Source organism: Numida meleagris, chromosome 1, assembly GCF_002078875.1.
Source record: "Numida meleagris isolate 19003 breed g44 Domestic line chromosome 1, NumMel1.0, whole genome shotgun sequence".
NCBI classification, from domain to species: Eukaryota; Metazoa; Chordata; class Aves; order Galliformes; family Numididae; genus Numida; species Numida meleagris.
The window spans coordinates 32,072,032-32,144,120 of NC_034409.1; the positions used below are offsets into that span (position 1 = coordinate 32,072,032).

At 38.1% G+C, this 72,089-nt stretch overlaps 2 protein-coding genes across 4 annotated transcripts; one reads left to right on the top strand and one right to left on the bottom strand.

Annotated features, from left to right (window-relative positions):
- LRIG3 (leucine rich repeats and immunoglobulin like domains 3) lies at nucleotides 3,341-47,066 on the bottom strand. 3 transcript variants are annotated; one of them, XM_021385035.1, is made up of 19 exons: nucleotides 46,620-47,064; nucleotides 38,668-38,739; nucleotides 38,352-38,426; nucleotides 24,914-25,048; nucleotides 24,140-24,283; nucleotides 21,173-21,316; nucleotides 20,737-20,880; nucleotides 20,175-20,318; nucleotides 18,849-18,929; nucleotides 18,141-18,212; nucleotides 17,726-17,797; nucleotides 15,712-15,875; nucleotides 12,369-12,689; nucleotides 10,194-10,475; nucleotides 9,037-9,489; nucleotides 8,670-8,828; nucleotides 7,468-7,611; nucleotides 7,116-7,388; nucleotides 3,341-4,072 (listed from the first exon to the last, which is right to left on the bottom strand). In XM_021385035.1, exons 1-19 carry the CDS (start codon nucleotides 46,799-46,801, stop codon nucleotides 3,828-3,830), a joined length of 3,306 nt encoding a protein of 1,101 aa, XP_021240710.1. In that variant the 5' UTR covers nucleotides 46,802-47,064; the 3' UTR covers nucleotides 3,341-3,827. The 3 variants fall into 3 exon arrangements, with proteins under 3 accessions (XP_021240710.1, XP_021240711.1, XP_021240712.1); XM_021385036.1 differs by lacking the exon at nucleotides 20,175-20,318; XM_021385037.1 differs by lacking the exon at nucleotides 3,341-4,072 and having other exon boundaries at nucleotides 7,185-7,381; nucleotides 46,620-47,066.
- LOC110392654 (translation initiation factor IF-2-like) lies at nucleotides 46,800-54,253 on the top strand. Its single transcript, XM_021384933.1, has 4 exons — nucleotides 46,800-47,419; nucleotides 47,502-47,559; nucleotides 53,316-53,456; nucleotides 53,549-54,253. The coding sequence occupies exons 1-3, from the start codon at nucleotides 46,800-46,802 to the stop codon at nucleotides 53,361-53,363; spliced, it is 726 nt and encodes a 241-aa protein (XP_021240608.1). The 3' UTR covers nucleotides 53,364-53,456; nucleotides 53,549-54,253.

Consider the following 72,089-nt stretch of genomic DNA (forward strand, 5'->3'; position numbering starts at 1 on the left):
CTCTGGGAAACTATGCATTGCACAGCAATATTTAGTCCTGAACACATGAACACACAGAATAACAAATGGATCTTGTTTCTCATCAATCAGAAAAGGAGATTTTAGAGGCAGTAAGACATAGCACTCCAGATGACGTGCTCTTGAGTACATAGCTGCTTTCTAGCATTTTATAGCATGAGAGAGTGGAACTAAATACACAGAAAGTATTGTAAACAGTAAGGAAATGCATGCATTATATTATACATATCTTATACTCTCTCTCAATTATGCATTTACTGCATATTCAGAAAAAATCATCCTAAAGCTGTGGCTAGCCTGTCTTCCCATGCTTTCCCTCCTCTCCCCAGCACTGCTGACTTCTTGCCTTGAACTACACTGTGCTCTGCAAACTGAATACATTTGTCTAAGCCTGCAACCACAGCAACAGGGCAAGACAAGAAAATGGAAACAGAATGTGTGAACTACCACAGTGGGTCCCTAGAGGACACAGGAGAGGTATTGAACTACAGTGGAAAAGGCAGCACAGGGAACAGGAGAGGTGCCCCAGTAAGATAGGATATGGCTGTACCTTGTTTCAATGGAACAAATGAATCCTATTCCCTAGGCACGAGAACCATGATAAGCACTTTTTGCCATGCATAAGTTACCAAAAACACTACAGCCTTTACTCTGTTGTAACACTCCTCCTAAATATAATACAGGAAGATACATGGAAAGCTCTTCATCTGAGTAAAACCATATGTACAAGAAAGGTACATAAAGAAAGAACAAAAGAAAGAAAAAAGAAATAAAAAACCTAGAGCATTAGGTCTTAGAATGAATTGAGGAAAAATTCTTCAGGCAGAATTCTTCTTGAGGGTTTATATGCTCTAACCTGTAACATCCAACCTTCATTTCAGATGCTACACAAGCATCCCTTGTGTTGCTTCAGACACACTCTTTAGCTTATTCATTTAGGGAAAGCTTGCTCCAGATTTTGGTAAACAGATCATTCCATTTATCTGTTAAAATGATTATTCAGTGCTTGCAGAAAACTCTACCTCATCAATTGTTTGTAAGAGTTTATTGGGTAGAACATTTGGGTAATGCATTAAGAGCAAACTGCCTCGAAAGAACATTTTACAAGTTCTATATGAGCCCGTGATGAAATTCCAGTTGCTGCTGCTCATAAAACTGCAAAATGTCTGTTCTGTCATTTGGCAATACTGGTTTCTCATTCTAAGACTCTTCTGAGCTTCAGTATAAGCTTTATGCAGTGTTGGCCACAATTTATTTTCTCATCACATCAACTCAGCATTCAGCTGTGTAAATATCGAACTACCAGCTACCTAATCCCTGGAGCTTCAGAGGAAGGAGAACGAAGGTAACACTTCCAAAGTTTTAAAATAAGATGTTTGGTTACATCAAGAATCTTTAAGAGAACTATTAAGACATTACAAGTATCTTGCAGCCTACAATTGCCACTGTATTTCAGCACAATAAACTTCCTGAACATGAAAGCTCAAACTAGGAAAAGAGATACTCATTATGAGCATTAATTTCCATCTCTGTGTACTTAAGGCATGAAATAAAGTTGCAGCCATTTGTATTTTTAGGTTGCTCAAAGAAATTTGATGGGAATGGTCTAAAATTCCAGCACTGGCCCTGAAAGCTTTACTTAGGTACAGGGATTAATGTCCTTCGAAGATTAGGGTATTTACTCTCCAACAGCAGGTCTACAAGTAAAGTATTTAAAGAAGGAGATGAAAGAGATGTAAATAAGAGACACTGTCCCAGCTGCCAACCTTAATTCTGGAATTAAAGATGTACTTACTGTTTTTATTTTCTTAATATTTCAAAAAAGCAATCATGCCATCCCTTCCCCTTAAAGAAGAAAAAAAAAGCTGGGATCAGGGCAGGAGAAAAAAAGGAGATAAAATATCTTGAATTATTAATTTAATCAAAGTTAAGATTTCTTACCTTATTGATTTATGGCTTTGTGCTTAACTCGGGAAAAATTCATCTCTTTCAATACGCACTTAGTTATAATCAAATACTCATATCAGTGTCTGTCACCACATCAACACATCTGGCAGCAATAGAGACAAATTAACAATAAGAGTCAGAAAATCTGGCAACATGATGAACTAAAACACGCAAAATCTTTTCTCTACACTTAGACCACCAGTGACTAAGGATGGATCAACTTCCTGCCTCTAATACTGGCGCCAAAATTAAAGGAAAATTGCATTGCAATCTGGGTACCAGGTTTCAAGCTACAAACAAGAAAAAGCCCTTAGCTCAGCTGCACCAGGCGGTGAAACCTTTGCTCTAGCTTTAGCTACGTCTGTGACGGCCCCCTCTAACAGCTGCTTTTAATTTAGTTTAAAAGAAGTGATTTGGCAAGCATGTACGTTTGCACCTTCAAAGGAGACAGATTTAAAAAGCCAGTGTCCTGGAATATTAACCATTTTGGAGTCACGCTGATTTAATACAGTGATGACAACAGGATTCACAGCTTTTTTTAAAATAGTAGGTATCTGTACATACAAAAATAAAATACAGTTTTCACTTAGCTTTAATTACCATCTTATAATAAGCAACCTTCTTTTTCTGACTTTGTACAGTTAAAGGTATTGTGTCCCTTACTTTAAATTTAATTCAGCAAGAATTTTCAATTGCTCAACTTGAATGAGCAACTAAGGCACAGCTTTCGTCTATAACCAGAAAAGGGCAGCTGAATAAGGAACAGAAGCATGAGTTAAACCAAAGAAAACATTATCTCGTACTTGGATTGCCTTCTCATGCTGGATGTGGCAGTGGTTGTAGAAACAAAAAAGAGGGGGAAAGAGTATGGGAAAGCAAAGATTCTGACATGCGTTGCATATTTGGCACTTAACAGTACGCCACTTAGAAAAGAGTGGTGGTGCCAGATAGACTTTCAGTGCCTTCTTCTGTGTTTTTTTTTTTATTATTATTTTCTTTTACTAAGTAGCTCAATATGTATTTGTGGATCTACTATGCATATATCCTCCATCAGATGCACACACACCAGTTGCAGGCACAGGCAAACAGTGTTACAGCCTTGTGTGTGTGAAAATAGAATGTGTGCAAACACATCTGATAGTTGGAATTCAGAAAGTGAAAGATTTGCTTTTTCTATTTTGGCATAAAGGGCTTCAACCCACCTTACCAGACACCAAATACACACCTACCCTTGGAAGCAGAACACAGTTAGCACAGTAAATCCAGAGACACAAATGTCAGGCAAATGAAGGTGCCAATACTTAACAGAAGGAACCTACAGATTCAACACTCATCTTCTCTATTTACAAACAGAATTCACACTTCTCATTCTTCATATGTTAATGTGGGTCAGAGACCACATGGCAGCATAGTTTATTAAAAGTAATGTGCAAATAAGATGCATGATACCTGCAAACAGCATGGAGTTTCCATTTGTAAAAAAAGATACAAGTAACAGTACAAAATTAGAATGCTTACTAATTTCAATAAAATGAAGTCTGACATAGAAATACGTATGCTGTATTATTTACACCATTAATTTACAAAAGATATTATTTGCATAAAACAAAGCTATAAAATAATTAGAAATATAGTATTTATGTAAGGAATGTTTTCCCTGTATAAAAACTTAGAGCATTTTGGCAATTATGTTTTATTTGAATAAAAATGCATTTATTAGTTCTGAATTCATAGCATCATGTGGTTTCTTTCTTCCCTTCTTCCTTTCCTTATTCCCCTTCTTAAATAAAATTCCACACTGAGGTAGTAGCATATCAAAGTATTTCTTTGGTTCGAGAAATGAATGGCAGGTCCAAAAGGAGCTATGTATCCAAATCACAGGATTGAAAAGTAAAAGTTCTGAAGTTTTCAAAGGACTGTTTGTAATTGTAAATGCTATTTTCTCCTCTAGGAACTGTCCTTTCCCTTCCATCTTCATCTGCCTCTGGATCGAAGTCCAATGAGGAATGAGGATTATTATGGGAGGTTTTCGGTTGACAACTTGCTGGCTGTCTATGACTTGAAAGAGAGTCCAGCTGAGGCCTCCATACAGGCTTTCCAAATGTTCCTGAAAGATAGTAAATGTGTGAGTATGGAAATACTGATGTGAACAGTTTTGTGTCACACTGAGGACTTCATGTTAGAACTCAAGCCAAGGACTGACACAAGCAGAAGTTCAGCAACATGAGATTTTACTCAACTATTATTCTTCCCCTTCAAAGCAAGCACGTGATCACAATTATAAGGCAATATTCTACCTGAGACATCAAAAATATTTCCAAGGTAAATAACTTGAAAGCCACACATATGACATAACTTCCTTACCTTTGCTTTCACAAGTATGTCTGTGCCCACTTTTCCATAGGGAAGAGCACAGAGATCAAACTATAAATAAATCACAAGGCCTGCTCTGATGCAAAAATCACTCAAGAATAGAACACAGAGACTCTTCTGAATAAATGACACATGAGATCTGATGTGTAGTTCAACAAAAGTGAAAAGAAACATATACAGTTACATAACAACTTCCAGCATGCAACCTGAATGCTAAAAGGTTCTTTCTTCTGGCTAACATTTCCCATTAATTAATAACAAAGGTTCTGTCAACCAAATTCTGCCTTCATTCACACCTGTTCATCTTTCCACCTACAGCTGGCTAGAACAGACATAAGCCCAAAGAAAATTTGACGTTTAAGTTGAATGTTTATTAATAATCTGGATTCACTACCAAGAAAATAATTACTGTGCCCTTCACACTTCACTGTTGTGAAGGTGCTAGCATAAACACCTCTGCAAGAAGGGCCTTCTCTGATGCTCTGATACAGCTGATGAAAAGTTCATCGTTTGTGATACTTAAAAGACTTGTTTTCTGAGGAGAATGTGCCATGGGCCGATTTTGAAGCATTCAATTTTTATTACTAACTTTACACTACAATTGTTAACAAATTTTGCACTCAACTGCCATACTTACAGCTTCGCATATTTCCTAACAGAAAAGGTTTCAAGTAAAACTGTGATTAGAGATGTCAGTATGAACTGATTTGGACAAGGTCCATATTTGCACCAATGATGTGTAGAGCAACTTTGCTTCTAACACAACATGAAAAGATGTGCCTCAGCAGCAAAGCTACAAATTAAACCAGTCTTAAAAAAAGAGAAAATTCAAGCTCTGAAATTTCTGCCTCAATTATCAGCAGTGATATTAAAGCCAACTGCCTTTCCTCACTGTAATTGTAGGAGCAAAAAGGGGGCCAAATTTGAAGACAATGATGCTAAAAATGAGAAATATCAAGATTTCTTCCACAGCCACCTCCAAAATCTAACCACGTGCTCCTCTGAGTGTAGAGTGCTAATGACAAAGATGGTCCAAGACAGTGATGATGCAACTCAAGTGTGGTCACAGCTGAGAAAACTGACAAGTAACCAGCTCTGCATAGGATATTAGGGCAGAAAGGGCAATATGAGCCTTCAAGTTTGGATTAACTCCTAGGTATATCTTGACATAGTAGAACCACCTTCTGTAGGAGAGATGTTGTAAAGCCCCATCTGCAGAGTCCTACCACAGCAATAGTGGCAGGCAGCCAGTAGGCTGTGTGCAATCCCAGGGCCTCTGCCAGATATGGCATCTGCAATCTTTTACATTCTAAACATCTGGTTTTTGAAGGGGGAAAACTTCAAAACTTTTACCCCCCCCCCCCCCACCACCTCCTTCCCCCAGAGAACAAAGAGCTCAGTGATGCACATTCCCACAGGTTCCCTTTGCCTAAGTGGGCAGATCCTGGCTCTGGACAAGTCTGCTGACACATGAGCCAGGAAGGAGTTCATGGTATCAGTGCTGCACTTGGCATTCAGATACCACAGAGATGAAAGCAGAACATGTGTTTATACGCATTTTCAACAAACAAAACCAATCAGTGCAAAAAATTAGTGAGCTTCAAAGTTAAAGCAACCTTTTTCTTCTTCCTCCACCTCTCCCTGCAACCTGGGTTAAAACTGTAAACTGAGTTAAACTTCAGGATCTACTCTGTCATTCATACCACCAGAAAAGAGACGGGAGGGGTAGGCAGGGCATTTTTCCACACTGCTTTCCTTTGAAGAACAAATAGTTGTGGTTGACAGCATTACAGTATATCCTCACACAGCAGCATCAGTCTCCCCACCTGCTCTGAGCCCTCCTGCACACCTTTTTGCCTGCTAGGCAAAACTTCTAGTATGTCTAAGGTTTATGAAAATGTATTTAAGTAAGAACCCTAGCATTTATGGAAATTTGCCAGCTACATTAAGACAAAAGATAAAAATCACACCGCTGAAGAGATGTGAAAGTAAACTATTAAGACCTCCTAGTAATCTGAAATCTGCTCATCATGCAGTTTTATTGTGATCACTTTTCTGTTCCTGATTGTCAAACATTTCAAATGTTGTATCAAATACTCCTGAGAAGGCAGGTTTCCTGACAAGCAGAAGGCGGCTCCCAGTTACGTTCAAGGGTGAACCAAGCCTTTGGACTACCACCTTCAACATGAGGACTACTCTGGTGTAGGCCAGAGGCTTCTGAACAAGCCCCAGTCTGCCCACTTTGTAATACAAGAGAGGGCCCACTTCCTGCCTAACTCTTGGTCTGATCCAGAGGGCAACACAGTTCAGAAGCATTCATTCTATCCTCACACACTGCCATGGAGAGGCAGCTCACATGTACAGTTCTGGGTACCTCTCTGCATAGCGCATACTTTAAAAATAAACGCCATCATACAGTAAGTTACTGAAGAAGAGGAGGAAGAAAACGATAACATATGCACAGCGTAAGAACTCTCCAACTGCCTTTTTTCAGATACTTCCCATCTCTCCTCCCTTCAACAGTACTTGAATCTCACACGTTGTATTATCTTGCTCAATTATCTGACATCTGCTGAAAGAAACCCCCCACAAACTGAACAAGAATATTTTTTTCCACAGTGCTAGTTATATGAGCATCAAAGCACTACTACAGAATTACTTACTGTAGGAGGGGGAATCAAAAAGTTGAGAAATCTAAGTTTTGCTTAGTGTTGCAAGTAGGAAGCAAGAGACAATAAGGGCATGAACAGCTTGAATAAAAAAAAGTGAGAACATACCCATGAAAGTGCTGTTACTAATAGATGAGGGTTCCAAACTTCTGTTTAAATCAAGCTTGTCTGAGTTCAGACTTCTGCTTTTTAGTCCATTTCCTTCATTTTGAGTATAAATGGAGTTAACCAACTTGCTGCTTGTAGCCTGCATCCCAATAGTGCCAATGCATTGGTCAAAGGGGTCTTCCAGCGGAGGTGAGTACCGACAGCATTCCATTTTCTTTAAATATCCAGCCTCATAAGGATCCAGGTTTGCTGTTCTTTGGTCAGGGCTGCAACCTAAAGAAAATGAAACTTCTTTTATATGCATTTATCACAGCACAAAAATTAATTAAGACTAATTTCTTTTTCAACTTACTCGTGCTGCATGCTTCAAAGGTCTCAGAGCTGTATGTGCTTCCTTTTAAATACACAGTCCCTGAAGTCCCCAGGTAGTGGCACAGAAATGGATCTGCAGCACCCTCCAAGTCTGTTTCACTGCCGTTATCTAGGTGGCAAATGCCTTAAAAATGTAATTGACACATCAGCATATGGTCCTAAGATTCAGCTTATGCTTTCTTAAGTTTTGTTCTTTTAAGAACTCCATAATTTCAATGAAGTTTCATAGTACATTTAGATCTTGCTTAAGTTTAGGCTTAACTTTCCATTAAAAGGCCAACTGTAGAAAGAGTTTAATAATTAATTTCTTAATTAACAGAGAGCATGTCACACTTTACTTCATTATATGGTCACTGGATAACAGAACTAACCCAACCACAAGGATCAGAAACAAAGAAGCCAGGCTTCTGCTCTGTCACACAGCCACTTTCTAGAGCAGAGAGAGGTAATGAGAAAGTCCTGGGTGGAAATGCCAGAGGGAGACAGTGGCTATTCAAACAGCTCTTCTGACTTTCAGCTCACTGGTTCATGAAAGCTACGGACACATGCTCCATGGCTCTTGCTCTGCAAAGAGGCAGACTCTCTAAGGACTTCAATTACAAGACTTTCACACCACTGCTCCATTCACTCCTGTCCAAACTGCTGACTGTGTAAAATGCATTTTCCTCGCTAACTCAGGTATGTTTTGGACTCTTAGGGGACAGATGCGTTAAAAATGCTGCTGCTTTCAACACACAATTATCTTAAATTGTTTATTGACTCTGACCCTAACAACTTCTCTGACAGGAAATTTCATCAGTTGTCTTACACTAAAGCTATGCTGTTATTAATACCCATCTCTACATTCCAGTACAACCATTCCTTCCAAAATACAACAGAAAAAAGAAACACATCGTTACAACGCCTTCTGGACACTCTTATTTTGGAAATGTGATCATCACTTTGAATTTACCCTTGAGACTAGAGAAAAAGATTTAAGCAAAGCCATAGTGTCATTTGGATGAGCAGAACCATGTTTCTGTTATTAGCTTGCTGATGAAATCACATGCAATAAATCTTACACTCTCTCTCAAACTTCACTGAAGAAGTTTCACTAGTGTTATTTCCTTAAGTTAGAAAGACAACAGGCAAGCTGTAGCTAATCAAGTGAGATGGAAAATCTACTTAACATTTTGCACTTACCATTACTGTCCCTCTGCTGTAAGAAATACCCTCCCACAGAAGATGTGAGGAACTGATGATGACTACCATTTTCAGATGAACCATATCCATCCTGCCTTTCAGCCAGTGTGCCCTGGGATGACAAGTAACTTGGAATGTCAGCAGGCAAATTTGTTTCATCTGTGGAGAAGCAAAACATGCACTAAAGCCATCAGCATACTTCAGGATTTGTAGAATTTTTTATATTTGTCAGAAGACCGCTGAAAGTAACAAGCAATTCACTCTTCAGTCTGAGAAAAAAACACAAATATTTCTACAAGAAAGTCACTGGAAAGTAACCACAAATATATATTTTTTTCTTTCCAAAACAAACCTTCAGTTTACACACCTGTATTTGTGATGCTGCAATCTTCATTTCTCCTTCTGGTGTGGTAGATGATGACCACCCACACCAAGGAAGTGCCCACCACACAGCAAACCACAGCTATGATGACAATGCCAACTGTGGCCCATCCATCATCATCAAGTGCTGGGGCAATGTTTTGAGGAGAATCACAGGTGGGAGTAGGAATTACATTAAGACGAATGTTGCCTCGTTCTGTTCCAAGTGTATTAGACATTTCACAAGTGTACTTCCCAGCATCTTCTACATCTGTATCCACAATTATTAGTAACTGATTGCTTGCAGCAAAGAAATGTCTTTCTGTTACCATGAGAGGGCTGTCATCTTTAGTCCAGTTCAGTCGGGGTGGAGGGCTACCACCAGCAATGCACTGTAAGACTGCAGTTTCACCTTTTGTTACAGTTCGATCCAGCAAAGGCCGCAAAAATGATGGTGTTTCTGAAAAGAAAGCGTAAGCTTTATATCCTATATAACCTTGCAAAAATGGGAACATGCTCCTTTCTTTCACAGCTCAAGAGGAAAAGCTAAATAAAATGCATCGGTAAGGCCTAATGAAGCGTACTGCCATTTTCGGAGAAAACACCTTCAAGGAATTTGAATTAAGAGTCTACAGCTTGCTTGTCAGTTGATCAGATTTAGACAGTTACTTTCCTTACAAAGATAAAAAGTCCAAATCATATATGCTTAAGAGTGTAAAGAATTAAAATGGCTAACAAATCATCAGGAAATTAAAAGGTAAGAAAATTCTTCTCTTTGTATATATTATAAATTGTTTCAACTACACATAGAAATGAATCATAGAATGGTTAGGGTTGGAAGGGACTTTTATGATCATTTAGTTCCAACCCCACTGCTATAGACAGGGACACCTCCCACTAGACCAGGTTGCTCAAAGCCCCAAGTGTAACTATCTTTCATCATTTTGGATCATAATAGTGATTGTGTGCTAGTGTAATGGTCTAATATGGTGCTGGTCTAATATGTAACTGTGTGTCAATGCATAATATTTCAGAAGATTGTAATTACTATACAGCACTTCGAAAACAATACAATTTTTTCATCAGTACATGATTTTAAAACTACTCAGCAATAGTTCAGTCCTTCAAGAAGATTTATGCACTTAAAGACTGCCAATTTCTTACCTAGAACTGTTAATGTTGCGTTAGCCGAAATGCTTCCAGCAGTGTTTTGAGCTGTACAGCTATAAACGCCTGTGTCCTCAATTTTTACATCAACAATAAAGAATACATCATCTTCAGGCATGACATGCATACGCCTCTTGCGTGCTGCTGGGAAGTCTGTTCCACCATCTTTCTGCCAAGCAATCTGTGGGACAGGATGCCCAACTGCAGCACATTCCAAACGTGCCATTGCCCCAGCACGAATGGTTAAGTCCATGGGAATCTTCGTAAATGAAGGCAGCACTAAAGAAAAGTTAGTGATACCAAAACAAATAATTAATCATAAATGAAACATACTTTTATGTAGGTTGCTCCAAAAGTAATGACTCCTATTTATTTCCATGGAAACTACAACAGATACAAAAAGCACAATAACACTACTTGATAAATTCTCAGATACAAAACACTTTTTGTCAACATAGCCTCCACCATTAGCTATGCATTTTTGTCAGCAATGACCAAGAGCCTTCACGACTTGCCCTTAAAAATCTGCACTAGCAGAGGTGACCCACTGTTTCATAGTTGCTATGACAGCATCACTGCTAGAAACATGTTGCCCACACAGTCCATCTTCATTGGCCCACACAGACAGAAGTCAGAAGGCACCAAATCTGGACTGTATAGTGGGTGCACTGGATAGTCCAGCAGAGGTGGCCAGTACGCTCCGCTGTCTTCAAACTGGCATGAGGCCTGGCATTATCATGTTGCAAGAGAAAGGTTGTCTTCTTCTCTGGCTTGACTCCGAAAGTTCAAGCCTTCAGCTTAGTCAACATCACAATGTAGCGGTCAGACTTGATTGTTTGTCTGGGATCCAGGAAATCCAGAAGGATCACCCCTTTCCAATCACAAATGACTATATGCATCACTTTACCTGCTGAGGGCTGCATCAGAACTTCTTCTCAATGGGGACTGTACATGTCACCAGCCCAGGGACAGCCATTCTGAATCTGGTTCGCAGTGGTGACATCACATCTCATCACCAGTAATGAAGCGATCCAGGAAATTGTCACCTTCAGCCTTGTACTGGTTCAACAGGTACTCACAAGACTGCATACTTTCTGCTCTTGTGTGAGCATTTGTGGGACCCACCTGTTGCAGATTTTGTAACACTCCAACATTGTCACCATTGTTTCCTACTCATTGAAGCTGATATTCAGCTCCGTATACAGTTTCCTTATCATAATCCATTGTTTTGCATGGACGAGCTGACTGAGATGCTCTTCATTTCGTGGTGTGACAGCCGTGCATGCTTGAGCAGAATATGGCTTCTCTTTTACATGGCTGTTGCAAGTGCTGAAATGCACCAACCACCACCTCACTGTGCTAACATTCACTGTTTTGGTCTCCATGAACTTTCAGTGCCAATGAATGTCAATGGGTGCATTTTTGAATCTGCACGGATTCAACTCCACATCTTTGCTTCATACACAGTTCCATGTCAGATGCAATTTTGTAAGATTGCCCCTCTGCTATGATCTGTTGCATGGCAACAAAATGTAATGGAATACTGGCAGGAAGATTCAACCTCTATTGCGCTGCCACCAACATTCACCTCTCATGTTGAGGGCCAACATAATAAAATGGGAGTCATTACTTTCGGAACAGCCCTTGTAATTTCTGGCACAACATGCTCATTATTTTAACACTCTTCTTGGATCTAAAAATGTACAAAATCCCACAACCTGAATTTAGCAGCAGCCAGCAAAAAGAAAGGCAGAGAGCTGTGTAGTTTGTGAGACTACCAAGATCAAAATCTCATTTCTGCTAACAGCTTCCTTCAGGATTTTGCCATTAACACTTTGAAATGAAGTATATGGAGTAGAACAGACTAATATTTTACCATTGTGTTGCACAGTTTGTCACATTTACTAAAATTGAGCTTGTTATATGTTTTTTTTTTCCTATACTGTGGTTCACCACAATAGGTTAAGAGGTAAAACTGACTGGTGATCTTCGAACCAGAAACATTTTAAGAAAAAAAAACTCAGCTCATTAAGGGAGATTTTTCTTCTTCAAAGGCTCTTTTTCATTTTTTTCTAAAAGATGCAGATGATGAGAATGGAAATAAACACGTTTATACATCTTGATTAAAATGATTCTACTTGATTATCTACAAGAAACAGATAACATACTTACTGTTTACTGTAAGTTTGGCTTTAACAGAGTAGGATGAACCAAAGTGATTTGAAATAACACACTGGTATTTCCCTTCACTGCTGAATTCAACATTGCGCAGTCGAAGGATGGTGGTATACTCCATCACTTCACCGCCTTGCGCCCGGAGGTGTGCATAATTCTCCATTTCAGCATCATGCAGTAATTCATTGTCTTTCTTCCATGCAAAGGTCATTGGGGAATCACTGCTGCTGGCTGCTGAACATACAAAACTCAAATTGGAGCCTTTAATTGCTGACTGGGTTTCTGGCTGGACAGTGATCTGTGGCTTAGGAAAATCATCTGCACAGAGGGGAGAAAGGAAAAAAAGAAAAAGCAGTGCTGAGGAAGAGTAAAATATATGTGAGCCCTGAGGACTATTTTTAGAAGAGTTTGTACGACTTGTTTTATAGGTTTAAGAGAAGAGTCAAGTAAGCATTTATAAAATGGATACATAGTCTTTTTGTTTTAAATTTTGTCAGCCTTAGGGCATTTAAAGATGCCATATTTATGAATTTATTGTGCCAAGTCATCTCTTATTGAAGGCAAAGCACATTTAAAAGCAGATTGTGTGTATAGTTTCTTCAAGAGAGAACTACCCCTTGACATCTGGAAGAATTATTCTGAATGTAAGTCACGAAGCATACTCTTCATCTTTATAACACCTCAGTCTGCTACGTGTTTTTTTTTATTGAAAGCATAGTTATTCTGTTATCAGAAACTGAATGTGTAAGTCCTAGGTTTTCCCCAAACCTGCAAAAAAAAAAAAAAAAAAAAACAACAAATATACAAGAGTTGCTGTTCCAATGATTTGCAGCTGTCTGGCCTATCTTGCAAACGCAGCAGAGTTTAAAATCCCTTAAGAAGGCAGCACACAAGACATTCAAGTGGTTATTCTCTGGAAGTCTTTTCACTATTTGTTAGTTACCTCAAGAATGCTGTTCTGTGAGTTTGCAGAATTAGTTGCCTTCTGAACTAGTTATTCTGTCAACTGCGTGTAGATCACATGTACAAAAGGAGCAATTAAATACCCAGTCTCCCAAAAGCAAAAGGCCCCAGATGTCCCCTATCTACTGACAAAGATTCAAGCTCAAATTTCACACGCAATGAAAGAAAAGCCCCGAGACCAAAATACTCCTCACCACAGACCCTGCTTGCACTGCAATTATGCTTTACCTTGCTTTGTTCTTTTGTCTCACCTTTTTGGAGACAACATACCACAGTCAAAGCATAATTTCCGTTAAAGGATCTCAACATGGCATGTTACAGAAGAATATACAGACAGTCTGAAGCTGAGCTACAGATTACCTGAAAGTCTAAAGGTAAGCTCCAGCTACAGAGCAACATGGAACCCCTCCCTGATCCAGAACCTTTGGCCTGGATCTTAACCATGCCACTGTTTTCCTCTTTCATATGTACGTATTGAGTCCTCCAAGACAGATTATACCACTTGCAAAATGAGGTGATTCTGTCAAGACTTTGCTCAAAGATAACTAACAATGTAAGTACTTTAATTATCCATGTGAAAGGGTAGGAGGATATATTTCATTCTGTTTCAGTTGTTACCATCAATAGAATAATGAAATGTTTTTAAATGGTAATTATTTGAGGAAGGACGTGAGAAAGTCAATCAAACAAGCAGATACTACAGAATATGAAAGAAAAAACCAGGAATGTGTTTTCTTCATGACAGAATAACATAGGAGTGATATTTTAGTACGTGTCACACATATATACACATAAAATGCATCACAAACCCATACACAGACAAACACACATGCTCTTTCAATTTTGAGGAAAGTATTTCTCATTTTAGAGAAGCCACTTGACTATTCCATAATGAAAATCAAACTACTCATCACTGAGGCGGTACTCTTTTAGCATCACTCAGCTAAGCTTTAGTAACTAATTTTCTATTTTTAACTTCACAAATATAAAACTCTTGTCTAACACTTTAAAAAATAAAGGAGAGTCCTTAAATGTGTTAAAATTAAAAATGGCATGCAGCAGCTTCAAGAAAGATCACTGTGCTCTGTGGTTTAACAAGTAAGAGATATATATTTAAAACCTCCAACTGAATATATTGCCAGAATTAACCTTTCATAAATAATTATATATATATAGTATATATATAATATGTATATATGTGTAATTCATATATACTTCATTAGATATCAAGTAATCAGTAATTTACTGCACTATGTCACCTTCTCCTTTTCAGCACTAGCTAAATTATGCACCACCTACTCATTACTTAACATTAATATATTAAACCATTTGACTGCTAACAGGAAGAGAGAAAAAAGTTTATGTAACATTTATGTTCTGTGCTTGCTTTGTCACTGAAAAAAAAGGATATGAGTGGAAACGGTATAAATTAAGCAATCATACTTGCAGTGAGAGGAAAGTTACTGAGAAGACGAATACAGTGTTTGAATTTTCTTTAGCAATAGAAAAATAAGAGGTACGTAACAAAAATATATGAAATCCAGGTAGCTTTCAATTTCCTTAGATTCTCAAAGTTCTCAGTTAACTCATTAAGAGTACTAAAATACACTTCTATTGTTGCTCTGAATTCCTAGTATATGTACACTATTCTCCCTCATGTATATAACAGTGATAATGAATGCTACTCCATGCAGGTAGAGAAATTTTATCTTAAGGTGGATGCCATCACCTCAAATTCTCAGCCCTTAAGGTAAGAATATTCTATTGGCATTCAATGTCTGGAGTACTGAAATACAAAATATTAGCAACACAACCATGGGAAATCAGAAGTTTTAAAATACAGTTCAAATACAAGCAATAACTTGGTGTCCCCAAACATTTTTGAAGTAGACTTCAAGTACACACAAAGACGTCAGAATATAGCTATTTTATCTTCATCTTTTCCTCAGCTCTGGAATAAACTCAAATTTGATGAAGTATAAATATAATTTCCAAATAATCAAAACTAAAAATGGCACCGTAAATTAGCCAAAATACGCTCACTGAAGACGGATAGCTACTGAAACAATATCCAATATTCTTCAGAAGCATATACAATTACCACCACAAACTGCTGAGCTTTCTCTTGCACACTATGTGATGTTCTATGTAAGCTGTACATGAAACAAAAATAAGGAAAATGTCACTACCCATCTTGTAGAAAGCCCCACATTTAGTTCATCTACATCTGTTTGGGAACAGAGAAGAAAACGTTAACAAATATTAAGTCCTCTCCATTTTACTAATGAATTCAAAACATATAAAAGAAGCCACGACCCAAATCAATTCATTCAGCAATTTTTTTTTCTATGTAATGAGGAATAGAGACTATACTCACCACAGACAAATGCATCTAGGCTGACAGCAAAAATACTTCTCCCTTTCAGTAGCTGAGGATGGGCACAACTGGCATTTACAAAGTTCTGAAAGTTGTTCTCTGACACCCACTGCGGAAGCCACTTTAACTGGCAGTCACACAAGAGACTTGATGTGTTTAAGTGCCTAAGAAAAAGCAATTACATTCAAAGCTCGTTTACTTGGATTCTTATAAGGCAAGTCAGATTAAAAATTAGCTTTGTGTTACTAAATACTTCTATTACAAATAGCATAGGTAACTTTTTCGTAGCTCAGATGTGATGACACTTCTGTCAGGACTCCAAAATTTTACAAAGTACACATATTCTCTTTATCTCCCAGTTTCTGCTACATATATACTTTCAGGCACACGGACAAGTTTCTAGTGTTTTGGGTAAAAAAACTACAGTGAACAGTGGAAGACACAGAAAGAGCACTTAAAATAGCAGTCCTGAAGAGAGGTGCTCTGAAGGCTAACGTCAAAACAATTCTGAGACAACTCCCTTCTCCATTCACATTTTTGTCAGAATTTATCTTGTGGCATATATTTTAGAAGAGGAATGTGGAGATGAAGAATAGCCAGTACTGTAATAACAAGTGCAAAAATGGTTATCAGTGTACCTAACTTCTGTGAATAAATAGCTACATTCACAGTGGAATAAAATAGAAGAATAAACCAGAGGGATACTCTGAAGCACATACAATCAATAGCTGAAGTAGGAAGAGTTCCATTCAGTCAGAATGAAATGAGTAGATGGGAATTAATACTAAATAATTTTACTTCTGGGAAAGTACTTTCTATCACTTGCTTACGTCTCTCTCATACATAATGGAGGTCTACTAAGAGATTCAGGAGAAGTACAGAAAAAAGAAAACCAATAACTTTTGAATAGTTACTTCACTGAAGCGTTCAGAGACTGCTATCTAACAGCATCTCACATCCCCTAGAGCAGCGTTAGCATCTCATTTCATCACATTTGATCATTCTTCAAATCATCTGAATCAATCCCCAAATGTCAGTCCTGGGCTCCCACTGCTTCTTTTCTGCCATACCTAGCAATTGCCCAGCAGCTGGCTGGCTGAGTTCAACAAACTGATCAAGTAATACAACCAAATCCAAACTAAGGAAGAGAATGCCTGGCTATGGATAGAAACATGGCTGCTGCTTTCTACAGCACCTGCAGCTATGCCAGTATATGGTTAACATCAAATTGAACTTCAAATGAACCAAATATACAAGGTTCCTCTCCACTTTTTCTATTGCACCCAAAACAAGGTAATGTGAGCTTTATCTTCTTGTTATTCTCCGGTTTGTTATCACATTATGCAATAGAGCAATTCCGAACAACAGATCTGACTATAGAAGGCTGATACGAATACAAGAAATAGGAACATGTATTTAAGAGGAAGCACTAACTGTGCTCAAAATACAGGGAGTAATAGCTGCATCTGTCCCTCCAGTAAAATGTAGCTACAAAATCAAATGCCTTGATCAAAAAAATAAGAGAAGACAAAAAAAAAAGTTCTCTAAAAGAATTCATTCTTCCCAATGACCACTTCACGACTTCTCCGAAGACCTGCCCCCATGCTACACCAGGACAAAAGGACCCAATTATAAGCACTGACAACTGAGTCTTTACAAAAGAATTACTTTACTGCATTTCACTGGTCCAGTAAGCTTTAGCATCAGCCATGCTATTGCTGAGCTAAAGCACATTATATCAAAGTCTCCCTTATCTAGTATCTATTAGAGATCAGCCAATTTAAAATCAGGACTCTAGATACCAAATGTAGCAGAAAATGAACACTCCTTACCCTATGCCATCTCACTTAAATACGCTCGTCAGACAAAAGGTAAAAAACAACACTGACAACTTCAGAGATGTTAAAATATGAGTTTATCACTGCGACAGGCAACAACTTAAGAGGCTCTTATTATATATATATTTATACAGTTAGGAATTTAATAGAGGTGGCATTTTTAGACAGAAACTTACAGTTCTTTGAGTTTCTTCATTTGTGAAAATGCATTTCCTTGAACTGACATAATTGCATTATTACTTAGATCCCTACAAAACAAACAAAAAGAAAAAAATATATTTACCACAAAAACTCCAGGAATAGTTTGTTACATCAGTTGCAGACAAAGGTTTCTCTAGCTTAAAAACCAAAGAGACAATATTGAAGAGTTTTATAGCATGCTTAATAAATGTGACACTTTCTGCATTAATATCAAAATTCCTGTTCAGCAGAACTCAGTTAAAAAACCCTCTTAAGAATACTCCATTGTCCAGGGTAAGTGTGTTTCACTCGAAGACATAAGTAAAGCTTGTCAGTCCTATTTTTGTTTCTACTGGTATCAAAATTCATTTTGTTCCAAAGTTGGCTTAAATGCGAGTATTTACTACTTACAGGTGTTCAAGTGCATCCAAGCCAGAAAATGCTTTCTTTGTAATGGATCTAATTCTGTTTCCTTGCAGTATCCTGAAAAAAGATTAAGTATATAATGGAAAAAAGATGGAAGTTTTTCTGGAGCTGAACAATTGCATTTTTGGCATTTATTTCCAAACTGTGACTAATATTTACCATTCAACCTTCTTCAATGTAGCAAAATGTATCACCTTTAAAATAAACCAATTCATTGCACTTGTCTAAACATTTTGATTTGACAATTTAAAACATGTTTAATGTATACAATTTAGCAATGTAAATTGTTTAAATGTATACACATAAGCATCTTTTTATTTCATAGATGTGCATTTTCAAATAATCTTTTCGTACCAGTGAAGCCATTTCCATTGGATGCTGCACTGCTTTATCAAAATAAATTCTTGCCGCTACTCCTTTGTAATATTTGATAATACACTTTTTTTTCCCCCCAAAAGTTTATATAAATAATACAACATTTGAAATCCGCATGTATATTTCAGACTAGCTTCACTCAAAAAAATCAGGAATTGCTTTTAATAGAAACTAACATTTTATACCAAACAAAATGTTAATGGAGAAAAATCAGTTCAGCTACAGAAAACGTAACATCATGTTGGACTGGTCCCTCAAAACAGGCATAACATAGGCTACTTATTTATTTTAAAATGAATTAGACATGGTGGTACTCACAGCTTCTTAAGTTTATCCAGACCAGAGAAGGCACCATTCATATCTTCAATAGTCCATGATATTTCATTGTTTTTCAGATCCCTATTTAAAGGGAAAGGGGGTGGGTGGAGAAATCAAACCATGACAGCTATTAGGAAAAACAAGGTATGTACTTCTTGAAGAACACACATTATTTAAAATAATTTCTGAAATCGCTGTCTGGCAGCATTTCTTTTTCTTCTCCTCCTTTTTAGTTATTTCATTCTAATTTTTACTGGAAGACTTTGACAACTATCAATTAGTACTTTTTCCACTGATAATTACAAAGATCACAAAACCAAAGTTAAGAATTATTACAGAACAAACCCACACTCCCCTGTGAGGATTTTCAGATACAGGACAGAAGGAGTATCAGAAGAAGGGAAGAGATCAACTGTTGTCTCCTTCAAACTAAAATACATTTATGTCTTTGTACACTGTAAACATTAACACACAGCTTTATTAATAAGTAAACCATTTCTACATTCTATACTGTTCACAGAGCTATGTTATCTGTGACATACAAAGAGATTAGAGAGATTTGTGAAAAGAATAGCGTCTCAACAGAGAATCAGCAGGGTAAGGCTAAAGGAGAACAAGTCCAGGAGAAAAAGTTTAATTATTCCCACTGTGTAAATTTAGACACCTGACAAAGTCTCTTGACTTCTTCTTTTTATGATCTATATCTTTATGTATATCTAAAAAACACAGACTACATCTCTGTATATTACATCTGTGCTAGATGCCTCTAAATGCTATCACTCTTTAAAATCTAGAGGGAGAAGTAACAACTTCATTCATCTGGCCATGAATCAGTGGTATGCAACTGAAAGATTCTAATGAGGCAAAGTATTTTTAAATTCATTTACTTCTTTCTTCTCCTTCCTTTAAGAAATGCTATTTCAAAATATGATCAAATACTTAAAACAATTGCTCAGTCAGCACAAGCATCTACATACACAGTGTTGCCTGCTTAATTCTACCATGATGGAAAATATTGATTCAGTTAAGACAGAACTACCAGATCCCTGAGGCCGTGGGTAGCGGTGCTCCTCGCTGACTCTGAATGGAGAACTAATACCGGAAGTTTGTATTATAATTACCACCATCCACTGTGCACAGCCTTTAAGAAATAAGCCCTCCCTCTCCAAACTATTATGGAAAAAAAAAAAATCTTACCGGGGAAAAAAAAAAACACTAACCTAGGAAAGTTACAAAAGGAAAAGCAAAGCAAAACAACAACAACCTGACAATGCACAGAGGGTTTCTTAAGGTTTTTAACCTTAAAACTCAAGTTAGTCAACTTACAAAGTCTGCAGACTAGAAAGTCCCCGGAAGGCACAATCAGCAATGTAGTTTACTTTGTTGCTTCCAATGTACAGTCCAACTAGCACGCTTAAGCCAACAAAGCTTGAATCATCTAACCTTGCTAAGTGATTGAACGTCAAATCTCTGCAAGTTCAAGGAAAAATGGATTTTAATGTTTTTGTTGCATTATTTGTTACTCAGTTCAATCCAGTTGAATTTTCAAGTGGGGGAAATGGTTCCTTTCCTTTACAACGATCACAAAACCTACTACACTGTTTTTGACCATACACCTTATCATTTCTAATTACTCAGAAATTACTGCAGAACAAATTTCTTTCATATGAAAATGATTGTGTTACAGCTCCAGAACAACTGCTACAGCGAATTGAAGCAGTCATGGTTGGCTTCAACTTCTTCCAACAACATTTAACTGTCTTACATGCAGAAAAGTTGCTGTCACCTTGGAAACTTTGTTATGAAAAATTCACAGGTCAGTGGTAAGAAGCTCATGCTTTGGCATGTACCCTAATTTCGAAACTGGAATAGAATAAAAGCTACTCACAGCTCACTGAGTTTTTGGCAAAATTCCCAGGCGTCAGGACTGATCCTGCTGATGGCATTTTGGCTGAGATGGAGCTGCTGCAGCATCAACAAGCCATAAAGCCAACCTTTGGTTACCTCTGTTAAGTTGTTATGGTCCAGCTGCCTACACATACACAAACAGACAAAAAACCTAAGATTCAGAAACTTAGTGATGTGTGTGCTTTGCCACAGGTCCACATCTGATTTCATGACACTGGACAGATAGCTGCAGACTATGTTTCCACATGCATTCAGAATGTACTGCTTTACATGCTTTGTGATTAACACTAGTTGGCTTTTCAAACCACACCAGAATAGTTTAATTCAAAAACACTTCTATATTTTTGCAAGCAATTCCATTATGTACAATTCTACTTCGTATATTAATAGCAGAATCTATGAAAGTTGGTACTCACAAGACTTCCATGTTGGTTAATCCCCAGAAAGCACCATCCATGAGCCTAGTAATCCCATTTCTCTGTAGTTTTAATGACTTCAAAGCTGGAAGTCCTTGGAAAGTAAGCCCATCTATTTTTTTAATTTTGTTGCGATTCAATTCCCTGCATCAAAAAATTTTACAGTTTCAGCAGAATTTTACTTGCACAGCAACTTTTCCTACCTCCCTGGAAACAAACTTTATTTACATACCTGTCTTGCAAATTAAACAACAGAAGCAAGATATAATAAAATTCAAACATTTTACTGCAATACATTATGTTTAACCACGCTACTACCGTTCTGCCTTTCTGATATTGAGGACATGTACTTGATAGTTACAGGATATTTAGATTTAAAGAATCCTTCTAGACCTAGAATGTCACAATCGATCCTGCTGTCAAAAGTGAAAGCAAGTTCCTGGTATCCATCTGGAAGTAGAGTTGTTAATTTTCATTTTTAATTTGCATTCCGATAGATTATTGATTGCGAAGTTAAAATTTCTAGTGGCAATACTTAGCCAGAACCAATATCCTGGATAATTTCTCCCTCTCTTAATTTGGAATCAGGTATTCCTTACGTACCCTTCCATTGCTCTCTGTAACTTGTAATACAGTTACGTTTCTTCCCTCTTTCTCAAGTGGTCTTGCGCACTACGCACACTCCTTTTGTAGGCCTAAGGTTGGGACCCAAATGTAACAGGAATTATAAGGTATAACTAGCTAGAGAGTAAGCTGCAGTGAGAGCAGCACTCCGTATTTTCTGTTTTCCTGCTCTTTAGAGCATTTCCTTGGCTTTGGTCCTTTTCAATTACAAAATTTGTACCAATCCCACACAGCTTTCAGAGCTACGTGAAAAGGGAAGTCTACCCTCATGCAAGTACAGAAAAGAACATTAACTGTTTTTATAACAGTGAATTTTAAATTAGCTACTATTTGCTAAATTAACAGCTGTATTTTCATTTATTTATTAGAAACAATTGGTACACAAAGTGACAGGACTGGACAATATTACAAAAAGGCTCTCATATGGCAATGAGTGATAATTTGCCCCTCCAAAAAGATCTTTGATTTATCAACCTGCATCCCACTTAACCAAGAAGAATCCTCTCCTTCCAACTCACTACCCAGGGAAGCAAAGACCTAAATAAAATAATTATCTCTGCATACTCATTACTATACCACTAAATTATACAATTAATATTCAGAATCTCAGCCTTCTAAGACTTCAGCTGTCCTCTCAGGTATTCTGATACAAACTCTACCTGAAAACAAATACCTAATATAAAATCCTCTTCTTCCTCCCATATGTTTAAAACTCCAGAAGTTGTAAAGAACACTCAGTGAGAACAGCTTTTAGTTCTTCCCCACTCCTCCTCTGAATACATTGTTCAAGTGATAGTATGCAAGGGCTGCTCCAAATGTAATGCCTCCTATTTTATTATGTTGGCACACAACATTAGAGGTGGATGTTTGCGGAGGCTGAACCTTTCCACCACTATTCAGTTCAACTTCGTTGCTGCGCAACAGATGGCAGAAGAGGGGCAGCCTGACAAAATGGCATCTGACCTGGAAGTGCGTGAGAAGCAAAGGTGTGTTACTGAATTCCTTCATGCAGAAAAAACTGCACCTATTGCTATTCATGGATGCTTGTTGAACGTTTATGGAGACCAAACAGCGGATGTGAGTGTAGTGAAATGATGGGCGGTGCATTTCTGCAGCGATGATGGCACCAGCGGGTCACCTCTGCTCGTGCAGATTTTTATGAGCACATCATGCAGGCTGTTCACAGCTGGAGAAAATGCATAGCTAACGATGGTGACTATGTTGAAAAATAACATTTTGTAGCTGAGACTTTGCTCTATCAAATAGTGTTATTGTGCTCTTTAGATCTGTTGTAGTTTGCAGGGAAATAAATAGGAGACCTTACTTTCAAGCGACCTACGTACCTTTTTTGTCTTTACTGCAAGTTAGGCAAATCTAGTTATGTCAGTAGCTAACAACTGAATTGTGAATGAATAGAATTTTCCTAAGAACATCAGCAATTTATAAAATTTCATGTGAATCTTAAGATCAGAAAGTCTACTGAGATCATCAGCAGATCCTGAGCTTTTTAGGACTGTTCTCACACTCGTCTGTTGAGGTTTAATGCAAACATTTTCTCTATTTGTGCACAGGAAAGACACAGTCACAGTTCTCAGTTGTATCAAGCATCCTAACACTTCACTGTTCTTATGACTTTCTACTTTCAAAGTTAATCTAACAGTTCATCTTGACTATTTAATATGGAAAATAATTACTCAGGATTTAACCAAGTGCAGTCCTAGTCCATCCTCCTGCCAACTTATCATACTCTTCAAGTTTCCCAAAGAAAGGAAGAATATATTTCTCCATACTCTTTCATATTCAGTAGCTACATTTATTACTTATTAAGTAAAATAGTTACAGACAGTATTGTATCATGGAAATGGATGAAATCTATTTACTCAAGCATATTGTTTATTGTCATACCTTTCAAAAGCAAATTAATTCCCTTCATTTCACCACAGTGGTTGACGTGATGATCTTAAAGGTCTTTTCCAACCTAACTGATTCAGTGACTCTAAATGATTTTATACTTCTACAAACATACAATGAGACTGATGTAGTGAATGATACGTCTACTTCACTCACTAATTTTTCCAATTTTTTTTTTTAACATAAATACTGCTATTACTCTTTTTTTTCTTTTAATAGGCAGACACAATTTTAAACACAAAGACTATTCACATCTCACCAATATATAAGACCGGTTTTGTTCAGTATAAAGCTGCAGTTGGTATGGGTTGTAGTAATATGTTTTCTATGCCTGTCTCACTCTGCGTCTGCTTTAATTAAAGGCTAAAGTTCAAGCACTACCAGTGCTTTGGAAAACCTGAAAACAATTAGTCAATTGTAGGTTGCACTTACAGGTGCTGCAGATGGGGAAGTTTAAACATCTTTTGAGGGATTGCTGAAATTTTGTTCCTGTTCAGTTTCAATACTTGAAGTGTGGTAGACAAATTGTCAAAAGTACCAGGCTCCATGGAGGTTATTCGGTTACTGTTAATGTACCTGTTGAAACAATGTATAGAAGGTTAAATTTAGAGTTATTTAATAAAATTTTAATACCAAGTAGTGAAATACGGAGTTCTTAGATTGCTTACACTGTGATAAATGAAATTTCATTAACAGCATTAATCAGAGCTCTTGACAACTCAGTCTACAGACAAATTGTATTTCGCCACCAATATTTTTCTCTGTTCCGCAAGAGCGTATTATTGGCAGAGGACAGAATGTTTGCCAAAATATAGTATGATGCAACTCCATTATTTTCTTCACAATATAGCTCAGTATTGTGCAGTATTACTATAAAAAAGATTACTAGACCAGCCCCCACAACTTAAATTCATTTTGCTATGTAATTATTTCTCACAAGAGAGTCACATCTATTTGTTTCATCTCAAGACAATGACCTTCAGTATGAATTAAAACATTTTGTTTCAGCAAATGGTATATTTAAGTTTGCAACTTAGGTTAAGATCAACAGGTAAAAGTAGAAACATTTACTGAGTGTCTGATTAAAAAAATATTTTGTGCCTCAACATACAGTTGCCAGCCTAAGTTTGCCATCAAGTTTTTTTGAATGTAACCTGAAAAAAAAAAAAAAAAGGAAAAGAAAATGTAATTCCAGGTTTTACTTACAGATACTTGAGCTGTAAAGAAGGAAATGATAATATTTTTAGCTCTGATATGTTGTTGTTGCTCAAATCCAAAGTTTCTAGACTCTGAAATGGCTTCAGATGTTCAGACAAGACATTGGCAATCTTATTACTGGTCCTGAAATTTAAGAATAGTAATCAAAAAAACAGTCATTTCCAGAGCAAACGCTTGTTAACTAAGCATCACTGCCAAAATTAGTACTTAATTTCCCAGCCCGCTCTATAGGCAGAGCATTCATTTCTAGTTTTCTTGAATTACAAATTAGAATGCCCTGAGCAAATTTGTTCATCAACATTTCTTGAAATGTTTTCCCAGCAAACAAGGGTGGGGGGTGTGGGGAGTGGGGAAAGAAGTATAAGAAGTATTATAATCCAAAAGTAGTTTATTGTTTTAAAACAAGACACGAAACTCTATGTTCACTAATCTCTGAAATGTAGACATATCTGGTATTTGCATTGAATAGCATGTCATAATATTGCAATGAAATCAAGTTAGAGTTGTTTTTTATTTTAGCCAAACTAACATAATAGTAGTCAGACATTCTGCTTTGTTTTTCTGAGAACTCCCACAGCATGAAAATCAGACTGAATTTCCATAAAAATAGAGCTACATGAGATTGATGACAGTGCGCTCCTCCCAGAAAAACATTCTCTAATACTGCAATTAGATCTAGTATTTTATCCAGCAAATTTTTCTACTGTGTTAGCAAAGAATAAAATTCGTGCTTCTCACAGCTCTTCACAGGGAGCGTGGACTTCACGTTTGGTCGAGTTTCAGCTAAGCATCACATTCAATTCCACAATAAAGAATTTGCAACTATTTAAAGACATGGCTATCCTAGTCTACTCTAAGGAACACCTCTACTTTTACTTCCAATTTTTTAAATGTACTTTTTCCAGCAATCGTATTTCATGTTATTGCATAGCAACTACCGTATTTTTCATCCCAGTTGCATAATCATACACGTACATCAGCAAAGTGAATAGGATTATTTGTTGGGGCTAATAGTACATGGGGGAAAAAGTACATGATTAATTAAGTGAATGCAACCCAAAATGATCCTTGTTACATTGTAAAGTTCAAGTCAGTTCTGGCTGTGGTACATTCTGTTCCTAGTATGATGAATGATCAAAATTTAGGTGCTCTCCTCAGCTTCCAGAGATTGCAGGCAAAGGCAATTTCAGGTTAAACTATCAACAAAAACATTGATTCTGGAAGGTGTTTGCCTTTATTAGAAATAGTTGCTCTAGATCAAATAGTAAGCCATACACTTAGGATAGCATGGACAACCCTCACGTAAGCAAGGGAGGGATTACTGCTTAAGACAAAAAAATCCCGACTCAAAAATTGAACCACAAGTTAGATTAATGAGCCTTCTACCCACATGTGGGAACGAGTAAGTGTCTTGCAACTCCTCCAATGCTGCTCTTGTATCGTGTTTCATTCCTCAGGCTGTCTGGTAGAGCTACACATTATTATTATTTTTTTAAAAAATCACTTTTAGCTGTAAGTATTTATAATAAATGGAGACAAATTACTTTACTAAAACCAACAACAAATACCACCACGTGTCAGTTCCACTGTCCAAACGAGACTGTACGTTAGATAACAGGTCATAGAGAGTTGCCTTTATGCATTAGTTTGTTTATAAGGTAATTACTAACAAGGTATTAAAACTGCCAATTACTTGAGTGACGAATAAAATTTTCCTTGCAGTAAAAGTGTGCTCCAGCAGAAGCCAGCAATTTCCTGAACTGCACGCCTCCTAAATTGCAGTGTGAAAGTGTTCACTTACAGACACAGCTTACACAGTGCTCTCTTTGTGTCAATATTGCTTCATAAAACAGAAATTCCTTACAACTGGCAGGATAATAGCCTCTGCATTATAAAGTTTAGTTGGACCTAATGGAACTGAATAAAACTCTTACACAGCCTTCAGATTAGCACTTAAACTAACTGGCAAATTATCTGATGTGGACCAAGTTACAATAAAAACACACAAACAAACAAAAAATTAGCTAATTTGTTTCAGAGATTGTTCTTCTTTTTCAGTGATGATAAGGTCACGGCATAGGGAGAAAGTAACTTCTTTTGTTCACCAAAACAGAGGTCCACATCAAAGTCCTACTCCATCTCATAATGAAAATCAAATGAGCCCCCACCATGCTTTCTTGCCTATCTGTATTTGTAGAAGCCACTCAAATGCAAAATACCTAAATGTTTCACTCCTTATTGCCCCAGCCTCCTAATCTAGTTTTCTCTTAAAAAAAAATTCAAATGCCACAGCTACCCAGCACTAAACAAATCCCAAAGTTTTATTTTAAGGTTCAACTCTAGTTAAAATGAAAGTCTACTTCAAATTCATTTTTCTTCACACTATCCTTTAAATAACACAAATTAAAAATTGCATCCACTTCCTTCTGAGTGCTGAATAAGTATCAAAACTACTCAAAAAGATATGACTGAAAATGCAAGCTTATCTAATTGTTACAACAGATCCAAAGAATATCTTCCATCTTGGCACAATCATTTGAGTTTGTTAACTCTGCAAAAAATTTCCAGTTGCTGCAACTACCGTACTCAGACAAAAGAAGCTCCACATGCTGCACCGGTTTCATTTTTCAGATCCTGAAGGGAAGATTAGAGCAATCAGGGATCCTTTTGCAACAAGTCAACCAGAGCATCAAGTTCTCACAGAAATATGCCAATGGCAAACAGATCACAATTTCTCCATGTGCAAGAAGTAACAACATGCAATTTCCTTAGAACTTTTCCTGATGCAGCTGAAGAAGCAAGATTAGTGAGGAACACAGACAAACCCACCAAAATATCTACATAAATTTGAGTATGTCTCTCGTTATTCAAATATCTACACCCTGACTTGCAGGTCATAAACAAAAAAAACCCAACAACTAACTCCCTCAAAAAAGTGTCTACGTAGATTGATTTAATTATTTTCATATAAGTCTGAGTGAACAACATCTTAAAACAGAATATCAGTTTTTCATTAGGGTATGAGAAACACTGACTTTTCCTTTCTGAATTCATGACTTTAGACACACCAGTAGGTCAAAACATTCATAAAAATCCCATCAATCATGATCTCAAGATGCATTCAATATAAACAACAGCTACAACATATCTGACATATTGACTTGTACTTTCCTTGCCTCTAGGGAAATACAAAGCAGGATAGCAATTGCCATATCCATTTTGTTAAGGATCTAGTTAACACTACTTAGATGCGGTTCTTTTGTGCTGGGGAAAAAAAAAAGTTTTTAAGATGTGAGGTACTATGATTAAATAACTCTTAAGAAAGATTGTCAATATGCAATATTTTCTATCTCAAAGAAGAATCTACATAAGCTTAAAAATGAAACTTAATTGCTCTGATCTTATAATATAGAAATTGCAACTCTAGATCTGAAGCACTGTATTTTATTTCTAAAACAACTTCAGTACAAAAAGAAATTCTCTTAGTCTTAGAACCTCTTAGTCTTCTAATCCTACACCATAATCTTGACAAGGAACGTGTGTCTGAGTCTGAAGATGGAAAAAACAGAGAAAAAACAACTGTCCAAAAAGACAGTTTTGGAGAGTTGTCTGTGCAGCCTGTTTTCCAAAATTGTGTAACTACTCTCTTGTAACACCTCTGTGATTCTGGACTATCCCTTGTCCCTCACCTAATCCCTGAAAGGCAGGATATATTAAATTTGCGTTAGAAACAAGCAAATTAAATCACGGTGAAGCCTCTTGGTCTCTAGCTTAATATTAAAGATATATAAGGAGAAAAAAGCATTTTGCTATGGCTAGATTCATCTTCCTGAGCAATGCTGAAACCATGACACTGCGACGCCAGGGTTCACAGATGTTTAGTTTGACCATCTTCTAGTTACACAGCTTTCATATTAGAACTGGCTTGGAGGCAGCCATGTCAGCACATGCAAAGCAGACGTGACCATCCATGTCCATCTAAGTACATACACAGTGGTCTCCATTATATTATACAATGGCACACGGTCTCCTTTTTCACCTTTCTGCCATGGTTGCTTCAACCTGTTCTTCCTTCCACTCACCCGTTGGTGTCATACGACTCCTGTTACATTTGTTACTTGCACATTTTTCTCAAACTCCTCCAGACTTTTGGAGCTCTCATGAGAAACAATCGTGTGAAGACAGAAAGGGGTAGAAAATTTTAGCAGAAAGAAAATGTAATTGATAGTAAAGATAAAAGATCAAGACTGTTATAAACTTAGCAAATGATGGAAGACTCTTGTTTAGTGGCTTTTTAGAATGAGGCTGGAGAACTTAACTATATACTACAAGAAATAGTGTCAGTAACTCCTATAGTAAGAAAGATAGAAAAAAGATCCTTTTTTTTTTCTCTGATTACTACACAGTTGACAAGTAAAATTAGCCACAATTTAATGAATAGTTACATCACTTATATTGCAATTGTGATGTCAAGCTTAACACTCCCCTTACAAGAACTCCCCAGTACTAATTGGACTACACACTCAGACAACCAATTACAATTAAGATCCTCCAGTTTCTGGAATCTTTGCAACTACTAGAGATGAAGAAAGAAAGGTTTCACTTGAAATATTTCTGAGATGATGATGACAGAAACAGAGCCAGGCTTACTTGGCAGTACTAGTGCTAAGTCTACAAAAGTCTGCTATCCAGTTCCCACAGAGGCTACAGGCGTTCCTTGAAACAAGCAGCTGTTCTTTCTTTTGAAGGTCTCCTTCATACCACAGTCCTAGTCTATCATTGTTTTTTCAGGTCAGATGTTTTTTGTGGTATACAGTCTTAAAGCATAAAACCATAAAACCAAAACTTGTTAAGTCTATAGCCTACTGATTCCCTCTCTAGAACTTGGAGCAAAGGTTTACCATTTCCCAAAACAAACTGGAAAAAGTAGGACAAAAACACATAGAATTAAGCTACTCTAGGATTTAGAGATCATTTAATCACTAAAAAGTAGACAGCGGCAAATCCAAACCTCCAAGCACTTGATTCTTTCAAAGCAATTATCTCTTGATTCCAGCCATAATACCAATATAAATAATTAAAATTTCCTTCCAAACTCTTCTCTTGATACTCTGGAGTGTGTTTCCCATTCCACTTTTTGGCCTTTGCAAAATAATCGTACATTACTTAGCATGTGATGGTCAACTGAATGCATAAGTTCGCCACATTAATGAAGGTAAACATCAAAAATGAAAATACAGCTATTTCAGCAGGAGCTGACAACAGAAATAATAACCCACTGCAGACTTGGTGCGCTCCATGACTGTCATTTAAAGCTAAAATCTTAAACTACTGTAGCTATGGCCTAGATTAAACACAGCATAATACCCTCATCTAGACTCCATATCTCTGCTACAACAAACTCTGGGTTTCCAGATATTTCTACCCTTTTCCAACACTCAATCTAAATTGCTGTCATAAAAATCTAGTTTCCATCTCTGCAAGTCTGACTAAGACAGGTTCCTTTTCAAATTCTTTCATTCACTTCCTCTTAGTCTCCCACACCAAATGTCAAAGACTGCAGAAACTAATTCCAGCAAGTTTTTTGCTCACAACTTCAGCCCAAGTCACACATGGTTTACCACCACTCTCATTTTTGGGACTTTCTCCAAGTTGCCTTACGCCTGAAGGCCAGTCTGGCATTCCTCTATCCTTTCTTTCAATCCTTCTTCAAAACAAACTCTTTCAGGCAGCATCCAAATCTTAATCCTTCCCATAATAAAGTGGTAACTGAAGAGATGACAAGGATGTAAAATATTTGACCAAAACTTTCTTAATATTGGGAACCACACTACAGTTTAGTATGCTGGCTTTATAAACACACAATACCACTTTCTCTGGCAAGCACAGAAGGGAAAGGCATCCACTCCTACTGAATATAAGCTTTCATTTTCAAGAGTCGTGTCTAAACTTCTTTCTTATGACTACAGTTTACTAAATACAAACCGAGACAGTGTTCTTCCGGATTCTACGCATAGCTGCCATTTCCAATCTACTGCAAGAAGACAGATTTATCATTCCTACCTCTATTCCAAATAATCTTGCAAACAATAATTATGAAAAAAAACCATGTATTTTCCAAAAGCACTTTGCAGAAGTTCTCCTAATTGAGGTACTGCCAAACTATGCAAATCATTGCTCTACTTCTACACTGGCAGCTGGGCAGATGTGTAAGATATTTTGCATATTCATTTCAACAAATTAAATTCTACTTCTCAAGATGACTACTTGAAGCATGATCTGGAATGCCCATTACCTCAAACCATACTTGAATATACATTTCCTTAAACAGAAATATCCACACAATATTAAAGTAAGATCACTTCTAAATAATACCCTACTTTTCTTCAGAAACTACATTTGTGCATAAAGTTAGATAGGTATTTAAGCTATATGCTGATTAATCAAAGTCAGGATGAGATAGCACACATTAATTAATTAACAATGAAAATCTATGAGTATAAGCTCAATTACTGCCCCTCAAAAGCAGGTGTGCTCCTCTGCTAAAAAAGATGGAAGAAAGGAGGAAGCTGTGTAAAATACAAATGAATTTACAAATCTTTAGTTCAGCATTTTACTTAGCAAAGATCTACGAGAAGCCACTTTCAACTTAAAGAGGGAGTTCATCTATTTTTAAGAGCAATATAGAAAAATCTTTTTTCAGACTACTTATTTGAATTAAGTAGCACAGACTAATCCCGTTCACCCTGGAAGCCCCATAAAAAAAAGATCCTGATATCACAAATATCATAAGCTCCACATAGTAAAGGTCTGTATCACAATGGACTAAGCTCTGTCTCCACTGCCTGAGCCTACAGCTTTACCAATCTCAGGAAACAACCACACTGTAACTGGAGCAAAGCGTGCCGTCCACAGAAAGAATTTTATTGGAAGGCTTCATGACTGAAATAATGATTAAGCAAGGTAGAAGGAAGAACCTAACACAGCAAGACACAAAGCTAAAGCTAGGCTGGTCTAATAACTTAAAAGAAAAAAAGAAAACAACAAACCCTACCAAACACCCCTCCCACCCCCGCCAAAAAAAAAAAAAAAAAAGCAGGAAAATGCCTGAAAAGTTTTTTCAGGTGCAGACTCCAGTGTGTTCTCTGAAGAGCTGGTTCTACTTGTTGCTCATCTAACCCTCTGGAGATGGTGCACAACTTTAATGTCTACTATGCTTATAAGCAAGCTCTGAAATTTTGAATTATTGTTCATAGCTTAGATAACCTTGCTGATTTATTTTCTCTTTGAAGAGGATGACTTTGCACTTTTTCAGTTTTTCAAGCAGCACTTTTAGCTTTGCTTTTCAAAAGTGTTCTTTGAACACCAAAGGCCTGAAATTAAAAATTGAGCAGTCAGAATCATTTTAGAATGGCTGATCAGAAAGCTGCATTTAAAGTTGGAACAATTCTACTTATTATGTGATCCCTGCACTCAACTAAGACTGGCATCTTCCCAGTACTTCTGGCCCATGTCATATCCTGACCAATCTTTCTGTTAATAATTTTTTTGTTCATTAGCTTTTTTAAGCATCCCGGATACAAGACTGCATATGTCTTCAAAGCCAACGCATTTAGACTCAAGACACTGCAAACTGAATGCTTTTGAAAGCCTTCAGAAAACTGATTTGTGGTTTCAGCCTAGCACTTAACAGACCAGTGTGCACACTTCAAAAAAATTGCCTCCATACTGGCAACATTGTTCATCACCTCAGAATCCAAAACCAAATGTCCTTGTTTCAACTGCCCTAAAGGGTTTCAACTAACCCTAAAGGGTTAACAGTCCTCTCAGGCGTACAACACTGTATATGCCTCTTACAAAAAAAGCCCACATTCTTAAAAAAAAAAAAAAAAAAAAAAAAAAAAAAAAAGAGAAATGAGAACATAATACAAGCAATATATTAATGTAAAACTTGAAAAATGAACATTTTATTTTCTACTCTGGCTTTACTAAAACTGAGTATTTATCTTCTTGATTAATATGAGTAGTTTTTAGAAAGTAAGCTACTACTATACTAAATATATCATAATCATAATCATCATATATCTAAATCATCCGTTCCATGTATATCAATGGTTTTAAATCAGATAATTTTTTTTAACAAGAAGTAAAATCCCTTACTATTTAAAGCACTAATGTTAGAATTTAACTATATACAGTAGAAACTTTAGCACGCGTGGCTTTTCTAGTCCCTGCTGATGAGATGATTACTACACAACATATGCCAGATGTGGGCAATAAGGAACTTTTTATTTTTTATTTTTTTTTTAATATTAACTCTAGTTCTTTTATTTTTATAAGAACAATAAAATTGAGTATCTGGCCTCCGTAGCTAAGAAGTCGTACCATCCCTCTAAAAGTCACTGACTGCTGCCTTCCATTTTCCGAAGCACTCAAGAATACAGGAATACAGTACACTTGCAATTTTAGATGGTGTCCATGATTTTTGCTTTTTTTTTTTTTGTTAATTCTGCAAATAAAAAAATCATGGCTTTATTACCTAAACTGTATATCCTTAAACAAAACCTAAGTAATGCTGCAGAACTTGTAAATCACTAAGTGCCTTTATTCCTTACATAGCACTAATCACACAAACTAGTTACTATTTTCTGAAGACTTTTAAAGTAGAATGTGTAGGAAAATGACAGTTAAAAGCCATATAAGACTTCTATAAAAGAATGATGCACTTATATTACTTATATTACAGTTTCAATCTGTTTCTTCATCTTCAGTAGCACAGCTTTCCCCTACAATGGGGAAATCACAGCCCAAAGTATCTTCAAATGTCCTTTGTAACCAACTGTGCTGAGAGGTTTCCAATTACTTGTAATTAAAACAGGTTACATTCAGAGTAATTTTTTTATTAACCCAAATATTTTCTTGAGCTTTAATGCACCCTAACAACACATGCCAGCCCCGCACTTTTGTATCACGTGTATCATGTTTATACATGCACACACAAAAATGACAACATTGCATGAAGTTTCAGCTTTGCATGAAGTCATGGCTTGAGTCTGACCTGTAGTATCAGCATTTAACAATTAAAAGTCCTGCTTGCAGAAAACAGTTATTTAAGTCATATCAGTTATGTACATCTTCCCAAAAGCGGAACCAAGATCTCTACGGTAGCAGGAGAAAGCAGCAGGTCTACTGCAATAAACTCAGATCTTGTATTTTATTTTTTTTGGTTTGTTGATTGGTTTTATATGTTTGTTTGTTCGTTTTCCAGGGAATTGTGACACACTGTGGAGAAGTTCTGTTAAGGTTTTTGAACATTAATAGCTTACAACCACGGAAGCATCATACTGATATGTACTTGATATATACTACCTTTACACAAGTACATACAATGGACACCTTAAGTCAAAAATCACTTCCACTCTTCAGAGCACGAGTGTAAGGAACCTGGATTCAAACTAGGTGCAAAACTTTACAGCGATGATAAACCTAAGAGACAAGGTTTTTATTCTCATATATCAGTATCACAGATTCTAGTTGGTTTTCAGGATCAAGAGGACAGGCCTGGTACATCTCAGATTAAGAATATCATTAGAATGGGAAACAACTTCAGAAATTTCCTGCTTCTCCTGGAAGAAATGTTCATTAGTGTCCATGTCTCTACTTGACACAAAGTGATCCACCAATCCAGAAATAATGAAAAATAACCAGATTTTTGTCCCATAAGTGCAGAATTTTCTAATACAAAACTAGTACAAGCATGTAAAGCAATTCCTACACCAATTTAACTGTTTTTTAAAAGCACTTCAGGAATGCAAATTAGGAACATTTCAGTTCCAGGGATAGACAAGTGGAGCGACATTACAGTGGATGGCATCCGTACACAACTCTATGCAGTTTTAAGTTACCAGTTATCAGATACAGTATTCTATCAAAAATCATGTTTTCTCCAGCACACGGGTGACCTGGCCGCCTGACTACAGCTATTGTTCCAGCTGGAGAGCTGGAAGTCTCTGGCAAATGTCTGGACTTTATACCTCGATAAACTACTTTCTGCCTTCTCTCCCAGAAGATAGTGAAAATGGCTGGGTGTCTAATGAGAAAGGAGAGCTGAATTGTCAGTTTCAAATAATTGACTTAAACGATCAAACATGCTGAAAGATGTTATCACACCTTCGTAAGTAACATCACTGTAAAACGAGTATGTGAAAGTACATTTGCTAGACATGAGACAAAATATATATTCATTGCATTAATAAAGCGTTATATGCACCTCCAGCCATGTAATGAGTGTACCTGCATTTGAGTCTGTATTCCTTCCTGTGGTGGAGGGATCTTTATAGGGTGCTAGGAGGGAGGTGGGGGAGCCTGCCTAATACCCTTCCCTCTCGTAGTGTTCAACTCTCTACTGGCATCCAGGAAAAACAAGTTGTTGGCATCACTGATTAATGTTACTGACAGACTTTGACCATAAGACCAGGAACATCTATTGCTCCAGGTTATGTTTTATCATGCGTAATTCAGCAGTATGAAAATATCTAAGCTAGATAAATATAAATTAGATAGCTAGAAATGAGGTAGATCCAGAAATAGAAACTACACAAACATGACAATCTACCCATGCTTGTTTATACTGCTCAAATAATTTAGACACACAGTGCCGCATGGAGACACCTGCAGTATCATTTATTCGCTGTAGACATATAATCAGTGTAATTTCCCTTGCAAAGAAAGAAAATTCTCACAGAAGAGATAAAATTCTAAGACTCCACTGATCACCTGATGATTACTTGGAAGAATTTTTTCACTTCACAGAAGAAAGTTTTAAACCAATAAAGATTTTGCCCAGAAAGGAGGCCATTCCATAGCATTCCTTGAGGACTCCTTGGAAAAAACAACTGGCTTTTCAATTGACAGCAACTAACAGACGCACAAGGAATACAATCAAATCAAGTTCCCGAAGACTAGCAACCTCTTTTCTGCCATTATTTCAAAGTCAGAACAAAGATTAAACAAGGAAACTGTGGTTTGTTATGAAAAGGTTCCACAAGTTCTTTTCATTATGAAAGTTGAAGACTGCATAAAGTCATCAGAAGTATATATGAAGAACAATAATTCTTTGAAAAGCGGATTAAAAAATTATATTCTAATTGTTCCATATGTGTTTTCTTCATGTGACTTAGATATCTGTTAACCCAGTTTGATTCAACCTCTCCAATTAGCAAACATATTTTTTCACTTCTAAAAATACCCATCAGATAAAACATGTGCAAATCTATTATATTAGTTTATTACACATATTTTTATGTCAGACAATTGCTGCATGCTTATTCTGCTTTATTTATATCTCCCATTGTAAAACCAAGACTTAACATCTTTCTCCATAAATAACTTCTAATCTGTAAGACGTTTGAAAGAGAAAACTTTGCTAAAGGATCAAGATGTTTTATTTTTGGAACAATGCAATACCACTCTAATTATCTGTTCTGTCTACATACATTCTGATAAGACAAAAAATTATTTATTTATTAACTATTACACACTGACTATTGGAAGCTAGCATAAATTACTTAACAAATTAGTTCTACCACATTAATCTCAATGAATCCTTACAGCGGTCATACAATCAATATTGAATCTCAGCTGAGCATACCTACATTCAATAATCTCACAACATCATACAGAAGTAATTGAAATTAGAATGAGAACAAGCTAGCACTCAACCAGACCAACTTTAACTGCATTGGTAGTATGACAACGTTTAGAAAAAAAAATTTTTTGGTGTCTTGTAAACATCGGTGTAAAATAAAGTACAGAGAACAGATCTACCAAAAGTTTTTTCATGTTTGACCCCATGGACAAATGAACCAAGCCAGAGATGTAAGGATACGAACAACCAAACCAGTAGTGATTGATTTTGATTTTTTCAAAGGAGAACAAAAAAATCTTTGCATAGCTGAAGAAGGATGATTTTAGGTTCATCTACACTGATCATGTTTTCAGTAGAAGGACTAGAGATGTTAGGACAAAATCCCAATTTTGTATTCATCACGGTAAGGCAGGAGGATATTAAATACTTTTATTATGTTAATACTTCCAACTTTGTGGTAAAGGGAACCTTAATAAGATTTTTTTTTTAAGAAATACATTATTTAAATTAATGAGATACTTAAACTACAGAATGCTATGCCAGTGTAAAAACAATGTCAACGCTAACGCAAAATAGTAATATATGACATGCTTAAATTCAATAGTTATTAGTCAGACACCATATGCTTTTTCTTTCGTTCTTTTCTGATCCTGATCTGCAAGAAACCACATCAGTATCAAATGTCACTTAGTTCTTATTCAAACAGAGCAGTCCAGACACAGCGGCTGCACCAGCTGACTTAGTTGACCTGGGTCTAGAGTAAAAACAAACCCCTATAAATCACCAGATGTAAGCAATTGAACAGTGATCAATTTAATTAACTGAACAGCTTTCTGAAGTTTACTGTATTGTTTTAACCCTTCAGGCTTCTTCAAGAAAGGTAACTGGCAATTTGTATTCAAGGGTAGGATTTGGCCAGAGGGCTACATATTACTAGGTTTAAACACTTTAGATTCCTACTGATAAAACCCAAGACCCACATATCAAAACATGTCCTTTTTCACCTCTCCTTAAGAGCAGGATAGCAGGACTTTTTTCAACATCTTAGAGAAATCATACCACGTGGTGGAGCGAGAGGAGAACAAATTAAATGGATTTTAGATTTCCTCTACAATCAAGTGTTCTGGTTTGGGGTCCTATATGCCTTTTACAATTTTACACCGATATTACAGATGCCACATTAAGTAACCCAATAATTTACTTCAGACAAAATGATGAACGTGGACATAACTATGTGTCACAACTACAACCACAAAGTTTTATGCTACACACAAAAATGGCCTCGAAAAGCCATTTTAAAGAGGCTGGCACAACATCCTTTAACAGACAGTTGTCCTGAAGCTGTGTGTCAAGGGGATTTCCCCACATTGACCACTGAAATTAATGGAATTCTGCCATGATTTAATGCAATTGGGATTTCAGCCAAGATGCATAACAGCGGAGTAACTCTTGTTATACAAACTTGTACAATGCAGACTTTAGAGCATTTACTAATGTTTGTTCAGTGCCTAGGACAACAGAGCTGAGGCTTCTCAGCACTACCACAACATAAATTAATTCTAATACAGCCTTTGTATCTGAGGGAAGCATAAAAACTACAGGATTAAGCTCAATTATATACATTTTAAACAACCTGCTAAATAACATGACATAATCAACTTCCTAACCACAAACCACTCTATTTCCAATTATTTTACTTTAATCTCTGTAATGCATGTATTTCCACTAACCCTGCAGAGTTAGTTCCACTAACTAGGGACAAGAATAAGCTCTACTTACAAAGACAGAAGAGTTATATTTGCAGAGACTGGTCCCAGATTTGGAATGATCTCCAGTTCATTGTTGTTCAACTTCCTATTAATATAAAAATACAGTTAACATTGAAGTAAATCAGAAGTACGCCCAATCAATTTTCTAAATTCCTGAGCAGTGTCAGAATTTGAAATTAATTCTAGTTTCATGTAATATAAAATTTCAGCATAACAAACATCTTTGCCAACCAATTTTCACTAGGTACTGGTATCCTAGTGATACAATTAGCCTATACAAATCACTTTTTTTTTATTATTTTTTTAATTAAGACAAATGAACTTACACTTCCCGAAGACTATGGAGATGATCAAAGAAATTGGCCTTGATTGAAGATAATTTGTTGTGACTTAGATCCCTGTGAGGTTACAAAAATAAACAACCTGTCAGTTCTGCCATAGACTACTGAGTAAATCAAGACAATTACAATTAGGAAAATGTTATCGTTTGTTTCCAAGTACACAAAGTTATTTGTTTTACATTAGTAAAATTAGGATACAAACTCACTTAAACGTATAAGGTACAACTAAGTGCAAATACCTTGATCACATTCTTCTATAGCGTCAAAGAATTTCCTGAACAATGTAAGGGAATTGTTCATTTGGGGTTTTGTGCGTGCATATGTCTTTATGTGTTTAAGATGGATGACAAACATTTCAACACACTGACTCATGTACATCATCTTCCCTCCCTTCACAGGGAAAGATCTGGCTAAAGCATGCAGTTGACCATGAGGAAAATTCATAAACCAAGGCTCATCGCCATCTCAATCTTGAATTGATTACTGTATCTGTATTATCTACTCTTCCTACTTGTTTCTTTAATGCAGCTCACAAATCTCAGCTACACAATGAGGACTGGACTTCAATCTCAATTCTATTTCCACACAATTCAGGGCCCGCAGAACCAAATTTAGTGGAAACCTTATGTAGTATCAGAAGAAAATACACACAAGAAAGAATGTACTTTGAATTTTAAGAAGTTTGTGTATTATTCACAGTAATATTGCACTTAAATGCACCTGAAGTAGCTTCAGCATTCAGCTTGTACGGCTTTGTACTGAAGATCCCAAAATATAATTTGATGCAGTTTACAAGAAATCTTGTTAGTGCCTTTGCAGACAAGAGTGCTTGCTGTGAAAGAAGCTAGGGTACTAAGAATGTAACACACATTCTTGACCGTTCCCAAGAAATTCATTTCCCTACAGATACTGTGCATCTTCACTGTACATCCTCCTGACAATTTGAAATCATCCTGAAATACAGTCCTAAGAAACATTTTCTGTGATCTCAGAAATACTAAAACATCACCGAAATAAGAGAATAATTACACAATAGAAGTCAGAGAAGCTGATTACAGAAACTCAAATTTGTAGAGATTAGCCCAAGCATTTCCAGCTGGCCTCATTACCAGAGATAGCTGTGTTGAAGGTCTCCCCCCTTTTTAGTCATCCACCCACCACAACCTGCAAGTTCCTACTCCTTGTCACTATCTTATCTGCACTGATACAGCTGTCTACAAAGTGCTCACTGCACACTATAACAGTTGATAACACAAGCTTCACTATTTTTAAGGAGCTCTTAATCTTATGCGAGATTTTGCAATGCAGGCCCACAAAGAATTGCATCAGTGCACTTCAGCAGCAAGCAGCTTCAGCATCTGGTTAAGGGGCGTAGAAATTTCTCACACTTAACACTTTTTCCCGTGCTAACTAAGCACTGGATCCCAAACATTCAGCAGTGTGCCCGGTTGTGATACAAGGGCTGCTCCGAAAGTAACGCCTCCTATTTTTGGCACACAACATCAGAAGCAGATGTTGGCAGTATGGCTGTAGAGGTTCAACCTTCCCACCAATATTCAGTTACATTTTGTTATCATGCAACAGATGGCAGTAGATGGGCAGTCTGATAAATGGCATCTGACATGGAAACACATATGAAGAAAAGGTGTCACTGAATTCCTCCATGTGGAAAAACTTGTACCCACTGACACTTGATGAACATTTATGGAAACCAAACAGTGGATGTGAACACAGTGAGACGGTGGGTAGTATGTTACAGCAGTGGGGACAGCAGAAGTGGGTCACCTCTGCTGGTGCAGACTTTTACAAGCATGGCGTGCAGGCTCTTGCTCATCGCTGACAAAAATGCATAACTAACGGTGGTGGCCATGCTGAAAAAGAGTGTTTTACAGTTGAAAATTTGCTCAAAATAGTATCATTGTGCTCTATCTGTCACAGTTTCCATGGAAATAAATAGGAGGCATTACTTATGGAGTGACCTATGTAAAAGCTGGAAGGGGCTTGGGAAAGATGGTGCCAAGAGTGACAAGATGGGGCTGGAAGTCAATGTCTAAGCCACCACCAAGACAGGTACTCATCAGCCATGAAAGAGTGTATTTTAAACTGAATCTTGAGGAAAGTCCAGGAGACCACACTTTTTTGGGAGAATACGATTCATCATTACACAATCACCTAATACAGACCATGTCAAGCAGAGGTCTGTGGAGAGTAGATAATGTATGACAGCCATCTACAGTCTTGAAGTGATGACCCCTAATGTTGTGTTAGAAACACCTCATAGCAAGCCAGTTTCTGTTAGGTGCCCCGCTTCATGACCAAGCCTTGAGCAACTCCACATCTTGAGAACAGGTTTATCTGCAGGAACCACTGCAGGTCCCTGGACACAACCATAATGCTGAGATCCAGTCAGGCACCTCCGCTTCTTAAACAGCACACAGAGACAGCAAAACCACGTTTTAGACTCTGCTTTTGGGTGCCTTATGCAGTATTTATTACCAGGACTGACATTTGCTCAGGAAGACTCTTCATCTACATCTTCCCAACTCCACTCCAGCTGCAACCCACAGGTAGGCCACAGTCAGCACAGAGCAGAGGCACAGACTCACAGCAGGTGGCACAGGTATTACCCACCCCAGGGCAGCAGTATGAGGTCTGGGACTGGCTTCCCTGCAGAGAGGACACCACAAAACCCCCACATGAGAAGGACTCAAGTCACTCACTTCCCAAGTTAGAAAAAGAGAAGCAATCCACACCTTTATTCCGTTGTTTTTAAAGCAGACTGAGTTAAAAAAAAAAAAAAAAAAAAAAAGCTAAAAATAATCCCAGCCATGTACGTGCATTACAAATGGCACTGATCAGGCCCAGAGCTCTGGGGTGCTGCTGTTGGATTTCCCAAACTGGTGCACTGTAGAAATATGCATGGAACAGAACTGCAGCTGTAGCAGGCGTTTTCCAGCACAAAGAAGGTGGGGGCAGGTGCTGAGGGAGGCCCCAGAGAAGAGACACACCCTCCATCACAAGCAAGTGGCCACAGAGGGATGATTTCTGGGATCCAGCTCTGGATTGGCGCATCTGATACTGTACACCTGTGTTTTCTTCCAGGTGTCTAACTCCTAAAGAGTTTCCTCTTAAAAGATGGAAAACCAATACAGTGTTAACATTTTCAAGAAGCCACAAATGTTAGTTTCATCACTATGATTTTGAGTTCTCCTGTAAATGAGGTTAACCACACTTGAGTTAGAGGATTGCATCTTTCACTGCTTGAAAGTCTAGTGCAAACATTTGTCTGGCCGTAGACTTCAGAAAAATCCATTTGTTAACATTTGAAGACACCAGCTATAAAGATTTGGGATTCTCATACTGACTTCTTAAATGAAAAAACGCGCCGTAACAAAGACGTCTGTTTTAACAGTGATGGGAATCTAACTTGTTCCCTTAAAGCAGACAGAGTAGAGACAATTTTTACCCTTCAACTTAAGTCAGTATTTGGCTTTAGTCTGTAGGGATTATAAGAACTATGCAAATAAACAGCCAAAGTTTAGTGAAGCTGTGGCGGTTAGTGCCTAATTTGTTACTGTTCTTCATTCTTTAGTAAAGACTCAGGAATTAATAATTATTTCAACAAAGAGATTTCAGCATTACTACTAAAAACCTGCATTTCTTCATTTTACCTAAAAACCCAGCAAAAGCTTTATTTAAACCATCTTTGCCTGAAGGACCTACCAGACAGTAACAGACATGAGTAGATTTGTTCTGCTGGAGTTATAACATGTTAAAAAAAAAAAATCTGGCAGAGTCCTTAAACTATAAAAATCCTGCAATTACAACCACTGCTGTGCATGATCACCACACTGGAGCCAGACACTTTCACTCATAGCTCAAGCTCACATCCATCTGGAGTCTATCAAGGCAACCGTGAGCGTAACAACTTGCACTAGGTTTCAAACTATTATTTCGTGTTTGTCTTTTAACACTAAGGATACTCTCAGATTTTCCACATAGCACGTACCTTAAAAAACACATCCTGTTAAACTCCTCATTCCTGGTTTACTCACAACAATTAGTCAAACACAAAGCAAAACAATAAGAAAAACTCCAGACTATACTGAATTGCCAGTTTGACGCAGCTGTATACATTGTTGGGCAAACTATGAATTGGACAAGTTTTAATAGACATTATTTCAGTACTGCTGACATTAGAAACTTCAGAAAAGAAGCCTTGCACATTACATTTGTAAGTTACATTATAGTGGCTGAAAGTGAACTAAGAGTTACAATATATATCTTTTACTAGTATTTTAAGTGAAACTTAAGCCTATACAAGTTTCTGAGACTTGTAAGCACTGGATATGAGATACTTTTTAAATATAAAATGTTAGCATCCCTGCTTCAAAGCTACTAATGCATGTCAATTCAATGCACTTCTCAACATGTCTTAAAACAGATATAAAGAACAGATCTGAAAATGAATCAGTACTGTTCCGTCACTTGGAAATGAGCATTGACAACATGAAAATACCAAGATTATTACCATGCATTTTCCATTTCTGAATTTCCTTTCTCTGTTGAAACCATGTTACAAGGGGGGAGAAAATCTCCACTGTGATTACTTTTACTACTAGAATTTCAAAAGCCATTACAGATGCAATAGTGAAAACTCTCCGAAACTCCATTTTTACTAAGAAATCTTTATAATAAAACCTATATATACCTGTTCATCTCAGGTTCTAACGAAAGTGATTAAGCTTTTATCAGATTGCACCCTCTTTTAAAACCTCGGCAAAGCTTTTGAGGCCCTTTAAAAAACCTGTTTTATGAAATATTTTCTATACTCCCTTTTGTATGAACACCTCTCGTAACTCAACCTCTGCCTTCAAAAACAAAAATGTAACTCTGAACATCAACGATGATATGATAAAAAACTGAAAGGGAGGCCTAATGGATAAAGGGAGAGAGTGTTTCTTCACACATTTTTAAGTATAACTTTTAGACTCTACTTAATTTACAACACTTAGTTACAATTATCATCTTCTTCCTTAGAGAACTTGGAAACCTGAGCCCCAAGTCAAATTTTAAAATGCAAATCCAGCAACAGCTCCTTAATCAGTCCCACTGGGGCCTATAGAGCTGCTAATTCAGCAGAAATCAAGAGAGCTGAAAAACAAAAAGCCAGGCTGTAGCTGTTTTAAGACACTGATCCAAAGTGACTCATAAATCAGTTCACTATGTTCAAGTTTTAGTCTGGAAAATATTGAAAAACAGCTGTGAAAACCATACGGCCCTTTTTTCTGGCAATTCTGGTAAAGAACTAGAGGATTTATAAAATGTAAATACCAAAGATGTAATACAAACACAAGTGAAAGCCATCTTTCAGATTTTCCCTTCTGTCCTGCTGACAGCTTTAGCATTCCTAGGTGAACCTGGCACGGCGAACTCAACAAAGCCTCTGAGAATTCACAAACACTGAGGACACTGGCCGCCGTTCAAACTCTCTTCCTCCCTCCACTTCTAGCTATGAAACATCGACTCTAAAGCAGCAACGTTCTCTCCATCTCGAGACACACACACTAGAAGTAAATTGAAATCTAACTTTAAAACCATTTGTACACAGTCATTACAAATATTTATCAGTTTCCAGTGAATTGTTATCTTCTGTGAAGGCAGCATTACAGAGGATGATGTTTTTGGCTAAAATTGCAGCAAAGCTGGCAGTTATACCCTGTTTACACCCTATTTCACAAAGCTATTTCATACAGAGCAGTAGCCTCATATTTGCTATTAAAGAAGAGAGGAACTCAGTATTCAGGTCCATCTTCTGATTTTCCCCTTTGCACACCCTAAGGTCAGACAGCACTTCACAAACTCCTGTTTTATTTCAGCGGGGATACAAAATGAAGGAAAAACTGAACAGACTCAGAAGCTGACTTCACCGGATGTGCTGTCTGCCTGAGAGTGTAGATGGACAGGGGAAGGTGTGAGGTTCAGCACGGACACAAGAGCTTCTCATGCAGAAAAGGTCTCACTGCTCTGCTTGGGAGAGCTTGCCTGCCTATGCTGAGAACATGGTGTCACAGTTGTTTTCCAAGGAGCATTTGGAAGCCCTACAATTAAACAACTAGCCTTTGGCTGTATATGCTATGGACTCCCGTGGAAAACACAGTAAACATATAGCAATAAAATTCATAAACAGTCTTTTACAGTTTGTAAATGCACAGTTTGTTGCAACAATAACTCAACTTATTCAAAAATTTTTTTGTGTATGTAAAACTCAAGAGCATTATGATCTTACACGTTGTGCAATCAAAGCTCCAAGTACTTAATTAACTGGAGGTGAAAGACAACACTACGCTCTTCCTCGGCCCCCATTCAGAAGACGGGAAGGAAGAAAGAGTTGGGTACTTCCAAGTCATTCGACACAAACAAAAGAAATATTTACACAAAAGCAGCCAGACCACATGGTTTGATGACACCTACAAAGATGTACTCCTGTGAGTTTAAGACCAAGTGATGCAGCTGTCCAATGAGTAATCACAGCAGGGTTTCTTACAACAGACCAAAGCTTATTTATACAAGTGGAACTTATTTTCTCACACTTTTAAAGGAATGTGAACTTACATGAGGATAATTTACACTACCAAGGGAATTCTAATTAGAAAAAAACCTCCCATGTGCTACAAAAAAGCCCTGCAATGTGTTTTATTCCTTGGTAAATTAAGAGGAATAGACATGTTTGGATCACTGCTAACACAAAATACTTTTTAAAGCAGTTCCAAAAACAAAAGTTGGGTTTTTTCCCCTATTTTTATTTTATTTAGCGTGCTGTCACATCTGAATTTGACCTTACCAGCACTAAACTAGACTAAGAAAGCAAGCTGCAAAGCCTAGCTTGGTATCAAAGGTAACTTCCATTTTGTCAGAAACCTTATGTTTGCATACCAGTTCAAAAGAACAGGAGTGATGAAATTTAATAGGAAGCCCAGCCAGTTGTTGAATGTAAAGCAGATCCAGCATTTGCTTCATATACTTCGATCACATAAACCAAAGGAAGAAAAAAGCTTCTTTCCCCCACACTTTCCTGAACTGCTCATGGAAATGTTCACCTCCTGCAGCCCCTCGTGTGCTCAGTGCCATATGGTGTCAATACAGCCATCCACATTTCATGAGCAAAGCAGCATGACCTCCAGACGAGGCAATTGAGCAGAATTAGCCACAACTAATTGAAAGTCTTCCTGTTTACTTTAAAGTCCTTATCTCGATCTGCTTTGGAAATGCAATAGAAAATTACGGGACTAATACAGAAGATATTTGAATGACAAGAGATGAAAAACAAATGTGCAAAGTGCCCCGGCTCTTTTTAGGTTTGCAGAAAGCTCCCATAATTCATGCTCTGTCCATAAAAGTTTGTCACAGGAGGTAAATTCCCCGTACATGGCATTTCACTACACGTTACCAATAATTCCATAAATCCGTGCCACCGAGTCACACGTGGCAACTCCCAGCGTTAGGAAAGTTATTAAAACTATCGGGAACGAGGAGCGAGAGCTGCAGAAATAACACCGAGACCAGTAAGATACAAAAGTTTTGTGGGTTTTTTTTTTTTCGGCGCAGAAATGAACGCCAGCTCGGAGATTTTTGCACGTTCTCCGAAGAAGTCGTTGGGAGAACAACTTTCTTCCCCGTTTCCCAGAGCAGCAGCAGCCGCCCCGCGGGGCCCAGCGCGGCGCAACGCCTCAGCACAGCGCAGCGCTCCGCAGCCCGCTGACAGCCCTCTCCCTTCGCCCTCCCGCCCACCGCCCCGCCGCGCTCCGTCGCATCACCCCACCGCCACCGCCCTCCCCGGCCGCAGCCGGGCAACCCCCAGCGGGCGCCGCGGCCCCGAGGGGCGGAAGATGGCGGCCGGGCACCCCCACCCCTCGCTGCCGAGACCCCGTACTCACAGCTGCACCGCCCCTCGCGGCAGCCGCTCGGGCAGCTGGCTCGGCTCCAGGCGGCTGCAGGCGACGAGGTGCCCGGCGCAGCGGCAGGGCGCGGGGCAGCGGGCGGCGGCGGGACCCCCCAGCACTAGCAGCAGCAGCAGCGCCGGGACGGCAGCGGACGCGGCGCGGGGCCGGCGGGGCATGGCGGGCTCGGAGCCGCTACCCGCGTCCCTCGCGCTGCCTCGCGGACAGACAGACCTCCCGCCTCTCTCTCTCTCTCTCTCTCTCTCTCCTTCAGCGCGGGTGGCGGCTCCCGCTCATGCCCCGGAGCCACCGCCGAGGAGGGAAGGCGGTGAGGGGAGCGGGAGGAGGAAAAAAGTGACGGGAAGGAACAGGGATGGGGGGCACGCGGCGCCGCCAGCCACTCCGCAAACTTTGCAGAGCCTCAGCCCGCCCCCGCCCGGCCCGGGGAGCCCCGAGCGCCGCGCGGCCCGCCCCGCCCGCAGCCCCCTCCCCCTGCCATGTGACAACTACAGCCCCCGGCCCGGGCCACCCCGGCCTCGCCCCGCTCGGGGGAGGACGGGTGGGCGAGCCTCTTTGCCAACGGGCCCCGATGCCAGCGGGCCCCAGTGCCCGCTCCCCACCCGGGAGGCTGCTGAGCGAGCGCCTCGAAGAGCGGCGGGAGCGGACGCGGGCCCCGCTGCCCAGACGCGGGATTCCCCCCGGCAGTGCGCGGTTGGCGCGAGTCGGAGCGGTCCCGGAGCGGCTCCGGAGGCCCCGGCAGGTTCCCAGCCACGGCTGGGGTCACTGGCATGTAAAAGGTGAGGTGAGGTTAACTCTTGCCTTCCGGGTCCTGCGCGGCTAGTCCAGACGCAGTAATTAAGCCCATTATGTTCCCCACAGGATCCAGCTCCCGAGGTTCAGGGAAGTAGGCAGGGCGTGCAGATTCCACATCTCTGAGGTAATCTAAGTAATTTAAGTAAATACCTATTGTTCGAGTTCCATATGTAAGCCCAGACCCTTTCTGGATTCGGTTACTGGAGGCATTACGCAGCCCCGTTCAGCAGCAGAAGAGTGTCCAACCAGGGGCGGACAGTGCGCGTTCTGTCCCACCTTTATACATGTAACACATCTCACCTATGGGAATGGAGACAACATGAGGTGCCTTGAGAGCTTGATAGCTCCAACGCCAAAACATGTAGGACTGAAACTGTTTTATTGCTTCCATACACGTTTCAGGAAGCCAGTTAAATTATACAAAACTACATTTTTAGCTTGGAAGTGCAGTTTTGCAAACCTCACAGGCAAATCAAAAGTGAAAACATTCTTGTGTCGCTGTCAACACGACTGTTTCAGGTGGACAGTGTATGGAATGGGGCAGTGGTCGATTGACCACTGGTGGTCCTTACAGAAATCACTGCAGGAAAGCAAACAAACACTGCAGAAGTGCACATTTTTCTACACATAAAAGCAAGCAAGCAAACAAATGGAACACGGGGTAAAAATTAGTGTATATTTACAAGCTACTCTCAGTTATTTGTTATAAATGTAAACTATCTTGGCAACATTGTCTTGTCATAGATAGTCACTCTTTTTGCAGCCTTCTTCTTCCTTTAAAACCATTAGGTTGGCATTAGATTAACAAAGCCAGAGGAACAGTGGGCTGTTCTATATAGCCAGTAGGAAAAAAGTAGACAATGCCAGACACAGATTTTCAAAACTATCCACCATTAGCCTGTAGCTTTTCCTACTGAAGTAAGTAGGAAGGCTTTGATCTCTTTCGAAAGTGCTAGCATTTCTTCTAGCTATGAGGTTGTTTCACACTGTTATATCAAGATTCAGAGACACCTAAACATGTTTTGTTCATTTTTAGGTAAAATACACTATAGTTGATAATTCTGAAAAGTAAACAAAAATTCAAGATGGTGATCTTTGTGTCACACCAGAGAATTATCGCACACATTACTAAAATTAAAACTGATTCAAAGTAGCCAAGCTCTGTACCACAGTTCCCACAAGTACCTCTTATTTGGGAAAAGTGAACATATCTTGAGTGTTGGCAAGGGCAGTGATTCACTGGTAAGTCACAACAGAGTAATTAAGCTGTCAATTTTAATGTACAAGTGTAAGAAAATATAGAAGCAAAGCATTATCCATGTATTTTATGATAGCAGTGAATAATATACCTGATGTATATGTGAAATATGGAACAAGAGAGCATATGAGGAAAGAAGGTGGAAAAAAAATATGAAAATATCAAAAAGGGCAAGAACTTCTGTTCTTTTTAGTTTGAAAACCATTCATACAGTCATGGAATACTGTGCCCTTAGAAAACCTAATGCATATTTAGTGCTAGTAATATATGAAGCTGTTTTAAATTAAGCAAGGTAAATCAATTCAGAAAATTAATCCATTTGTCTTTGCAGCTTCTTTTCTCTGAATACTCAATAAAGCATTTTAAAACTGATTATATTATGAATTCTAAAATGCCTGTATACTGTACTTCAGAGCCCATGAGAGGAAGTCTTTCTTCCTGCAGGGCGATTCGTTCTTTTCAGAAGTCTCAGGCACCAATTCAGCAACTGATTCGAATGTTGCAAGGTCTTGAAGCCTCCACACCCACAGTCTCCTTATCATTAATTAGTTTGAGAGTACACCATAAGTATACATAAGAAAATACTAATGGGAGACTTCTTGTATGTCTTCTTCATGGATTTGGACTATGGCTGCTCTAAGTGAAGTTCCAATAAAATGAAAGTTCTCACATTCCCCTACCCTCATATCTCTACATGTAGCAAGATATCCCTAGTAGCCCTTGTTTGGCATCACAGTTAGTATAACTGCAAAGTCAACAGGATTAAGATAATGGTCTTACTGCAAACCCATCAAAACTAAAAACAGTCTTCCACCTCCTCCACCATTAGTTCTGCTCTGGAATAATTTCCTCATCCAGTTTTCCATGTAACTGCACATGAAAGCTTATCGTTGGTGATGGTTGCTTTGACAAAGACAGGCCTTTTCCATGGCAGCTGGAATATAGGTCAGCCTGAGGTGACGATAATGAAAAGGGGAAAGCATGGTGGCAGATAAAAATTCTTGTAAAACTAGATCCTCAAACACTCTGGTTGGTTGATACGATTTTTTTCCTCCATGAGACTACCAGCATGGTAGCCTGAGTGAATTAAGAGTGGAGGAAAGGAAGCTGCACACTGAACTGTAGATCCTTCATTTGGATGTTATGGGATGAATCCAGTGGTGTCTTTTTAATTCTCTGATTTTTAAATTAGATAAACACACGTTTACAGATACAAGTCCAAACATACGTTGTTTAAAAGATGCATTACCTTCAGGCAAAAGACACACCCAGAAGCTAAGTATGATTTTTTTTTTTAAACATATCATTAACTCGTTTAAACAAACACTGCTTTCAAGTAACCTGCCTCTAGAAGATGTCTACCTCAAATCAGGCTGGTTTTAGCAGGTTACTGAAAGTATTGTATATGCTATTAAGTTAAGCAAAACCAAATTAAGATACTATACATTTTCTTTTCTGTGTCTTTCATAGTATTAGTAACTTTAATGATTTGATTAAATTATATTTAGTCAGTTTTCATAGGAGTCAAGCCATTTCAAAAAACAGTTACATATAGTTAAATTGTGTGTCGTTATATGTAGTTAAATCTGCAGGATTTTTGTTGGAAGGTCAAAAGGAGTGAACAGTTACATCCACTAAATGACTATGTCCATTAAGGACATTCCAGAGTCTCCTTGTATACTCCTTGATTACCAGGTAATCCAAAACCGTGTTATTAGTTTCAGAATTTCTACTTTTCGTGGGTAAATGATGTGAGTTGAGAAGTGTTCAGCAGCAAGAAGCAGAAGTGGAGCAGAATAACATTACTTATGCTTTGATGCATCTCAGTTTAGATAGCGAGATAGAAATCAATAACCCATCTATCCACCTTTCTCTCAGTAAATGCCCTGTAGGAGTAACTGGCAGAATTAATGTCCTGTCTATTTATTCCTAAATTTTCCCAGCTCCATTTTTTTTCTAGTTGAAGAAGATGTTTATGACTTTGGGAGAAGGAAGTAAGAATTCGTCTCGAAAGGTCACCACTCTCTATTGCAGTTTCCCCTACTCACCCTGTTTAAAAAATAGTAATAATAATTAAAAAAACAACATCTAGGGCTTACAAAAATTCTTCTAGGGCCACAGCTGGAGGGAGAGATTGACCAGTGAGACCCACAGTGCTTAAAAAAACCTCACGAAAGTGGAGCAGAATATGTATTTTGTGGAGAATGCTTGCATGCACAAAACAGCTTGCAATAGGCTATAGGAGGTTTTGCCTCAGGCACTTGTCTGGAATTTGCTAGAGAGTCACACGAAAACTCCCCTGTTGAGCAGAAGGCCTTTTTCACACCTTCCCTTTATGTGTTTAAACAAAAATCTCATCCCATATCATGGGATATTTTTAGAGGAAGTATTTCTAAATGCAGAAGTTTCCCTCCTTCCTTCTGCGTATTGGGTATAGCAATTGCTTTTACTTTTAGTTAATAATAGCATTAAGACTTCACGACCATTTATTTCAATTCCTTTGATTAACCATTGCAATTTCACTCACATTTGAGGCAAAGCCATAAAATGCTCTTAAATAATTTCCTAGCAATTGTGAATCTCCTACTAGTGTGTCATAAGTCCATGGTGACTATACCAACATGCATACAGGAATTTATTTTTGGTAGTAATTAAACTTGACTTTATGTGATCCAACTCTGAAACCATGAAAACCAAATTATGCATAATTTTAGTGCACTGATTACAACCAGAAAAACCATATGAACTCTTTCCAAATACTTTGCCTAAGGTAGAAAATGTTCAGCATTTATAGAATTCATCCAAACTGAGTGTTTGCCTCCATTACAAATAAACTTAAATGTCCTAAGGCAATCCACATTAGTGACGACTGTTAATGTCTTCAAGTCATATCCTGCATGGGGCTAAGTGGGAAGTTAAGTGCATGATTGGAAGGACAATTAAACAATCAACATCTACAATGATGTAACTTCAAAGAGGAAAAAAGAAGAGTTAATTTTATGTCATTAAGGAGCACTCAAGTTGAAATGTCATCAATTTGAATAAAAATAAGTGGAAGTAATTTCAGGATGGTGCTACTGTAGTAAAACACCTGCTGGGTCTGTTCTACTAGTTGTTTTAGTTTGTTGGGTTGTGTTGTTTTTTTTTTAATAATCTTTTAAAATAAATAAACGTTCTGTGGTAAGAAAGATCAAGAAGTGGCCAAAAAGGGAATGTGAAAGACATGCTCTGTTAAATCTAGCAGTGGCATTCTGAGACACCACCACCTAGAGTTCTCCTCTCCTTGCAGTGAGTGGGTTGCTGTAACTGAAACATAGACATGTTCCCTTCTTCTCTGGGGATGGAAACTTCTGCCAGAAGAAAAGCGTGGCTGTTGGAAGGCATCACTTACTTAAATCACCGAGGGAGATTTGGTAACATTTTTTGTCAGTGTTCCGAGGCCTCCAAAATTAAGCATGCACTGTGTTTAGGAAACTCGTAAAGTCAATGACTAAAAGAGCTTTGCGGCGTGAAATCAGTGAGACTTAGTGCCTAAATCTTTGAAGAATTTAAGTCTAATTGACTGTTCCAGAGGGAACAAGCTGCAGCTGGGACTCATCTTGTGTAATTTTAGCAATTTAGAAGTTCGGTATCTATTTTAAAGCAGTTGTCTTGGCTCCTTCTGTAGTCAGTGGAGAGAGGAAGACACCTCCAGAGAGTGATTACTACCTTTCTAAAATGAGCAATCAAGGCATTTGGAGTGAATCAGCCACTGGAGGTTTCTTTTCCTCTCCAATAAGTGGAACCATCGTCGTGACTAATTGCGATTAGACCCTATATTTTCGGATGTTTCCCACTGAACACCTTTAAGCATATGGATTTAATAGCTAAATATACTAATATATATATATATTTACAAAACCTTTGAAATTGTAGCTACATTAAGTGCCATAGCAATAATAATAAGGGACACTTCTTGCTTATGAATTGATGTAGTTATTGGTACATGTACTCATTTAATAGTTTCCTTGTTGTCTGCTGATGTAACAAATACTATTATGGAATTATTAGCAGATTAAATTTTATGAGGCTTAGTAAAACTGAGGGGAAGTGCTATGCTTAAAAAGAAGTATCATATAAAAATATAAAATGAGGACCCTGTGGAAAACGGTCTAATAGAGCACTGCAAACTAAGTAAGTAGGTTCCAACAGTGAAACATCACAGAGGGCGTTTAGGATATATCGGTTGAAGTTTTCTATGTGAGGAAAAGAAATGATGACTCTGTAGGGCTGCTGAGGGCTGAGATGAACTATGATGTCCTGTTTGGTGTCAGATATAAGAGGAGGATAGGTTAGGAGTAGAATGGAGAAGGTTACAGAAAACTGGTAACAGGCTCAAGAGGACATAATTTACAGCTCTTAGAAAATGAATGCCCAGTGTTGCAGCACTGAGATTTTGCACAAAATTATCGTGTGACTATCACTGGGAAGCTAGTGAGTCAGCAGACTGTACGTCATCTGTCTTTGCTTCCCTTTTTTTTGCTCTTTCTGCCTATTGCTTTCGTCGTTATTACATAAAGCAAAGTAAGCATGCTCTGTCTTGGTAAGAAATAGGCCAAATTCACACTGCACCACTTCCACAGATGCTCAAGCAGTTACTTGCCATAGCCATGTTTACCAACACTGGCTGACTTCCTGAGCTGGAGCACCAAGGAGCAGGCTGGGCCAGAGCAGCAAGTCCTATGTACCTATCTGGATGGGCCAGGCACCAGCACTCTGTACCGGTAGGCTTAATTGGTGAATACCTGTCACCAACACTCTCCTTGTACTGATCTTGTTCACTGTGAGGTTTTTCCTTTGTTGTTTTCCTTCCCAGGCCTACAGCTTGGACAAGTCCTCTCACTTGCTGTTCCCTTTCCCAGGCCTCTCTGCACTCTCTGAACTATCAAAGGAAATAGCAGTGCAGAGTCTTGCTCATGTTGAAGCTCGAAATCCTTTTCTGGTTGTGCTGTCATTGCAAAATGAGAAACTTCTGGTTAAGGGACCGTCTTTGCAATTTTGTTCTCCATTGCTGTTGCTGGAAAATAAGTAGGAAATAAATAGGCTAAAAGTGTGCAGTGATTTAGCAGCACTACAAGACAAATAGCTGGACTGGTCTTCTTGGATTTTAATTGACTTGAGCCCTACAGAAAGCAACTTTCTAGAGAGAAGTCAGCAGCAGTGTCAGCATCCTACCACATCCTAGGTGGGTAAGAAGACACAATGCTACAGTAAGGGTTTTTAGCTGCCTTGGTCCACATGTGCAATGTCAAAATCAAAGCAGTACTACCACCTGATCAGGCTGGGCCCAAATCTGACAGCAGTGGTTAAGAAACCAGGGCTTTCATTGAACTGCAGATACTCAATAAGAGAGTTATCTTTTCAGTGATTTATAAATACTTAATAAAAAAGTCTCCATGAGGTTGGATAAGTTAATTCTATGGTATGAATTTCTCATTTTTGTGAAACTAAAGTAAACAAGAGGTTTGCTTATCACTTTAAACTTAGGAAAAGTACATTTTATTTTAATCATAATGAAAAAAAAAATCCACTGCGCTATTATTTTTCATTCTGTTTGTTGTTGTTGTTTGTTTTTCTTTTTGTTGTTGTATTTAGAAAAATAGTGCTAGTGATAAACACAAAATTACTTTTCTGTAATTTTGATAATTTCATACACACGCTCACCGTGTACCAGATGTGAGTAATATTCCAGCTATCCCACTGATGTCACTGAGATGGAATTGGAAGTGCTGAAATGTTCAGTGATGGATATTCCACTGCAGCTGTGAGCAATGTGTTCCTCAGAGACTAATTCTCCTGGGACAATGTTAAATCCTTGGACTTGCACATTATTAGTATTATAATGTAACTTAAAATAGTATCAAAAGAGATCTAGCTAAGAAGCTTAGTCTTCTGTATATTTCAGTTTGTATAAAAATTAATCTCTTAAATTATAAATAAATATGCTTTTTACACACGTCTATGTGTCATAAAAAAATCATAACGTATGCTAAAATAAAATCAACAAAAAGGGCATTCAGAGTTAAAACTAAAACTGCATAATCTCTTGCATGACTTTTGTTGTTTGAAAAATGGCAACAGTTTAAGTGGTAGGATTTTTTTTTTTTAATTTTTAAGTATAGCTGTCTGACTTTTTTTTTGCATTTTGTCTCTTAAACTTACTGTAATGCTTTCCAAATGCTTTATTCTTTAATTTATTTTCTTAAACAGAAGGGGTTTTTTTTTAAATTAATACATATATATAAAACTTTAAAAGGTGTTAGAGAAGCTCACACAAATGAATAATTTTACCAAAGAAGTCATTAACAACTATTCTGCAAATGCTCTGCAACTCTTTGTTGCTGTTGTTGTTTAATGGCATGTACTGATCTTCAGAGTTGTCTGAGCTCCAGACTATTGCAGAAAGCCCTTACTGAGTAAAGCATTTTGGCACGTATTTAGAAATAAGGCTTGGACTCAAAACAAACCCTGTTGGGAAAGGGTGGTGGGCATTCTTCCTTCCTGACCAGGACTCCCTCATGTGCTAGCATCTAGGCGTGCAGACTTCTGGTGAAGTAGACCTGATTTTAGCTGACAGGAAAACGATCGTAGCTACAACTGTTCAAGCAACACAGGGAGTCCAAAACTGTCTCTAACATTACTTCTTCAGCAAATTGCAATTCAGATATGCCTGAAGACTAATAGCCTTTAACCTGTGGCCTGAGTACCTTTCCTTATCCATGGACAACTTTTCAAGTGAGAAAGATAGGGAATGCTGTGCGTCAGAGCATCCCTGAGAGCAGTTCTGCAGAACAATTTTCCCAAGCAGTTGTGGCTGCAGATTTTCCTACTCAGTTCTGCTGCCTGCTCAGACCTGCTCCTTTCTTGGTGTGAGCACAGGTGTTTGTGGTGTCTTGCAGGAAGCCAGATCATGAGGTTGCCTTTTTTGTTGTTGTTGTTTTTTCTTTCTTCCTTCCTTCCCTTCCCTTCCCTTCCCTTCCCTTCCCTTCCCTTCCCTTCCCTTCCCTTCCCTTCCCTTCCCTTCCTTTCTGTCTGTCTTTCTGTCTTTCTGTCTTTTTCCTGGAGTTATTTTTAACCTTTTGTTCATGACATTTGTCATGTGGCCCCAAAAACAGCACCAGGCACTGTGATATGGAACCAGGGAACCAGTGGCAAGGGGTCCTGGGTGTACCTTGAGCTGTTGTTACTGCTGAAAACAACATGACAAATCAATTGTGGACTGAAGAATCTGACTTATTATGGTGGTAAACAGAAGTTTGGGGCATTGCATCTGAGATTAGGAACATCACAGTCCTTTAAAGCTATAAAAACCTTGCTCTGCTTCTTTAAATGCATTCTTTTTTTTTTTCCATGGGTATCATTGCCCTTGAAAAGGTGCTGGCTCAGGTATTGTCACCCTCCACGGGGTTAACTTTGTGTTTGATCACATTTGATCTGTCCATAGCTCACACAAATCTAGCATAAAATCTCAAAGATAGCATTAAACGGAGTATTGTCTGGTTTTGCAGAATGCAATGACATAGTCACACCCGATCTCGCTTCAGTGTGCACTTCCATTTACTTCAGTAATGCACAAGTCTGGTGTTAATGATCACAGAATCAACAGATCAAGAAAAACAAGCTCGTTTTCATAAGTCTGATAGAAGTTCATATTCACAGCAAAAGATGTACAGGGGCTCAAAAGTTACAAAATGGTTGAAAACAAACCAGACAGCATGCATCAGTGCTTGTACTTCAAGTTCTTCCATTTCTGGTGTTGCAGAAGCTTGTCAAAGCCACAAAGTTTGCATGTGTGCTATGGTTCTCTAATGCATGTTTTTTATCCTGCTTGCTTGATATGAATTATGTGCAGTTAATGCTCAGACTCCCATTTTTTATATTATACCTGTAGATTCGTATATACACATGCACATATTTATGCGTAGACACACTTATATGTACTTTCTGCACACAAGATAACACATTTTTAACTTCTCGTACTGCATGTTTTTTTTGCTGGGAGAAGGAGCACAGCCTGTTTCCAGAACAGTCAATGTAGTCTTAGCTGTTATTCTGTGTAGCAGCCTCAGGCTTAACAAGCTGGCAAGAAAACCTGCAAATCCTGCTGCACCCTGCAGGTTTCTGTGACTGATAGAAACACTATCTCTTCTGCGGTGTTAGAAATTCCCAAATAAGGAATCTTCGGTTCGCCCTTTCAAACTCACTACATTGTTACACTACTGCAATTTTCGGTCTTTTTGATGCTAAACTTGGACTATGCGTTATGGCCACACACACAGCAAATGAGCATCAAATAATGGGGGTAATAATTTAAGCTAATGGGAGTTTTATCGCATGGCTTTAAAGAGGCTGGCATTTTTCCCCAGGGTTGTGAAATTGTCAGCCTTTAGAAATGTTATTTTAAAGGAATGTTTAAATAAAGTTCATAGATCTAGGTAAGAGAGATAGTCAGAAAGATGCTGTTTTGTCCCATAGTTAAGAGTAGAGTGCTATCACATAGTGTCTAACAGCTTGAAAACAGTCCTACAGCTGCCATGGATTTGGTGAATTATTCTGTATTTGGTCACTTCTGGGAATGAGGTAGAGCACTCAATCCACTGTGCCCTGAGATCTGCTTTTTCATTTTGCTTTAAGTTTATCTGTCACACCTGTTGGAAACTTCAGAAAAACAAATGAACAAACAAACAAAACAGCAAATGGATAGAAGACATTGGAAAAAAGTCCTATAGGATGTCAGGTCAGTGCTTGAATTTGTTGTTCACATTGGTGATCTCAAAGAATGGGCAAAAAATGAGAGGACAGAAAATAATAAATGCAGCCTAGAGATATTAGAAGCGAAGACAAGAAGTAATTTCAGCCTCTCTTCTGCAAAGAGTTATGCACAGTTTGCACAGTTATACTTAATTTCAGAAATGTGAGTGTTGTTTTAATTCCAAAAGACACCTCCCATATCTGAAGTCACGCAAAGACATAAGAGCTGTGGGTTTGTTTTTTGAAAGAAGTTATTGATCTAAAAAGTTAAATCAATATACAGGGAAAATTGTACCCTGTAGAATAGCTTGCAGAAAAGGAGATTACTCAGAAAGCAGGAAAATTAACATAGGTGCAAGTGTAAAAGTGAAAGATCAGGTAAGTATACTTCTGAGCTTAGCAGGAAGCATAGACAAAAGACTCAGTCCTGGTTCACCCATTTGATTTGACATTTGACATTTTCATTCATTAAATGCTCATAGAGCTGTGGGAGTGGAATGCCACTTAAAAATTTAGCATATTTGCAAGTGATTGTATTTCCTTATAAAAGAGAGGTAGAATATTCCTACCTAACATCGAATAATAACTATAACTGGGCTTAAAAAAAAAAAAGAATCTACTATTTACTTGCTTTTTGAGGTTGCCTTTGCTTGGGAGATCATAAGGAGCTTTCAGAAGCCATTTACAATGCATACTTAGAGCTGGAAAGGGCAGGCCAATTATCACTTACTTTTGCAAAGTGCCAAGCAATTTGAGATACTGAATGCCCTCAGTAACTTGTTGTTTATGTGCATTGTTGAGCAAGTGGAGTTAAGAGGATCGGAGCGCAAAGACAAAGCGGCCCCCACGGAGTGTGGAATATCTCTGTGGATGGAGTGCGGGACCATCAGCTCTCGGCCGGGCTTTGCTTCCAGTCAGTGGGGTGCTTGTTGCCTACTCATGGGAAAAGGTGAAATCCCTAATTAAGGCGTACAGCCAGGCAGTGCCGATAGACAACAAATGTGTTACTAAGCACTTTTTCCTCCCCGAAAATAATTGTGTTTGTACACTTAATACACTTCAGGTGTTAATCACTATTGATTTTTCAAATACCATTATCATATACCAGCATTCCATTTACTTGGAAAGACTTACTCAAGGATATCCATTATTTAAAAGCTGATTAACCAGCATATTAAAAGGTATTTATTCGTGTAGAAAGGATTCTTTTTCAGACCATCACTGACAGCTTCAAGTCAGATTGTTCCTCTGAGCTCAGCACACCAAAAAGCATTTAGTTTGGCAAAAAGTTTGGAACTTTTGTGCATCAGCTGAAAGAGGCCCTAAAGATGTGTTTCAACTAAACAGGGGAAAGAATAGTCTCAAGATGTTTACTGCATTAAAAAAAATGTCTTTTAATACTTATTTTCAGATGTTATTTCTGTGTAAAAGTATTTTTATATAAACTATTTAAATGGTATAATTCTAACTATAAAATACCGAAAGAAGTTAGAATGAGGAAATCACATCCAGAAAAGTTATGACCATAGAATGGCCAGCCATAAAATGATTATCACTGTTAGGATTTATAAAAAAGTAAAAATAAAAAAAAAAAAAAAAAAACCTTCTTTTTCTCCTTAAGGAATAAAAACGTAACTACATTTTTCTGCTGAAGGGAGGGAGGCATGATAAAATCAAATGTATTTGATGACTGCAAGATCTTGACCCTAATGGGTTGAAAAGGAACCTCAAGCAAGAGTTATTGAGGGAAAAGATTGTTCTTACGGAAAGCAATCCCATCTCTGGTTGCAATGGTGGGAAATTACAAGAAAGGCATTAACTGAATGTTTTGCTTTCTACTTTCTACCACTAAAAAGGGAGGACATTGGTTAGGGAGACATGGGTTTGCATTTAAATATTAAGAAAAGAATACATTTTTGGTAATATAATTTATTATTATAAAACAGACACACACACATGCAGGCTGCTCAAAAGCAGCAGTGGATACCAGCAGTAGGAGTTTGCAATTCTTAAGTTCAAACTAAAAATAGTTTATTTCCTTGTTTCATGATGAAATATCTTATCGATCTGACAGAATGATGCATGGGAAAATGGAAACCATATCATAAACTGCTGAAGCTGGAGGATGAATAGTGTCTAGGCAGATGCCTGTTTGCTTCACTCAGGTTTTGTGAATGCTCAGACCAGTGAAATCTGGAACTTACAGAATCATGGAGTCCTAGAATATCCTGAGTTGGAAGGGACCCACAAGGATCATCAAATCCAACTCCTGACTCTGCATAGGACCACCCAAAAATCAGACCATGTGCCTGAGACCGTTGTTCAAATGCTTCTTGAGGAGCCAGTTCCATGCCCACCACCATCTGGTGAAGAACCTCTCCTTAACCCCCAGCTGCCCCTCCCTTGACACAGCTCCATGCCATTCCCTCAGGCCCTGCCGCTGTCACCAGAGAGCAGAGCTCAGCGCTGCCTCTCTGCTCCCTTCAAGAAGCTGTAGACCTCCATGAGGCCTTGCCTCATCAGTTTGTGGCAGGACTAAGGCTTATGTAAGAGTGTGAACTTTTCAAAGCTGAAAATAGACGTAATTCCTCCATCAAACATATTCTTCACCTTCTTAAACAGTGCAAGACAATTAGCTTCCTTTGCTGTTTCTGAGCTGAAATTAATTCAGTAACTGAAGCGATAGGACTTTTTTTTTTTTTTTCAGACTAAACAAGACCCTTTCCCGATTTCTTGCAGATTAAATGTGGTAATTTTCAAGCCAGGGCAAGTAAGGGGTACTAAGCAGCTTAAGAATGGGCTTCATAGTGGGTATAAGCCTAATTACATAAAGTCTATTGCCTCTCCAAAATAAATACATAGTAAAATAATAAGTAATAAATATGAAATAATTAGCTCACACCTGTGTATAATAAATCAGGTGTTTCAGTGCCATGAATGATGGAGTTTTCTGGGAATCACATACCCCATGGAGGTACAAGTTAATTTCTGAAATTTTATCAAATTTCAGTAACAACAGAAGGTTGTGCTTTGTTTCTCCTTAAACGTAGATGGATATTTATTGGATTCACAGACACAAGGAAAACTGGCCCAGTTTTTAGGAGGCACTTCCCTGTGCCCAGTGTTGTCCCTGCCGCCTGGCCACCCAGGTTGGCTGCCCTGAGCAGCTCTGCCTGCAGCCAGGCAGGGCGGGAGGGAAGCTGTCCCTGCCTCAGGCTTTGAAGCAGGCATTGACTCTATCTTGGACTTCCAACTGGAAATACATGGGGTTAGCAGGGGAAGTTCCTGTGGCTAGCAGATGGGCTCCATCTCCTTCTGCTTTCCATCACTAAAAAGTTGTGTTATCCAGAGCCAGCAGCTTCTACAGAGCAAAGAGACATACGGTCCTGGAGAGACTCTAGATATCTGTAGGCAGATCCAATAGACCTCAATTCCCTTACATAAGCAGAAAAGATTTTCTTAGCCTCAGCCAAAATGGGTGTTAAAAGTCGATCAGATTTTTCTGTACAGAAAACAAAAATCTGTGTTTGCAAAATAATTTTGAAAGGAAACTGCTTATGTCCTCATCCTTCCTGTCCCTCAACTCCAAATAAAAAAAAAAAAAAAAGGAAAAAAGTCAAGTACACACTTTAAATTGCTGCATATCAGGAAAAAAAAAAGGCAAAAAGTGTATCTGTTTTGATTTAAAATCTCTGCCATTAACTTCCAATGCACATTTGGATAAGTGACTTTCACCCACAGAAGCAGTCAGGTACCAGATGTTAAAGTTAAGTAAGTTAAGTTCCTAATTACAAGACTACATTTATCAAAACCCTGCCTCAGTGTTGGTTGCTGGAGCTCCCTCAGGTACACTGCAGTGCACACTGCACAGTGCACACTACTAGGAGCTGCATGCTAAGAACTGTTACTTATTTTCCAAGCAGTTAACTCACCAAACAAAGATTCATAGATTTTTAAGGAACATAGATATTTGTAGACTAACATCTGTACTCAGCATTTGAAAAAAAACCTTATGATGACTTTCTTAACCATTTCACAGCAGCAATGAGCACTCCCCTCACAGCCTCATTTGGCTGCTGTAAATCTGTTTCCTTGTAAGGTAAATCCCATGATACACATAAATAACTTCTTCTTTTCTCTTTTTCTTTTTCTCTTTCTTTTTTTTAAATAATAGTGCTCTCACACTATTTGTTGTCACTTCTGGATGGAAAAGGTACTGACTGCTTCCAACGCCCTGTAAAGATGACCATTAGAACTATCTGGAGATTCTTATGGCAGGCCCAGAAAAAAATACTCTCTTAGCAGTAGTACTAAGAGAGTTCCAAAGTTCCAATCCATGAGCTCTGGATTGGAGATACTTCTGAGATGTTATTTTTGAAAAAATGCATATCTTAATAATCTTTTTTTTTTCCAGAACAAAATATAGATAGTCCTCATGTCATGCTGTTTATAATTGATCTCCTTTCAGTTAATAGGATCTCAGCATGGAAGTGCCAGGCACATACTTTTTAAACAACTGTGCCATGACTTTTGACTGTGCTCTGTGAAAGCCTTTTTGGACTTGCTGGGGTCAGACATTTGTGGTGTGTAGGTATTTGAAGGACCCATCCTTTCCTTTCATGTCATCATGGATTTACTGGAGGCTTTTTTTTTTTTTTTTTTTTTTTTTTTGTGGGCTTCTTGGCTTTCCAGTTCATGAAGCTTTTACTGCATTTGCTTCCAGCTTGCTCTTGATTTTACTTGTTATTATCTGATGTTGTTTGCAAGTCCTCCAGGAAAACCAGAAGTGTTTGGTGTCGTTTGTCTAGCTTTTTATTTAGTCCAGATTCTGGCCTCATTTATACTGCATAAATTAAGACTGATCACTGATAACTCTCCAGTGCTTATCAGCTTGTTGCAGGGCTCTTGCTTGCTGTCCTTCCTTGAAAGCTGTATCCAAATCTGCCGACCCGAGTATATTGGTTTTGGATCTTTGGATCGCTATTGCACCCTATCATTTACTGCTTTTTTTGTTCCGTCGTTCATTCCTCTGCTAGAGTGTGAAACAAAGAAACACTGCTCTTTGATGTGTCTTTTTCTAAGGTCCCTTCTTGTGTAGTTGATAACTACTCTGACACTTTAGGATGTCTTACTACTCTGTCTTCATTTGCTTTCAAAGCACCTATTCCATGATAACTTGTGCTTAAGTTCCCAATTGACACTGATTAATTTGTGTTCTACCACAGGGCATGGAGGCCTGTTGTCTCAACAAGTCAGGTTTGCCACACATCCTCCAAAGATCAAAAAAGAGAGTCCCCACCTGAATCTGTATGTAAGCTGAGTATCTGAGCACAAGTGGAAATGATGATGGGAAAGTGCAAAGAAGCAGTAGGAAGCTTTTGGTCAGCTTGATGTTAGTGGTCTTAACACAATCGGAGCAACAGATGCTGACAGGATTTATAGGCAATGTGGGCATTTTGCCCATGCTTTTAGTTTTGCCTTCCATTCAGCTCACTCCCTATTAAATGGGGTGCTAACCTGTTTCTATCTTGTAATTTCTGTAACTTTTTGCAATGAAAAAGTGTATCACAAATCTCCTTTTTTGTTGACTGCTGAGCTATGAACATTTTTCATATTGCTATGTCTGCTACTGACTTAGCTTTTCTGCTTGTGAAGTAGCTGTTCCTCCAGCTCAGCTCAGACATGCTTCTTCCTCCACATGTGATTAATGCATTTGTGCCAGCTTCCAAATTCTCTGGAACTGTTGCTTAATCCCTGCCTTTTAAACAGATCTCCATTTTGTAGCTTTGTCTACAGTAGGGACTGACTTCCTGAGGCATTTGTTCCCCGAGACATGTCTAGCTCTGGAGTCTGAACTCTCCTACTGCCTGCCATCCTCAATACTCTCAACAGAGAAACAAAGGAATTGCATTTTGCATATATTTTCTATTTCATAGAGCTGGAAGAATATTTATCTCCAGAAGGCATGCTTTGATGTGTATCTCTGTCACTGTAATGCTGTTAGAGAGTTCTTCCTTATCTCTGCAGTATAATGTTAGTGTTTCAGTAACATGAACTGTGCTCAGTCTTGCAGCATGCAGTGTTTTCTTTGTGCCGGTTACCAGTGCTTACAATGGGATGATACATCCCACTAACTCATTCCTTTCTAGAGAGCATGGCCTGAGAGTTTCATGAGGTGTCAGTGCTGCTCTGGACAGTGCAGTTCTTGCTGCTCTGTAGGTATCATGCACACTGGGTCTAACACTTTTCTTATGTTCTCTTCTTGTGTCTCTGCATGCTTTTGCACTGCATAATTAATTTCCTGAAGGATGCATCAGTTTCTCACAGGTAATTGCAGCATCTGATAAGGTGTATCACTACAGTCCCCTTTCGTGTTTTCTTTGGGGCAGTGCACTCGTGACTTTCGGTTTCTCACTAACTGGAATCTGATTTCTAAATAGGGAACATTAATTTTCCCCCAGTCTGCTTTCAGCCCAATATTCCTATCTTAGCACCTGTGTAGGCATCTGCTGCAGCTTGATACTTGTCATCATGGGCTGCTTCTCCCCAGAACTCTCATTACTCAGGAACAAAAAAAGTATCCAGCTGCTGTCTTGATTCATGGGAGTCCCCTGAGTGTGAGCTTCAGTTTACAGAGAACACCTTCCGGCCTTGGGATGATGCCCACTGGCATTCAAACCGAGTGCTACCTGCCAAAAAGTGTGGGAAAGGTTGTCAGGTGGTGGAACAGCTCATCTGGCCTGAAAAACAAGAGCCCATTCTTGATGAGAGCTGGCTGGGAATTTTCCAGTGAAACTTGCTTTATTGGGAAATGTGGAATCTGGTATGTATTGACCAGCTGGAATGTCTGGTAAAAACCAGAGGCAAGAGACCCACCACAGAACTGGCGGACTGGTAATGCAGCAGTGTGGAAGAATATCATTCATATCCGTGCTTTGCACAGCTTGTTCTTTGCTCAGCCCAATGGGTGTCTTAATCACAAGGCCCCTGAGTACTCAGTCCCACTTCTCAGCCCCTCATGGTGCAGCTGCTCAAATTTGTACCAGCAGGTCAGGAGCCTACAAACTAATGCCATACGCGCTTCACAGCTCCTGGCTGCACTGCTACCTTTGTGCTTTTGTTGACCAGAACTCCATGCTGAAAAGCGCCTATTTAAAAGCAATTCATTAAAACTTCAGGAAGACCTGAAACTGTGTATTTGGATAGAAACATAAGATTTAAAGTTCCACATTAATCACTGGATGTACTGCTGATTTCTAAATTCTTAATATACAATTGAGTATTAACAGAATTCTGTTTCTCATACTTTTAGTATAGGCCTTCTTTTTCTTTGTTTTGCTTTCTACAATATGGATTAGTCCTATCCTAGCCAAAACATTTTCAGTCAGACTGTCTTGTGTTCCTTTATCTGTGCTTCTTTACCAGAAATAACTTCAAATTGGAAACTGAAGAAAGAAAATTTCCACCTTGAGACAAACTGTGTTATTTTCAAAAAAATAATCTCAATCACAATAAAAAATAGACACTTCAAGAATAATCCATAATACTTTATTCTTACAATAATGTATTTATAAGAGATGCTCTCTATCATCTTCTGGAATATCAGCTGCTGCTGACAGAAGATCAGGAAAACTAAGTACAGTGTAACATTTGAATCATGCTAGAAGTCAAATATTTTCTAATTCCAGAGGAAAGTTGTAGAAGTGCCTTTGCTGTAAAATGTGGAACTCTAACATACGACAGGAATGATTCCACTTTTCATGCAGGATACGTTTTAGTTTCCAGGACCTTGCTCTCTCCAGGGCTTGCTGCAGTTCTCAGATCGAAGTGCACTTTCACAGCAATTAGATTATTTTGATATTCTAGTTTTGTTGATTCACTTAGGACAAAATGACTTACTTACACCAGAAAGAAAATATTATCTCATTTTCTCTATGGAAAACATAACACTTCACATTTTCTTTAAGTTTGGAAAATCTTAGCTGTTATTCAAATTTGTTTAATAAAGGAGAATTTCAGATACTGGCAGAGAGTAACTATGGAAATATCTTTCTCTCTGCAGTAATCTTTAAGGATTTAAATTGCCAATGATACTCAGTACTTTCAAGCTACCACTAGCATTTTCACTTTTCAGATTTCCATTTATGTGAATATGAGAAAAAAAAAATGGAACGACTTTTTCTGGTTTGTTGCTTTGCAGAATATCAGTGCCCCTTTGCTTCAGTTCTGTTCTTTTAGCTCTTCCCATGTAACTTAAAACCAATATAGAAGTAATGGTTTGAAAGAAAGATATTTTCTTAATAGTTAGTGGCTCCAGCTAAAAAATCTTCACTGTTGCATTGCTCTTACACACTCAATGACGCAGCCCTAGTTTGACTACATTTTTAAGTTAAAGAAGATAGTGTTCTGAGTCTTCTGCTATGATTTTGGTAATTATTTCAGTGTTTCAAGCTATTTTTGTTTGTTTGATTGATTGTTTGATTTTGGGTTTTTTTCATGAAGAAATTAAGTTTATAGGATTGAGCACTCATTTTGGAACTGACAGTTTGAACTGAGGCAGAGTATCAGCAGGCTATATGTCACTAAAAATAGATAGGAGGAGAGGGACCATGGTGAATGGAGAGAAGAATGCATTGAGGGAGTAGTTTACATTTAGTGAATATGGGAGAACCCACACAAAATGATGCTGTTATAAATGTCCTATTTACATTGCTAGAGAGCATTCTTATCTTCTGAAATGAACAACGTGGCATTTGTCTCCCTTAGTGCAGAAAACTACAATAAGCTCATCATATCAAGCTTCACTGTAGTCAACAGTTAAAAATAGGAACTTAGGAACTAGATTCCATTGATATCACCGACTAGTTCACCACTAGTCATAAGGAAGGCATTTTTAGCTCACTTTCTCTGCTTTAGTTCACATTGTTGAATAGTCTCAAAGATCATGAATGCAGATATATTCCAGGGATGTGCTCAGGAGTTCAGCTGTTTAATGGACATTCAGTCCATGGAATCCAACTAGAAGTAGTCCAAAATAAACATCTCTGTGGCTTGCATCTACTAGTCCATACTACTTTCTGATGTAGTGTGAACTTGGAATACTAGTTTTTACTTAATAAATGACTGTAAAAGCATCTTTTTTGTGTTCCCTTTGTATCTAGATAATGTCAATTTATGAACAATGTATAATAATATACTTCTGTACTCATTCTACCTAGCACCAGGCAAATAAATTGCAGTTGAACTCTCAGTATTGGTGTGTTTTAGCATTTTCCATTGCCCTTGATGCAATTGCTATAGCAACAGAGGATATGTTAATGGAGTCCGACTACAAAGGTTTTATCCACCCTCTTGGGTCTAAATGAATTTAAGGGTAACAAATTTGAGGTCCATTTGCTATAACTTTTCCACTATTGCTACTGTAACAAAATCATAACAAATTATTCTAGTGTCAATAGCCTTTGGTTATGGTGGGAGACATTTTCACCATAAAAAATCTAGGATTTTTTTATCTTTTTCATTGGAAAAGAAGACCTGAGAGGTTTGCAGAGCTGATCTTTGACTTTTTGAAGTAACTAACTTGATTGTGATTAAAAAAACCTGAAAGTAGAAGCCTACATTTGTTAGAGTTAACGCAACATCTTAGAAGAGTTTTTCAAATCACTTATATGACTCCATTCTCATACAATGAACTTATGACTGGGAAGGGCTATCTGACTTATAAAGTTCATTCCCTTGTAAGCAGTTGAACCCAGATTTACTCAGTCCTTAGTTTTCTAGTCCTCAACTAAATTTTCATAGTATTGAATGTTTAAGCTCTTGAAAAAATGGTGTCCTGGACTTTCTCTTCTGTTTATGAGGGAGATGCAGAGGAATAGTTCCCTCTCTATGCATTTACAAGTCTTGCACTATCCAGGCATGAGTCACCTGAGATTTTCTTGTTAGCTGCTGTCATTGGCAACATGCTTGTCAGGATATATAAGAAGTAGCTGTAGCAGCTCTAGTGCTCTGTGCATGTATACTTTCTTCAACATGTGGGACTACTGGATCATGTCCATACTGTAATTTGATTTATGCTGTATAGTGAGAAATGCCCTTTTTTTTTTTTTTTTTTTTTTTTTTTTTTTTTTTTATGGTCCAAATGTATAATGACTCAGCACATTCAGAAGAGGAAAAAAGAAATGCAATTTAGAGCAAAACTGGGTTCTTTCCCATTTGAGTAACAGTAGAATGGCTGGTGGAAATCCTATGGAAAAGTCTGCTGTGTTAAAGATTAGGTTATATACTGTGTAAGTATGTTTTACAAATACAAATACTCCTGTGGGCTAGTTAAGGAAAACTAGTCAGCAATTCAAGCAACACATTATTTTGACATGGAAGATTGGTAAGTAGGAATGGAAAAGAGGTAAACAGGTACCAAATTCATTTGTTTCATCATAGAGTCTTGATATTTTTCCTGATTAAAATGGTAGTGTTAAATCACTGTTCTTGAAAAGTAATTAGAATGTAGAATGAAGAAGAGGTTATTTCAGTTATCTATTCTGAAATCTTTGTATATTCCTCTATTTAATTTTCCTGTTTTCACTACTATTTTCCTGGACTCATTTGTTGTGTCTGTATACCTCTGATGAAGTTATATTGCTCCTATTGATAAAATAAAAGGTCAGATAGATCCAAGTCCACATTCATCATTTAGACTGTCTACTTCACTTGCTTAGTTCATTTGCGTGGCCCCCTCAACACATGCACATTGTATGGTCACAGGCAAACAAACAAGTTCTTCTCTAGGTGAAAACGTGTTCAATTAAGCTTTCATTTCAATCATGTGTTAATACTTCATAGCCTTTTAATTAATTTATTACGCTATTCAATCAATAGCTTCAATGGTAAAAAGAAAGAGAAATATGCATGGCAAGACTGATTAATATGTGTACTTCTGGTAAATGGATTTGGATGCACAGTTCTTAATTTAAATTGTTGTTGTGCCACTGGTCTTTTTTTTAATTAAAAAAATTAAAGCTTTACATCACCACTACCTCCAAAATTTTAGTGCTCCTGCCTGAATTAAATTAAGGCTTAATCTTCATCTGTGAAAATTCTTTGTTTGGAACAGCCCTAAGAAAATGTTCTGTGAGGCTATTCCCATATTCTTTATCTCTGGAAGCAGTACAGTTACAAATGATACAACAAAATGACTCTCCTTGCATGTTAGCCGAAAATAATTCTGTGCTGTCTTTGCATCTTAATTTCTACCCTACAGTCTACTATATTTTGCCTGTTCAGATCTCTCCTAAAATCCATCTCCCCCTCAGAGCATGACCATATCTCCCTGCGTGTCATTACCATGTTTCTTTACTTATCTTCCATCAAGAAAATAACACTGTGGTTAGCTTCTGAAGAGCAGAACCTCTTAAGACATTCTCTGAGTGTATTTCATACAAGATGCTGCTTGTGGGCTCCACAGCATTCTTTTTCATTTCAGCTACTGCACTGCTTTCTTTCAGAATATTGAAAGATAATGTCTCATTCTTGTCATCTTCTGTCAGGGAAAAAAAATTACTAAGTGGAGTTTTATCATTTCTCTAGATCTGATTTCAGAGAAGTACTTAAGTCGCAAGCTCTTAAAGAACCAAATATTGCCAATTCCATTCACAGACAGTTAATGGAACATCAAGTGAGAGTAAAATAGGCTGGATTTATCCTTTTGATTAGTGTTCATTGGCATAAGAAACTGAATTGAAAGATCAATCAATATATCAAGTGGATTTTCACAACATGTAGCTCTTCTCATTTCAGTCTATATAGAAGTACCCAGATTATTAAAGATTTCCACATGCCAAAGACCTTACTGATGATAATGAGAGTGCATAGGCACTGAGCTATCTTGATGACCTTTTCTTTTATGATTTTGAAAATCTGGACTAAGATCTTCCAATAAAGCATATTTGTCCATATGGCTCTGGCATATGAACGTGTCATATATATTCTTATAAACTAGCAAAAATATTTGAAATATTTTGCACTCTTTTGAAGGGAAATGTAAAGTAACATTTCAGTGCTCACTGTTTTCAATGTTTGAATCACTGATTCATTTCCAGAACCAAAAAGTTATACTTAGAGGTACAACCCTGGATTCACATCAGAGAATAGACTGCAAGTCAAGTATTCTGAGTACTTGGAGAATATTGAAAAGTTTTTTGTATTTTTGTCATAACGAAGATTTACAATGCAGTGCAATGCAAAAAAAATAAATAAACAAATAAATAAAGGAAGAAAACCCAGAGATTCACTAATATTCAATTTGAATACTGAAATATGAACTGGCAAATTCTGCTAAACTGATGATAGAGCAACCATATATATTCCTTAAAATATTGTATGTACTAGACTTCTGTGTTTAATGTATGGAAACATTAATTATAGTGCTAAAATTTTCCTGACAGGCAAAATATAACAAGTCTTTAAATAATAAAACACACCTAATTTTTTCTCAACCTCTTCTCCATAAACAAATGTGTGAGTGTGTCTCCAGAAGTACACAGTCTCATCTACATGGAAACGTAAATATTTAAAATTAGAATCTCTACTGAGGGAGGATGTTACTATAGGGGGCTTGATCTACAGCTGCTGGTTAATACCAGTCAACTTAAATCTTGTGCCAAAAATGTCTGGTGTTTGTTTTCTTTTGTGAAGAAACAGATGATTGTCATATGATATCCAGATGATTAAAAAGCAGTTGAATCTGTATCCTATTCTCCTTTCTCCAACTATATATACTGATTTCGAGTGAAAATGTTGCAAAAGTTTCCAAAAAAAACCAGGGACTATTCATTAAATGAAAAATAATACAGTAGTGTACCAAAACTAAACATCTACAGTACATTGCTGGGTGATCATTATTCAATACATTATTCAAGTATCTTACTTGCAATTATACTTACCCTGTGTTCTATCCTATCTCATAAAAGACTTCAGAAACAATGATGATATAAACATCACTGTAGTCTAGGCCAACATTTATTATATTTTACCATTAAGGAAATAATTGTCTATTTACATTAAATTTATTTGCCAGAGACAATCTTTATGAGGCCTATTCTCAAAGACCAAAAAATTCAAAACTTTTTCTCCCAAAGACATGAGATTTCTGCAGTTGAGAACACTTAAGCTAACAAAATTATTTGTAGGGATCATTACACTAATTTAGCACCTTAGCATACCTCTTGAATTCATTTTATGGAGAATAAGCATGTCAGTTATATTTTTATTTCATAACTTTTTTTTTTTTTACAAGTTCCACTGTAATGTTCTATGTAACTTATAGGAGACTTTCTTTTTTTTGTTGAAGTTTGGTATCCTTCCGTATAAATTACTGCAGTGAAACAGTGCAACTACACTGTTATGCTTCCTTTATGTTTTACCACATAGTTCATCTCACATATTTTAAACAGTTACTTTAGGATGGAATGAATCACACTTTAGACTCCATCAGTTATACAGACAAGATTTCAAATGGTTATGGAGGGTTATAACCTTTATAACCATTACAAGGTTATAAAGCTTAAGCATATAGATGTCACAAAGACACCTTACTATTATCAAATGGTTGATTTTAATGGACATGGCATCCTGTCTTCCATTACCTGGCCATGTAGGAAAAAGAAAAGATTTTCTGCACAGAATTTTATAATCTCTCTAAGTCATTATAAAATAATTTATTTGAAATATCTTTGATGTTTTCAGGTAAAATTATTTATGACAGCAAAAGTCTTGTACTGTACACACCATTATGGGTTAATGTCTCTGCTTACTAGTTACGCTTGTCTACACTTACTAGATTAAGTTAGAGATACTTTAACAAACTGGGAGCACTCAGCTCCCTGATGGGATGCACCCGTGTCTGAAGGAGCTGGCTGATGTCACTGTGAGGCCACCAGTAAACACACATTGGGGACTACCCAGTTGGAAAGCAGCTCTGCAGAAAAGGTCCTGGGGTCCCGGTGGACACCAAGTTGAACATGAGCCAGCAGTGTGCCCTCAGTGCAAAGAAAACTAATGGTACCCTCAGGTGGCTAAGACAAAGAATTGCCAGCAGGTCAAGGGAGGTGATACTGTCCCTCTACTTGACACTGTAGAGACCATACCTGAATAGCTCAGTTCTGGGATTCCCAGTACAGCAGAGATACGGAGCTACTGGAGAGGGTCCAGACGCAAGATGATGAAGGGTCCGGAGCACCTCTCCTATGATGAAAGACTGAGAGATCTGGGACTGTTCAGCCTGGAGTAGACTCAGGAGGGATCACATCCATGTCCATAAATACCCAAAGGAAGGGTGCAAAGATGAAGCTACCCTCTTTTTGGTGGTGAAAGGACAAGAGGCCATAGGTACAAACGAGCACAGGAAGTTCCTGCTGAACATCAAGAAGCACTTCTGTGCTGTGTGCATGATGGAGCACTGGCACATGCTGCCCAGATTGTCCCCTCCTTGGAGACCTTCAAAAGCCATCTAGGTATGGGCCTGGGCACCCTGCTCTGGGTCCCCCTGCTTGGGCAGGGCTAGGAGCAGATGGATCCAGAGGTCCAGTCCAGCCTTCAACCATTCTGTT

Coding starts and splice junctions, on each gene's coding strand:
- LOC110392654 (XM_021384933.1), top strand. CDS start 46,800: ATGGCGGGCTCGGAGCCGCTACCCGCGTCCCTCGCGCTGCCTCGCGGA. Junction 47,420..47,501: donor GGGTCACTGGCATGTAAAAG/GTGAGGTGAGGT, acceptor TGTTCCCCACAG/GATCCAGCTCCCGAGGTTCA. Junction 47,560..53,315: donor GCAGATTCCACATCTCTGAG/GTAATCTAAGTA, acceptor CCACTTCCACAG/ATGCTCAAGCAGTTACTTGC.
- LRIG3 (XM_021385035.1), bottom strand. CDS start 46,801: ATGCCCCGCCGGCCCCGCGCCGCGTCCGCTGCCGTCCCGGCGCTGCTG. Junction 20,881..21,172: donor TTAACCAACATGGAAGTCTT/GTGAGTACCAAC, acceptor GTGTATGTGTAG/GCAGCTGGACCATAACAACT. Junction 4,073..7,115: donor TAGTAACAGCACTTTCATGG/GTATGTTCTCAC, acceptor ACTATCTTTCAG/GAACATTTGGAAAGCCTGTA.